General features: G+C 41.4%; 2 protein-coding genes and 2 pseudogenes across 2 annotated transcripts; 3 read left to right on the top strand and 1 right to left on the bottom strand.

Moving 5' to 3' along the window:
- The first annotated feature begins 22,398 nt into the window (after nucleotides 1–22,398).
- FZD8 (frizzled class receptor 8) lies at nucleotides 22,399–25,951 on the top strand. The gene has a single exon (XM_037165778.2). It carries the CDS (start codon nucleotides 23,186–23,188, stop codon nucleotides 25,244–25,246), a length of 2,061 nt encoding a protein of 686 aa, XP_037021673.2. The 5' UTR covers nucleotides 22,399–23,185; the 3' UTR covers nucleotides 25,247–25,951.
- Nucleotides 25,952–54,684: 28,733 nt separating this feature from the next.
- LOC128627120 (60S ribosomal protein L9-like) lies at nucleotides 54,685–55,184 on the top strand (annotated as a pseudogene).
- Nucleotides 55,185–55,392: 208 nt separating this feature from the next.
- On the top strand, nucleotides 55,393–58,775 carry LOC119064206 (importin subunit alpha-1-like; annotated as a pseudogene).
- A 1,810-nt stretch (nucleotides 58,776–60,585) lies between these two features.
- On the bottom strand, nucleotides 60,586–63,500 carry GJD4 (gap junction protein delta 4). The gene is made up of 2 exons (XM_037165774.2): nucleotides 63,245–63,500; nucleotides 60,586–61,586 (listed from the first exon to the last, which is right to left on the bottom strand). Exons 1-2 carry the CDS (start codon nucleotides 63,306–63,308, stop codon nucleotides 60,586–60,588), a joined length of 1,065 nt encoding a protein of 354 aa, XP_037021669.2. The 5' UTR covers nucleotides 63,309–63,500.
- Nucleotides 63,501–72,089: the final 8,589 nt, after the last annotated feature.

Below are 72,089 nucleotides of genomic sequence, written 5' to 3'. Positions count from 1 at the left end.
CTTCAATAAATGTCTCTCTTTTTCCTAAAAAAGAAAAAACAGAAAGAAAGAAAGGGAGAGAGAAAAAATATGAAATAAAATTTCTTACTCAACTGATCAGTGGCAGGGTGAAGGTGAAATGGAGTAAGACAGCAGGAGAGTATTCTACAAGATTTAAAGTACAAACAAGTAGTAAACAAATAGGAGATCCTTTGGAGAAGTACAGCAACAGCCATGATATTTCATTCAACTAGCCTCTCTGTTCATGAAAGGTGAAAAAGAAGTAAGACTCTTATTAGAGGTGAAAAAGGATGTGAACTGACTTATGAAAGCAGAGCCCTTGTGCAAAGTTAGATAGAGGAGAAATAGTACAAACTTGGTGTAGTGTGAAAGAAAATAAAGCTAGCCACAACAGTAATAGAGCTCAGGAAGATGGTGAGATGGATTAATAACAGGGAAGGGTGCTGTGTGGGATTTGGTATAATAATAGTGTGATAAGGAATATATAATCTGAATAATATGAATAAAAAGTAAAAGATCAAGAGTACTTTTTATTTGGAATGTGAGTAAAGGAGAAAAATTAAAAAGCAATATGAAAGGGATAATAAAAAACAAATCAAACAGAAAAAACATGCAAATTCTGAAAGATAGCAAAGTGAAATTTGTCTCAGCTGTTGGTGTTCACGAACTTCTTTCTGGATCCATCTTTGGTTTTCTCACACCCCCAGGTCTTATTGTATTACTCCTAGAAAGAAAAAAAAAAAAGGCTTCCTACTTATTTCAAACCTGCCAGTCTTGTTTTGCAGGTCTCCCTGGATCTTGCAGGCAGAGGAGTATTTTGTTGTTTTGTGGGAGGGCTCCACATGCAGAGCCCCACTATCTGCCATAGATGAGAATAAGTCTACCAAGACCTGATCTGCTTGGGGAGGAAAGGTGGCTGATCTCTCAAAGGAGAAGGGCCAGGAGCCTGTTCTTCAACGGGCTTTTATTGGGTTTAATTTGCATAGGAATACAGGGCACATATGTAAAGCTCAATCATTGCCAGTCAGTAAGGATCAAACAATAGATAACATTAAAAAATCTATGAGGGCTTATTCTGAATCAGGGGCAGTTAGCTAAAGGGTCATAAAATTTGGGGGAAACAAACTCTGCTTGGACCCTTATCATTTAAATTGAGGTTATTATCAAAGCAGGTTTCATGTGATTTTATGCATTTTTTTCTTAGGCCTAATCACCCTGGAGATCCCGCCCTTTCCAGCACAGGGCAGCAACCATTTCCAGCATTGTTTTGGGCTTAAGGCATTGTTTTAGGCTTAAGTCAGTTAGGGGAAGTAAGACAGCCAAGAGATTAAGAGACTTCTTGTAGACAGAATGAGGTCTCAGGCTATGTCAAAGCTGAGGGGTGAGGGTCCAGCACCCCCTTTTTCTATAGGCCCCTAAGTCCTTCCCTGAGGGCCCCTTCATGGCCGTGCCTGTCCTAGGTCATTCCTCCCCTGAGGAATCTTACCCATCATTAGCTAACTAGTCATCCACGTGGGGCCAAGGAAGGTGAAGTAAAAGGGAGCGTAGGTGGTGCCTCTGCCAGGGAAATAAGTCTTGTCTCCTTAGTGGCTTGTAGTCCCAATGTCTCTTTTTTTTTAATTTTTATTTTAATTGTTGTTCAATTACAGTTTTCTGTCTTTTACTCCCATCCCAGCCCATCCCCCCCAATCCTCCCAACCTCCCTTTCACCTCCACCCACCCTAGCTTTTGTCCATGTGTCCTTTATACTTATTCCTATAAACCCTTCTCCTTTTCCCCTGAAATCCCCTCCCCTCTCCCTTCTGGTCACTGTCAGCCTGTTCTCTAATTCAGTGTCTTTGGTTATATTTTGTTTGTTTGTTTGTTTTGTTGTTTAGGTTCCTGTTAAAGGTGAGATCATATGGTATTTGTCTTTCATCTCCTGGCTTATTTCATATAGCATAATGCTTTCCAGTTCTATCCATGTTATTGCAAAGGGTAGGAGCTCCTTCTCCAAGGTCTCTTTACTCAGCCTAAGCCATGGGGGGGTTACAGCTTCTGAAACTAGACAGGGCGGTTCCAAACATCGTTTTTTTAATTTTTTCTTTCCTGTGGTTCTGCAAGGATAGGGGCTCAATCTGGGCTACAATATTCACAGGTACCCAGTTTCCAGACCACACTCTGCGGTCTGAACAGTGGGTGGTTTACATTGTGCACTCTGCATATTTGCGCCAGGCCAGCCCCAATAATCCACCTCATTTTGCAAACCTTGGATCCATCCCTGAGGCACCCTGAGTGGAAGCACATAGTGCCCCACACCTCCCTCTTTGCTGGTCCAGCAGCTATGGGGCAGATCCCCACGCAGTGGCTGAGATTGTCTTTTGAGAAAAGTCCCCTTGGGTGCTGCCTGCCACTCCTAACAAGTGCCCAACTTTTCACACATTCCAACTCCCTGACCAGACCAGTGTCTATCTGGGTCACAGCCAGCTGCAGCCCCTCTCTTCTCCCAGCTGCAAGTGCCACCCAGCTCCCTAATTTAGGTGGTACTGTCCCAGCTGGGGACCACCTCTCCAACCAGGGTATTTTGCCAGGTTTGTGTAGCTTACTACCTTTTTATTCCCTGGTGACTTTAGCATCCAGATCTCTTTTGGCATGGGTCTGAGACTTCTCTGCTCTGAGAGGGGATGGAGCTAGTAGTTTGCTATCAGTGACCTGGCTCTCCTCCAGTGCTCCCACAGTAGCCATGATCTCCAGAGCAAGTCATTGGGTTTTTAAAAATTGATGTCTTTGTTAGTTTCATCATTAGAACTTATATCTTTTTATCTTTTTGTGTATTGTAGTTTGGTGCAAGATTTGCTTGGGAGAATGGATTCTACTGTTTAAAAACACTGTGATACAAAATGTGGTAGCAGAATGAGCCTCATCTGTAAAGCATAACTTTTAACATCTATCTTACAGATTTTACAAGAGGCTTAGACATTAAAGGTATAGAGAGATGGAGATAAAAGACAGAAATGGATACCGTTATGTAGCAGAATATTAGTTGCCCAGCTAACACCCATCTTTACTTTCCTTTTTTTCTTTCTTATAAACCCTAATTTTATTCAGATTTTCACCCTTCTCCACATGGTCAGGAACTTCAGAGAAAAAACTAATTCCCAGCTCCAAGACAGAAAGTGACCTGATTTGTTTAAGCCAATTATGGTAATCTCATTCCTTTTTCCCTTTAGGACCAGCATTCAGCCCAGTGCAGCCTATGAGGTCTTCCAGGAGGCTTCTAGGAAACAAAAAAGGAATGGGATGTTATCTCTGGATATGAATCCTAAAATTGCTGCAGCATCTTCAGACCCTGAGGTCACCATTTTTAAATGCCTTAAGTGAAGAAGGACAAAGAAATAGAAAGAATCTGAATCCTTAATGATATTTTTGAAAACCTTTATCAACCAGCCTGGGAATCTACACTACTTCTATACTTTTTGATATGTGAGATAATAAATTTCCATCTTGTATGAACCAGTTTGATAGGGTTAACTGTTCCTAGTTGCTAAAACATCTTAAATACTAACCAAAACAAAGTCAAGCCTATAACCTCCTATATCAAAGCATGCTATAAATGGTAGCTAACATTATTATTCTCTAACCTTGCCCATGCAGTCTCCTCTCGCTGCCCTCCAATACATTACCAATGTATTAATATGGATCAAATTATCTTCCACCCTTATTCTGGTCACTCTTATTCTTAAGTGATGTGACTATTTCCTGTAGTGATTATTTGCATGGAATCCAAACTTCATTTTCTAAATGAGTTTTTATTACTCACTTGGGGGATTTAGGAACAAAGCTGACACTCATCATTCTTCAATTATGAATTATAGATCAGGATTCATTCTATTTAGTTATACCTATATTTTTCTGTAATCAAAAAAAAATCAGGATGTATAATTTCTGTGGATGACCTCCCAGCAGACACCTTCATATTTTATTACCGCGAGGCAACCAACCTCCATTAGAACCCTAATAGAAAATTAATTCTTTCAGATTTTTGACAGGCAAAACATGTAGAGAGTCATGGAGGTGAATCTGGTTCATCTTGGATGGGTAGCAAATCTCCTGGTAGAAAATCCTGTTTCAGCAAGTCTAGCAATCATATCCTACTGAAAGGTTTGTAGGCAAGATTTAGTAAGCAAAGAGCCTCTTGACTAGCATCTGCAGAAGGCCATTACCAAGATCAGTACAGACGCAGTGCTCATTCATTATGCCACAAATATTTCCTGAGAGCTATGAACAATGTAAATAAGTGAATAATGTAGAGAAAGTGAAATTGGGGCCCTGCTGGGGTATCTCAGTTGGTTAGAGTGTCATCACAATATGCCGAGGTTGTAGGTTCAATTTCAGTCAAGAGCATATATAGGAATCAACCAATGCCTACATAAGTGGAACAATAAATTACTGTTTCTCTCTCTCCCTCTCCCCCACCCTCTCTTTCCAAATGATTAAATTTTTTAAAGTTTTAAGTGAAATTAAGTAAAGACCAAAATGCCAGACAAAAGATAAAGGACAGGGAAACATGACCACTTTCATGGGCAACACTAAATGCAGGGAGGTGGCCATATCAACAGAAAGAAATACCCAAACAACTCCCTGGATCCCATATTATCTGCAGGTTAGTAAAAGGTGTTCATTACTCAGCCCTCTGAGGCTCTAGAAACCACACAAGTGAAAAATAAATTTTCAGTGGATTAAGCACGGGCCTGCGAACCAAAAGATCACGGTTCCATTCCCCATCAGGGCACATGCCTGGGTTGCAAGCCAGTTCCCAGCAGGGACCAGTTCCCATCAAGGGATGCACCAGAAGCAACCATACATTGATATTTCTCTCCTTCTCTCCTCTCCTCCCCTTCCCTCCTAAAGATAGATAGATAGATAAATAAATAAATAAATAAATAAATAAATAAATAATTTTAATGGTGAAAAAAATTTTTATTACTGGAAGTTATTAATAGTCATGCTTCCCAGCCATTTAGTAAGGTATTCCTTCCACTAAGTACCCTGCAGCTGAGAGAGAATGGTAATAAAACACTACAAACCAGTCAGCTCATTTTTTCAGGTAGACAAACCTGGCTGCTCTCCAACCTGGCCAAGAAACCTGGCAAGCAACTGGATTTCTGAAAGCAGAAATATACTATGCCCTTAAGCAAATCCCATTGATCTGGTGAAATAAATAACTGGAGCCTTATTAAAAGATACAATTTGTATGTGGTTATTGAGAAAGAAGAAGGAAAAGGACTTGAACTTTGCTGAAAGTTCTGCAGTAAAGAGTAGATGCATAGAGAGTAGAAGAATCTTCATCAGAGACTGCTGGGCTATACAGCATCTCATCTTGGACAATAGGGCTTAGACTAAAACTGACGCTAGCCTCTGACTGTATGTTGTAACAGGCCCCAGTGTCTAAGCACACACCTTTGGTTACCTACCCAAGGCAAATGCCCCTACCCTTCTTTCTGGTGAGCAAAACCCCAATTTTATTCAGGTGATCTCTTCTCAGTCAGGCCAAGGCTTAGTGATATGGTCTATCCCCCAATATGATCCATGAGAGGTAGGAAGAAGTCAGGTCAGAAAATCATTCTGGGATCTTAGAAAGAGACCCAGGGAGAAGAATATCCCTCTTTCTGCCTCTGCTTCTCTTTCTGTGTATGAAGATGTGAACCTCGATCTGTAACAACTTTGGAACCATGAGTTGAAGTAACCAATACACCAAAACTGGTAGAGAAAGAAGATGAACACAATCTGAGCCTCGATAGAATCATGGAGTCACAGAACTCACAAACCTTGCAGCCATCCCACTTGCAGGTTCCAGGTAATGTAGCTAAAAACATAACAGACACTGAACTCTGTGATTCAAAATTCAACCTCATTAAAGGTGCAAATTACACCAAGTGATTGAATACGAATAAAAATGGTTCTATTCAAGGAAAGTTCTTGCTGTTCCATGAACAAATGTAACAAATGCAGAGGCAATTTCATTCTCATGATTTGAAATGCTTTGTCACATGCTTAGCACATTCTGTTTCTTCTTAAATTAGCAAATTTCTAATCATTCTTCAAAATCCCTGCAAAAGCCTTTCCCAGTCCTTCAGGCTGGTGGTTAATTTTATGTGTTAACTTAATTGGAACATGGAGTGCTCAGATTAAAATTATTTTGGGTGTGTCAGTGAAGGCATTTCTGGATGAGACTAACATTGGCAACAGTGGACTCAATAAAGCAGATTGCCCTTCCTAATGTGAATGGGCCTCATCCAAACTATTGAGGACATGAACTGAACAAATTCAGAGGAAGGGAGAATTCACCCCTTCTCTGCCTGTTTGAGCTGAGAAATCGGTCTTCTTCAGCCCTCAAACTGGGAATTACACCATCAGCTTCCATGGTTCTCAAGCTATCAGATGTGGACTCAACTACATCACTGGCCTTCCTGAGTCTCCAGCTTACAGATGACAGATCATGGGACTTCTTGGGCTCCACAGTTGTGTGAATCAATTCCTCATAATAAATCATATATAGCCCACTCGTTCTGTTTCTCTGAAGAACCATGACCAATATATTGTTTTATTCTTCTTTATAGCCCTAACACTTAACATAGGGCCTGGCACTCAGCAGGTATGGCAGTTTTTAAATATGGCCCCCAAAATATTTGACATTGCTGTGTGAATCTGTGGCTATGTCATTACAAAAGGTCACACAGCTTTCCCCTGGCCCTCATGAGATGCCTGCAGTGTAAGAAGCTCAAGTCCTCTGAAGCTGCTGTGCTGGAAAGGGCATGTGGAGGTGCTCTGGTGGACAGCCAGCATTAACTGGCAGCCACAGGAGTCAGCCAGCTTGGTTGTTGCTATTGCTGAGCTTTCAGATAACTATAGTCCTTCAGAAATCTGATTGCAACTATAGGAGAGATCCCAAGCAAGATCTTCCTGGATGAGCTCCTCCTAAATTCATGACCCTCAAATTTGTGAGGAAAATAAAATGATTGTTTTAAGCCATGAAGTTTTAGGCTCATTCTTGTGCATCAATAGCAGCCAGAATAATTGATAGCAAATAAATATTGAACTTATGAATAAGATGCCAGAGATTTTCCTACCATTAAAAAAATTTAAGTGAAAGATCAGGATACTGTTATTCTGTAGCACTTTTTGGTCATAGCTGCATTCTTATCACTCTATACAAAGTGAACTTGCATGAAACTCAATTCATGTATCAAAATCCAGACACTGCACGCAGTGCTTTTTAGCTTTTAGCTCATCTAACCCTCGCAGCCTATAAAGGACTATCATTTTGTCACTCAGTGCTTTAAGTGTGAAGAATTGAAGCTCAGAGAAATGTGGGTTAGCTGTCCACATAGGTAGCAAACAGCTGAGCTGTAATTTCTCTAGGACTGACTGATCTGAAGCTTGTCTTTTCTCAACCACTGCACGCAATCTTCTTCAGTAACTTTTACTTTACCTAAAACCAGTAAAAATAAATGCCCAAATAGTTTTGCATGTCACTCTATAATACTATAAGGATGGCCTAATGTCATGGACAACAGACTACATTAGCCTAGGACAGGGATTTTCAACCAGTGTAGCACAGCATACTGGTGTTTTGCAGGAGGCACACTGATGTGCCTCGAAAAATATTTAAAACATGCTACTTTTGACTCTATAGCCAGGGGCACTGACCTCTTTTCCTTTAGATAATCAAATTAAAAAAAAACTGATGACAGCCAACACAACAATAGCCATCTGGTGTGAGTGAATCAAAATTGTACCTACCTTTTTGTCAAATCAGCAAAAATTATACTTTTGGTGGCCACAAAATTTTAGTAATCAGTTTGTGTGTGTCATGAGATAAAAAAAGGTTGAAAATCACTGACCTACAGCAAAATTGGACATGGTGCCCGGGACAGACAAGATGCCATCTAGGGTTCTACTTCTAATACCAGTTCTCTGGCTCTCCAATAAAAACTTCCTTCCTCCTCTCCACTCTCTCATTCCATTCAAAACTACGAATTCTCAACCAGGACCACTCTGGAGCACTGGGAATATAGAATCCAAGCCAAGATAAGATGGACATGAAATCAACCTGTGAATCACCTACAATATATTTTGACAGCATATGGTCATATATGTTATAGAATCTGTGTAGGGAAAAAGAGATAACTTACACGCTTTTGGGTCATTTAGATCCATGTAAGAAGAAAAGACAAAATACATAAAATCGACTTCCACCAAGATGGAGGCATAGGTGGAGCCACCGTGCTTCCTCACACAACCAAGTTTAGAGATAATTAAATATTAGCAACAGAAAACACAGCCAGAACACAGAAAATTGAACTTTTCGGAAGTCTGATAACAACAAATTCTTCAGCCTGACCGGTAAGAGGGGGGAAACCAGCACCTGGAGGAGCAGGGTTGCACAGGAAAACTCCGTCAGATGGACTCAGGTGTGTGGAACCCAGGAGCAGGGTTGGACCTGGTGGGCAACTCAGTGAGCGACCGCAGGGAAACAGCAGGAAGCAGGGCTGCAGGTTGACTGTGGTCTCGCATCCGTGCATGAAAAGACAAGCGAGGGAGTGAGTGATTGGACGGGACCCAGCAGGCCCCAGTGGCCAGCGGTAGCAGAGGGCACCGCCATTTCCCCGCTCTGACCCTGCCTCCACATACAGTGTCATAACCCAGCGACCTAAGTGGCCCCACCCTCGTGAACCACCTGAGGCTCTGCTCCTCACCCAGTGGCAAGAAACAGCAGAGGGGGCCTCCGTTTCCCTGCTCTGACCACGCCCCCACATACGGCCTCACTACCCAGCGACCTGGGAGTCCAAGGCTCCCCTCCTCATACTTAACGGGCGTGAACAGAACAAAAAATGGCTCAAGAAGATCTCAAAGCCCCAGAGCATATAAATCTAAGTGCTGAAGAAATAGCAAAACTATCAGATGCACAGTTTAAAACACTGGTCATCAGGATCCTCACAGAACTGGTTGATTATAGCCACAAATTAGATATACATATGAAGGTGAAACTAACTGAAATGAATGGAATTACACAGGAAATCAATAGCGATGAAAAGGAAACTGGGTCTCAAATCAATGAAGTGGACCAGAAGAAAGCAAATAGTGGCCAAACAGAAAAGAGTGAAGAAGCAAGAATTCAAAAAAATGAGGAGAGGCTTAGGAACCTCCAGGACATCTTTAAACGTTCCAACATCCAAATTAGAGGGGTACCAGAAGGGGGAAAGGAACAGCCACCAGTGGAAAACTTATTTGAACATATAATTAAGGAGAATTTCCCCAATCTGGCAAAGGAAATAGACTTCCAGGAAATCCAGGAAGCTCAGAGAGTCCCAAAGAAGTTGGACCTAAGAAGAAACACACCAAGGCACATCGTAATTACATTAGCCAAGATTAAAATGAGAGAATCCTAGAAGCAGCAAGAGCTAAGGGGACAGTCACCTACAAAGGAGTCCCCATCAGACTGTCAGCAGATTTCTCAAAAGAGACCTTCCAGGCAAGAAGGGGCTGGAAAGAGGTATTCCAAGTCATGAAATCCAAAGACCTACAACCAAGATTGCTCTATCCAGCAAAACTGTCATTTAGAATGGAAGGACAGATAAAGTGCTTCTCAGATAAGATCAAATTCAAGGAGTTCATCATCACCAAGCCCTTATTATATGAAATGCTAAAGGGACTTATCTAAGAAAAAGAAGTTAAAAAAACGTGAACAGTGAAAGGACAGCAAACTCACAGTTATTAAGAACCACACCTAAAACAAAAGCAAACTAAAAGGACAGCTAGATCAGGAGTGGAAACATAGAAGTGAAATCTCAAGGAGGGTTAGCAACAGGGGAGTGGGAGGAGGAGAAGGGGGGAGAAGGTACAGAAAATAAGTAGCATAGACAGCAGATAGAAAATAGATGGGGGGCAAGAAAAGTATGGGAAATACAGAATCTAAAGAACTTGAGACACATGGTCATGAACTAAAGGGGGGTAATGGTGGGGATGGGGGGTAGGATGGACGAGAATGAAGGGGGGAATAGAACAGCTGTAATGGCATAATCAATAAAAATAAATAAATAATTTAAAAAAGAAAGAAAAGACAAAATACATAAAATCAAGATGAGCACAAAATAATACATAATAAATGCTAAAAGTTCTTTCAAAATAACTTTTTCTAAATATAAATTTAGATCATTATTTAAAAGAAAATAAAAATTACTCTTAACCCAATTTAAACACAACTACGGGTAGCATTTCCTTTTAGATTTTATTTATTTTTATATAAGAGGGAAGTGAACAAAGGGAGAAAGAGAGAGAAACATTAATGTGCCAGAGAAATATCAGTTGGCTGCCTCTCACACACCCCCAACTGGGGACCTGGCCCACACCCAGGCATGTGTCTGAACCAGGATGAGGGCAAGCCAGCAACCTTTTGGTTGTGAGACAACATCCATCCACTGAGCCACATCAGTCAGGGCACTACAGATGACATTTTGATGAGCTTCCTTTTAGTCAATTTTTAATGCATATATAATATAATTGGCCTCATACCATATAGTTCTATATCCTGCTTTATTTTACTTAGTAGTACATGTTGAACAAATTCTAAACTAAAATTTTCAAACTGAACCCTACTTCACTGTTTGAAAAAGGATAGCAGGACTTTCTTCATATTAATGTGATATTATTGCTATAAACTCAACATATTAATGCAATCAAAATTTTATTATTTTTCATTATTAATTATACTACAATTTATACTTATGAACTATAAGATTAATTTTACAGAAGTACATTTGCTTCTAAAAGCAAGCAAGATTCATACCAGAGAGAAAATCAAGTGTGGTCATCTCTTGAAAAAATAACATATGTTTATCTTAATCTGGTCAGAGAGAAACATAAAATAGAAACACTATTGTCAACTCTACCACCTCTATGCCCTTAGTACCCTAATAATTATTTGTAATACAAATAATGTGTTAGTAATACAAATAATGATCTGTTGTTTCAGATCACATTTTATTGCTATCACAGTAAATTCTTATCTATACCAAAAATTGTTGGGCATAAGGTTCTTTCACATCCATAAGCCCTTAGAGAACCTTATTCAATTCCTACATTATATTTAATGTCAATACTTTAAAAGTTACCTTAACAAAATATTGGCAAACCACATCCAGTAATACCATAAAAATATCATACACCATGACCAAGTGGGATTCATCCCAGGGATGCAAAGATGGTACAATATTTGCAAATCAATAAATGTAATACATCACATAAACAAAAGCAAAGACAAAAATCACATGATCATATCAAGAGATGCGGAAAAAGCATTTGATAAGGTACAGCACCCATTTATGATAAAAACACTCAGCAAAGTGGAAATAGAGGGAGCATTTCTCAACATAATAAAGGCTATATATGAGGGACTCACAGCCAACATCATACGTAATGGGAAAAAATTAAAATCTTTCCCACTAAGATCAGAAACAAGACAAGGTTATACACTTTCACCACCTTTATTCAACATAGCATTGGAAGTCCTAGCCACAGCAATCAGAGAAGAAAAGGAAATAAAAGGTATCCAAATTGGAAAACAGGAAGCAAAACTGTCACTGTTTGCAGATGACATGGAAAATCCTATACACTCCACCAAAAAACTGCTTGACCTAATAAATAAATTTGGCAAAACAGCAGGATACAAAATCAATATTCAGAAATCAAAGGCATTTTTGTATACCAATAATAAAATATCACAAATAGAAATCAGGAAAAAAATTCCGTTTGATATAGCAATAAGAAAAATAAAATACCTAGGAATAAACCTAACCAAGGAGGTAAAAGACCTATATGCAGAAAACTACACAACACCAAAGAAAGAAATTAAGGAAGACATAAACAAATGGAAACATATACCATGTTCATGGATCAGAAGAATTAACATCATCAAAATGTCCATATTACCCAAAGCAATTTATAGATTCAATGCAATACCTATCAAAGTACCAATGGCATATTTCACAGACATAGAACAAACACTTCAAAAATTTATATGGAACCATAAATGACCCTGAATAGCTGTAGCAATTTTGAGAAAGGAGAACAAAGTAGAAGGAATCACAATACCTGATATCAAACTGTATTACAAGGCCACTGTAATCAAAACAGCCTGGTACTGTCATAAAAATAGGCACATAGACCAGTGGAACAGAACACAGAGCCCAGAAACAAACCCAAGTCTCTATGGTCAATTAATATTTGACAAAGGGAGAGCAGCATAAAATGGAGCAAAGAGCCTCCTCAACAAATGGTGTTGAGAGATCTGAACAACTACATGCAAAAAAATGAGACTCAACCGCCAAATTACACCATACACAAAAATAAACTCAAGATCAGAAAATATTTAAATATAAGTCTTGACACAATTAAAGTCCTAAAAGAGAACACAGGTAGGAAAATCTCATATATTCCATGCAGCAATATTTTCACTGACATGTCCTCTTGAGTAAGAGAGGTAAAGGAAAGAATAAACAAATGGGATCTCATCAATACAAAAAACTTCTTCAAGGGTAAAGAAAACAGGATTAAAATAAAAAGAGAGCCAACCCTATGGGAAAACATATTTGCCAATGATACCTCAGACAAGGGTTTGATCTCCAAAATATATAAAGAACTCACACAACTTCACTCTAAGAAGACAAACAACCCAATTAAAAAATGGGCAAAGGCCTTAAACAGACAATTCTCCAAGGTGGACCTACAGAGGGTCCAGAGACATATGAAAGGATGCTCAGTATCACTAGCCATCAGAGAGATACATATTAAAACCATGATGAGACATCACTTCACAGTGGTCAGAATGGCCATCACAAACAAAACAACAAACAATAAATGTTAGAGAGGGTGTGGAGGTAAGAGAAGCCTAGTGCACTGTTGGGATTGCAGACTGGTACAACCACTGTGGAAAACAGTATGGAATTTCCTCAGAAAACTAAAAATGGAAATGTCATTTGACCTGGCAATTCTACTGCTAGGATTATATCCTAAGGACCCTGAAACACCAATTCAAAGAACTTATGCACCCCAATGTTCACAGCAGCGCAATTTACAATAGCCAAGTGCTGGAAGCAACCCAAGTGACCGTCAGTAAATTAATGGATCGAAAAACAATGGTTCATCTACACAGTGGAATTCTATGCAGCAGAGAGAAAGAAGGAGCTCCTACCCTTTTTGACAGCATGGATGAAAGTGTAGAGCATTATGTTATGTGAAATAAGCCAGGCGGTGAAGGACAAATGCCATATCTCACCTTTAACAGGAAACTAATCAACAAAATGAACAAGCAGCCAAAATATAACCAAAGACACTGAAATTGAAAGCAGGCTGACAGTGACCAGAGGGGAAAGGGGAGGGGATAAAATGAGAAAAGGGAGAAGGGTTTGCAGGAACAATTATAAAGGACACATGGACAATAACAAGGGGCTGGGGTGGAAACAGGGGAGAGAGGTGAAAAAGGGCTGAAGTAGTGGGGAGGGTTTTGGGGAAATTGCAGAAAACTGTACTTGAACAAGAATTTAAAAAATGTTTTAAAATATATTTTAAAAGTTACATGGTATAAGACTTAAAGGAAAAAACCTAAAGTTTCAAATATATGTTCATGTTTTTAATGAAGGCTCCAAAAAGGAAAGGAGAGGCTTAACAAAAAGGAACCAAAGAGTTACACTATGAAGCTTATACAAATTTAAATATAATAAGTAATAGGCTGTTTGACATTTATTTTATACCAACTATATAGACAACTGTATGATGAAAATTTTAAAAAGGAAAAAATTTAAATGCCAAGGTTTTTATGAATCTACATGATTCATACTCCTGAAGAAAATACTCTGGAAGACTGGACATGATGGCTAAATAATATTATTTTAAAGTTAATTCCAAATAGTAATGTGTGGGTGAGCGCTGTTTGCCTACTCAGTAGCCATTCTCCCCTCCTCAACTTTCTTGCTACAAAAGCACTAGCCACACAACGGATCCTAGTTTTTGCTACCTTCCTTGCAGAGAAGAGTGGTATGACAGGTTTAGACCAGTGAGACCTCAGATGAAGTTAGTCAAAGGCCTTCAGTGAAGGGTTATCTTTTCTAATAGGAGAGCTGCATAACAGGATATCTTGACCCTCTTACTGCTCAGTGACTACCCTGTGAAATGAAATAATTCAGCAGAGGAAGGCCCTGGGGAACTAGAGGTCAAGACAATAGACTGGAAGTCCACCATGCCTGAGATTGTTGAGTGACAGAATGAACCAGTGGTGAACCTACTTGCTTCTAGATTTATTGATAAAAGATTAATTAAGTGTCCTTGGCTAAGCCAGTTTTGCTTAGGTCTTTATTTCACCTGAAAGTTCCCATACTAAAACACAATGCATTCTATGTCATAAGAATCTCAACATCTGGCTAACGTGACAGTGTGAATGAGGAAAAAGAAATGATTTTTAGAACTTATATCAGAATAATTATAAAATTTAATAATGACAGTACAAGTTGCCAGTTTCCAAATGGCAGTTGCATGTAAAGTGCTAATCTGATTCCTGGCCAGTGGCACATATTTGCCTAATTTATCTCTGTGTATTTCCAGCTTGGCTTTGTTACAGCACACACAGCAATGAGTACTTCTGTTTGACAGAATCCTTTTCCTAGTGGGGGAGAAAGTAAGAGAAAGGTCTTTATTAGAGTTTGTTAATATAGAAGAATATAAAAATAATATCACCTACTGTAATTATAACAGACATTGAAGCAAGACCAGTTAATTACTACCTTCCCTTCCAGCTATGGAGTAGGTGACTCAGAGACATTATCCTTTGCCCTGACTGATGTAGCTCAGTTGGCAGGGCATCATCCCACAAAGTGAGTGGTCACTGGTTTGATCCCTGGTCAGGGTACATGCCTCAGTTGAGAGTTTGGTCCCCTGTCAGGGCTTGTGTGAGAGGCAACCCACTGATTAATGTTTTTCTCTCAGAAACATTGATATGAGATATTTCTCTCCCTTTCTCACTCCCTTCCCCTCTTTCTAAAAATAAATAAATAAAATATTTTTTAAAAAGAGAGACATTATTCTTTGAAAAATAGATTTTTAAAAGATTTTATTTACTTATTTTTAGAGAGAGAGTAAGGGAGGGAGAAAAAGAGGAAACATCAATGTGTGGTTGTCTCTCACGTGCTAGGTGTGGGCCAGGTGTCTTCCCTACCTGGGAATCCAACCAGTGACTCTATGGTTCACAAGCTGGGACTCAATCCACTAAGCCACACTGGCCAGGGAATGAGAGGCAGATTTTAAAACACCAAGAAACCCCAATGTTATCCAATAAAATTTTGTATTCTCTAATAATAGAGTATTTGATTGTTTCTCTGAAAAAAATAAGCTTTTAGGAAAAACAATTGTCATTTTTAAAACACCTGAGAAATTCTATTAGTTAATAAAGAGTTCTTTGATTACTCTCTGGAACATATTATTTTATTGTTATATGTTAGACCCACTCTTGCATCAAGAGCTTTATGTTGGATTTTTAAATTAAAATACATTGAAACATAATTTCCCCAAAGTTTCTTAAGTTCAAGACAGATAATATATTGATAGCTTCTTACCTAACTTGGTATTCAATGTTTTGTAAAAGAGCTCCTCCTCTGATTCAGATTCATGCCTTCAACACTTTATATTATTAAACTTGTGAGGCTATTCAGCAACAAGATGTCTATTCAGAAATCCCTCTAGAAAGTTTCTTAGACATTATTTATGTCACTACTAAAGCTATGTCCCTTCCCTTAAAAAAACATCTGCTGTAAATACAAAAGAAAAAGTCATTATTTAGCCAGCAATGTTGATAAATGACTCTGGTTTGCCTTTATCTGCGCCATCATTGCTTTTTATACACTAATTGGGTTCCTAAATCTCTAGTCTCAAAGATTGTCAAGTAGCCAGTTATTTTAATAGTAAATTTTAAATTCTATTTTCATATTTCCTTAATTAAAAATAAATTTAATGGTTTTCATGTAAATTATTTTAATCTTACAAACCAGTTAGATCCCCTAGTTTATACATGACTTTTTTACAATATATTTTTATTATGCCATTACAGTTGTCCCATTTTCCCCCTTCACTCCCCTCCACCCTGCACGCCCCCTCCCACCCACATTCCCCCTCTTTAGTTTATGTCCATGTGTCGTAAGTCCTTTAGCTTCTACATTCCCCACACTACTCTTGCCCTCCCCCTTTCTACTTTCTCCCCACCGTCTATGCTACTTATTCTCTGTACCTTCTCCCCCTCTCCTCCTCCCACTCCCCTGTTGCTAACCCTCCATGTGATCTCCATTTCTGTGGCTCTATTCCTGTTTTAGGTGTCTGCTTAGTTTGATTTTGTTTTAGGTGTGGTTCTTAATAACTGTGAGTTTGCTGTCCTTTCAGTGTTCATATTTTTTATCTTCTTTTTCTTAGGTAAGTCCCTTTAACATTGCATATAATAAGGGCTTGGTGATGATGAACTCCTTGAACTTGACCTTATCTGAGAAGTGCGTTGTCTGCCCTTTCATTCTAAATGAAAGCTTTGCTAGATAGAGCAATCTAGGATGTAGGTCCTTGCCTTTCATGACTCGGAATACTTCTTTACAGCCCCTTCTTGCCTGTAAGGTCTCTTTTGAGAAATCAGCTGACAGTCTGATGGGAACTCCTTTGTAGGTGACTGTCCCCTTATCTCTTGCTGCTTCTAGAATCCTCTCCTTCATTTTAATCTTGGCTAATATAATTATGATGTGCCTTGGTGTGTTCCTCCTTGGTCTACCTTCTTTGGGACTCTCTGAGCTTCCTGGACTTCCTGGAAGACTATCTCCTTTGCCAGATTGGGGAAGTTCTCCTTTATTATTAGTTCAAATAACTTTTCCACTTGTTGCTCTTTCTCTTCCCCATCTGGTACCCCTATAATTTGGATGTTGGAGCATTTAAAGATGTCCTGGAGGTTCCTAAGCCTCTCCTCCTTTTTTTGAATTCTTGTTTCTTCATTCTTTTCTGTTTGGCTGTTTTTTTCTTCCTTCTGGTCCACTCCATTGATTTGAGTCCCAGTTTTGTTTCCATCACTATTGGTTCCCTGTGCATTTTCTTTCATTTCACTTAGTGTAGCCTTCATTTTTTCATCTAATTTGTGACCAAAATCAACCAGTTCTGTGAGCATCCTAATCACCAGTGTTTTGAACTATGCATCTGATAGGTTGGCTATCCTTTGTTGCTTAAAAATATTGGCTTTTTTTTTTTGGACTTCCGCCAAGATGGAGACGTAGATGGAGGATCCACCTCGCCTCTGTGCACAACCAAATCTAAGAACAACTATTTTTAACAGCAGTCACAACCAAGCCACACGGAAAATCGACAATACGGAGTCCAAAGGACAACTAGATACTCAGCTGGACCGGTACGAGGAGCGAGGCCAGCAGCGGAGCAGGTTAGCAAGAAAAAATTCCCGGGGCGGTGCGCACAGGCAACCGAGGGCACTGATCGCCAGCGAGCTGGCTGCCGGAGCGCACAGGGAAGAGGCAGGGTGGGTCGGTCGGTCACGCGCATTTACGTGCGGAGAAACCAGTGAGAAGGGAAACCCGCGCGGTGCAGCAGGCTCGCACAATTAGGATCGGATAAACAAGCCCGAGGCGTGTGAGTGACTGGATGCGCTGGGCTAGCGGAGAGGAACGCCATTGCTCCCTCTCTGACCCCGCCCCCACACACAGCGTCACAAACCAGCGACCTGGGTCGCCCCGTCCTGGTAAACAACTAAGGCTTCGCTCCGCTCACTTAACAGCACGAATAGACCAAAAATGGCTCTAGGACAACTCAGAGCCCCAGAACCGATAGACCTAAGTGATGAAGAAATAGCCAGTCTTTCAGATGCACAGTTCAAAACACTGGTTATAAGGATCCTTACAGAACTGGTTGATTTTAGTCACAAATTAGAGAAACATATGGAAGCTAAATTAATTGAAATGAATTGTGATACAAAAGATACCAATAGTAATGGAAAGAAAATTGGGACTCAAATCAAGGGAGAGGACCAGAAGGAAGAAAAAACTGATCAAACAGAAAGGAATGAAGAAATAAGAATTCAGAAAAATGAGGAGAAGCTTAGGAACCTCCAGGACATCTTTAAACGTTCCAACATCCGAATTATAGGGGTACCAGAAGGGGGAAAGGCACAACCACCAGTTGAAAAATTATTTGAACAAATAATAAAGGAGAATTTCCCCAATCTGGCAAAGGAAATAGACTTCCGAGAAATCCAGGAAGCTCAGAGAGTCCCAAAGAAGTTGGACTCAAGAAGGAACACACCAAGGCACATCATAATTACATTAGCCAAGATTAAAATGAAGGAGAGAATCCTAGAAGCAGCAAGAGCTAAGGGGACAGTCACCTACAAAGGAGTTCCCATCAGACTGTCAGCTGATTTCTCAAAAGAGACCTTACAGGCAAGAAGGGGCTGTAAAGAAGTATTCCGAGTCATGAAAGGCAAGGACCTACATCCTAGATTGCTCTATCTAGCAAAGCTTTCATTTAGAATGAAAGGGCACACAAAGCACTTCTCAGATAAGGTCAAGTTCAAGGAGTTCATCATCACCAAGCCCTTATTATATGAAATGTTAAAGGGACTTATCTAAGAAAAAGAAGATAAAAAAGATGAACAGTGAAAGGACAGCAAACTCACAGTTATTAAGAACCACACCTAAAACAAAAGCAAACTAAGAGGATAGCTAGATCAGGAGCAGAACCATAGAAATGAAGATCTCATGGAGGGTTAGCAACAGGGGAGTGGGAGGAGGGGAAGAGGGGAGAAGGTACAGAAAATAAGTAGCATAGACAGTAGATAGAAAATACATAGGGGGGAGGGTAAGAATAGTAGGGGAAATACAGAATCTAAAGAATTTGAGACACATGTTCATGAACTAAAGGGGGAAATGGTGGGGGAGGGGTATGCAGGGTGGAGGGGAAGGGAGGGGGGGAATAGAGCAAATGTAATGGCATAATCAATAAAAAAAAATTTAAAAAATATTGGCTTTTGGGCTTTGAGCTGTTCTTCTGTTTGAGCTATAATTTTTTTGGTCAAGTCCTGCCTGTTACCTATGAGGGGCAGAGCCTTAGGTGTTCACTGGGGCAGGGCAACCCAGGTACTGGGTTGTAGTGCTGTGTGTGGGGGCAGGGTCTGAGAGGGAACAATGGTGTTTGCTCTGCTCTCTCTCAGATTTCAGTCTCTTCTGTCACTTCCCACAAGCAAATTGGGGCTTTCTGATGCTGGTTCCTGGGTGGGTGGGCTTGTGTACATTCTAGGACCCTGTGGATCTCTCCAGCAAATTCTCCTGTGAGGCTGGGAGTCTCTCCCTGCTCCTCAACCCCCACAAGTATTTTCAATCAGTGCTTTTAGGCTTTACTTCCCATCACTGGGGCCCTGAGTTGCACAGTCTATCTCAATGCTTGTTTTTGCCTGGTTTATCTGCACTCAAATGTGTGACTGCAGTCAGCCAACCACCTTGAGTGCCTCACTGGGTCTGCTCATTTTCTCTCCGTGCCTGGGGTCTGGTAGCTCCACTCCACCTGCGCACCTGGGTCTACCTACTGGCCACAGCCTTTTCCTGCCGAGATTCCTCTCCACCCGCCACTGACTCCTCCCCTCTCAGGGGTCTAGATGAATGGTTGTTGTACTTTCGTACAGTTCAATTTTCTGTCTGTTCTGGTTTTGTTTTTGTTTCTAATTTTTTGTTGTTTTTAATTTTGGTTGTGCAAGGAGGCTCCAGTATTTCCACCTATGCCTCCATCTTAGCGGGAAGTCTATTATACATGACTTTTAAAAGCTCTGAACTTTTGTCTGTTTATTTTCTCCTGCAAGCTTAATATACTCACCAAAAATTTCCACATTACACATCATCAAAGCTTTCATCTTGTCTCAAAAGAAAAAAGGAAAAATGTCAAATGCCAATTAAAAGCCCAAACCAACTATTTTCAGCCTCGATTTTTAAATGTCAGTTTATTTTTACCTAATTCTAATAAATTTATATAGTATAACTCTAAACTTTGTTATTTGATATTTCCCTGCTGAAGAAAAGCAGTAGAAACTTTTCACTATCTGTGCTGCTTTTGGAAACCAGCCCCTCCCATCTGTGGTTTCAGCCATGCACCCTGGGGCTGTGGGGGTGTGGAGGGCAGGTAGCCTTCACAACTGCACTCCAAACACTAAATCTAGGAATTGCCAGTCCTTACTCTGCAGTTGAATGTTCTGGAGAATGGCTCTCTATGAACAAGGTACCAACAGAAGTAAATAATTTTCTTTTAAAAAAAGTTTTTATTAAATTTATTGGGGTGACATTGGTAAAATGACTTTCTACATTCAATAAACCATAAAGAGAAATACTAATTAGGAGGAAAGAGGAAATGAATCAATAGACCAAGTAAATTAAAGTTCGAGTCTTTACATTTTTCAATAGACCATTTTCTCCTGAACTAGCTAATATTTCTGAAGTCTTTGAATTACAAATTCCTATGAAGTTCAGTTTTTCCAAAACAAAAGTGGGAAGGAAATGTTTTTCAGTATAAAAAGCTTCTAACTAGGCTTCAGTTTTAAAAAAGAGAGAGAAAGAGAAACAGCTGTGGTATAACTACAGGCTGGTGGGTATGCCTAGAATTCTTTGGGAAAATACACAGCTTGCCAAAAAACAAACAACAACAAAAAAACACGTGGCGGACAGGAGATCTGCCTGTTTAGAAAACGTGCATACTGAGATCGCCGAAATAGAGAAAACAGAGGGAGGAAGACATAGATTCCATTATGCCAAGCAGCACACAAATATACTAGTTATTTTTTGTTTCGTGAGTTGATTTGAAACAGAAACTACCAACTGCCATCTATCACCACTACCACCACGCAAAAAATGAACTGGCCTCAAATGTACATTTAATTCTTCTTCTGTTCCCACATGCTCAGCAATTTTGATTCCCAGGCCCTAACCATTCCTACTGTGAAAGCTGATAAATAGCAAAAATCTTGACAGAGAACGAAAGAGAAGAGAGGGAGAGGGAGGAGAGGAAAATGGAGAGGGATAAGGAGACAAGGGACGCTCTTAGCCACCCTCTTGACTAACTGAAATGCTTGTTTCCGAGATTACAGTAATTATAGCCCCAGCATGAATTCCATACAAGCGCTAAATGAAACAGCACATCAATTAAAAAAATAAATAAACACTCCATTCTAGGAGAAAGACAACCCCCTGGGATGTCCTAACAAGCGTAAATGAACTTGCCACACCGCCAACCCGTCGTCCTCCCCTCCCTCCAAATTAAGGCGGTCCCTGAGCTGGCGTGGGCAGAGCCAGTAGGCATCCCAAGCAGCCGCTACAGGAAGCCGTGGTCCTGCTCGTTCGTTGCAGATCACCGACACATCTCCGCTGGTCAGCGCTGGGGTGCAGCACCACCTCTCACGGAAGATGTGACACTTGCAAAAACACGTGAACTTTGGATACACGTATATATGTTACAAAAGTACGAGGTGGAGAGTGAATCCAGCCGCAGTTTCTAGTGTGTCCTATTTATAAGTTTTTCTTCCTTTCTTTCTTTAATGGAGAAAGGGAATTATTTTTCTTAAGGAAGCACTGGTTCCTGGATGCCTTATATATTTCATCTCATCTCCTTATCAGAACCCCCTTTGTGATGTGTACTATTACCCCGCTCTTCTGATCAGGACACTGAGGCTCTTCATTCGACACAGACGAGAACCCCGGGACGGCCTTGGTGCACCCCGCACCTCGCTTGCCCGCAGCTGGGCTCTGGGACACCTCCACCTGGGCTGTCTCCTGTCCTGCCCTACCGTCTAAAATAAACTGCCGTCGTTCCTGTTCCTCCCACATATTTCCACGTCTCAAAGACCACTATTTTGAGATCTCAAATAGGGCACATTTTCAGGGTCTCCCGCAGTGCCTGGTATGGGCACGGGCCTCCGTCGCTGGGAGGTCACCCATATTTGGGAAAAGTCATAAGCGGGGACTTAATTTGTTTTAAACGGGCCTAGGAGAGTGCGCGCTACATTAAAACCTCGTACTCAGTCCCCAAGAGAAGACTTGTAAACTGAGTCCTCAGAGTCACTAAGAGCCAAGAAGAGGGTGAGGCGGGGAGTTGGGGGAGAGGACTGTTGCCTTAAAACCCCAGTCTCTGAGGTCGGTACCAAGGTTACCAAAACTCTCCAGCCACAGACAGCTAGCCAGGCGGTGCAGACACTCCACCTTAAGCAAGACTAGTCCTTGGGATCCCTGAGTCTCCGCCCCGTCCCCTGTGATTGGCGTGAGAGCCTGTGGGCGGAGACTGAGTCCGCGCGGTATAAATATTCATAAGCTGGCCTGGAGGCCCGAGGGGTCGCAGCAGGGAAGTTGGGTTAAGGGTGCAGCTCTGGTGGAGTAGGTCGTAGCGCTGGGCGAGGGCCGAGCCTCTCAGGTGTCTGCTCCGCCTTCCCGTCCGGATTTGGTTCTGCGTGTCTAGCGAGGAGGGAGCAGCCTGCGCGTCGCCGATTGCTGACCGGAGCGCAAAGAGGACTTCTACCAGGCCAACGCCTGCAAGAAAGGGCGGCAGCCTAGGCGGAGGTGAGTCCCCAGCTCTGGAGGCAGCAGCGCGGCTTTGGAAATGAGCGTGAATCCCCGGGAGCCGAAAGGAGGCCGTAGGGGCTGACCCCGCGCAGGAGAGGCCTGGCCCAGCCATCTTGATTGCGCGCCGCGGCCCAAAAGGAAACTTGCTGCTCCGCCGCCCTCTGCTCCCAGCCAAGTCGCCGGCGCCGACGCGGCGCGGAGAAGTGGCCCAGCGCTGGAGAGAGAAGAGAACGCGAACAAGTGAGGGATGATGAGCTGGAGGTCAGCCACTGTGCTCCAAAAGGGCTGAACTCGACCAGGGCAGGCCCTTGGGCTGTACTTCACTCCTGCAGCCACCCTCATTTCTCCCGAGTGGCGGACCGCGCCCTGTGGATATGTCTTGAGAAGGGACTAGGACTAGGACATATAGGCAGATCCCCTCCCGAGAAAAGCAGGAGAAAGACCAGCAGGGCATCCGCTCTGCCCTTCTCCTGCTGTCTCCCTGGATCCTCCGGACCCCTCTGTACGCTGCCTGGAACGTGAGGGCACACAGCATGGAGTGGGGTTACCTGTTGGAAGTGACCTCCTTGCTGGCCGCCTTGGCGCTGCTGCAGCGTTCCAGCGGAGCTGCAGCCGCCTCAGCCAAGGAGCTGGCGTGTCAAGAGATCACAGTGCCACTATGCAAAGGCATCGGCTACAACTACACTTACATGCCTAACCAGTTCAACCATGACACTCAGGACGAGGCGGGCCTGGAGGTGCACCAGTTTTGGCCGCTGGTAGAGATCCAGTGCTCTCCCGACCTCAAGTTCTTCTTGTGCAGCATGTACACGCCCATCTGCCTGGAGGACTACAAGAAGCCCTTGCCTCCCTGCCGCTCCGTGTGCGAGCGAGCCAAGGCCGGATGCGCACCTCTCATGCGCCAGTACGGCTTCGCTTGGCCCGACCGAATGCGCTGCGACCGGCTGCCAGAACAGGGCAACCCGGACACGCTCTGCATGGACTACAACCGTACTGACCTCACCACGGCTGCGCCCAGTCCACCACGCCGCTTGCTGCCGCCGCCTCCAGGCCAACAGCCTCCTACAGGCAGTGGCCACGGCCGCCCGCCAGGGGCCAGGCCCCCATCGAGAGGCAGGGGCGGAGGCGGCGGGGACCCGGCCTCGCCCCCCACTCGCAGCGGAGACCTTGGGAAGGCGCGGCTCCCTGGCGGCGGCGGTGCGGCGCCCTGTGAGCCGGGCTGCCAGTGCCGCGCGCCAATGGTGAGCGTGGCCAGCGAGCGTCACCCTTTGTACAACCGGGTCAAGACCGGCCAGATGGCCAACTGCGCGCTGCCCTGTCACAACCCCTTCTTCAGCCAGGACGAGCGGGCCTTCACCGTCTTCTGGATTGGTCTATGGTCTGTACTGTGCTTTGTGTCCACCTTCGCTACCGTGTCCACCTTTCTCATCGACATGGAGCGCTTCAAATACCCTGAGCGGCCCATCATCTTTCTCTCGGCCTGCTACCTCTTCGTGTCTGTTGGCTACCTGGTACGCCTGGTGGCGGGGCATGAGAAGGTGGCATGCAGCGGTGGCGCGCCGGGTGCGGGTGGAGGAAGCGGCGCAGGCAGCGCAGCTGGGGCTGCGGCGGGAGCTGGCACTGCAGCGGCGGGCGCTGGTAGCCCGGGAGGGCGCAGCGAGTACGAGGAGCTGGGCGCTGTTGAGCAGCATGTGCGCTACGAGACCACTGGCCCGGCCCTGTGCACAGTAGTTTTTCTGCTCGTGTATTTCTTCGGCATGGCCAGCTCTATCTGGTGGGTGATCCTGTCGCTCACGTGGTTTCTGGCAGCTGGCATGAAATGGGGCAATGAGGCCATCGCCGGCTACTCGCAGTACTTCCATCTGGCTGCGTGGCTCGTGCCCAGCGTCAAGTCCATCGCTGTGCTGGCGCTGAGTTCCGTGGACGGCGATCCGGTAGCAGGCATCTGCTACGTTGGCAACCAGAGCCTCGACAACCTGCGCGGCTTCGTGCTGGCTCCGCTTGTCATCTACCTTTTCATAGGAACGATGTTCCTGCTGGCCGGTTTCGTGTCGCTCTTCCGCATCCGTTCGGTCATAAAACAGCAGGGCGGCCCCACCAAGACGCACAAGCTGGAAAAGCTTATGATTCGCCTGGGCCTCTTCACTGTGCTCTACACAGTGCCCGCTGCCATCGTGGTCGCCTGCCTCTTCTACGAGCAGCACAACCGCCCGCGCTGGGAGGCCACGCATAACTGTCCGTGCCTGCGGGACCTGCAGCCTGACCAGGCGCGCCGGCCAGACTACGCGGTCTTCATGCTCAAGTACTTCATGTGCCTGGTAGTAGGCATCACTTCAGGTGTGTGGATCTGGTCAGGCAAGACGCTCGAGTCATGGCGGGCCCTGTGCACCCGCTGCTGCTGGGCCAGCAAGGGCGCGGCAGTAGACAGGGTTGCTGGCCTGAGAGACGCTGATGGTCCCAGCGCGGGGACCCGAGGAGGGCCGGGGGGTGGAGCAGGCTCCCTCTTCAGTGACGTCAGCACAGGCCTGACGTGGCGATCTGGCACGGCCAGCTCCACGTCTTACCCAAAGCAGATGCCATTGTCCCAGGTTTGAGCTCGGGGTGGGGCTTCCCCTGCTCCGGACCGGAAGCTGGAGCTAGGAGGCCAAGTGCTGTGGGGGGACACTCCACTGGCTGGAGGTGAGGTTTCCAGCCCTTCACCGAGTTGACTGCTATTAGTATGATAATGAACTCTCAAAGGTAACCATTAGCTGGAACTTCAATGTCTTGCTTAGAACAAAGTTCCTGGCCTAGACCTCCCAGCCCCCTTTCCTCCTTTAGTAAGTGAGGAGCTCCTCCCTGGAGGCGTTAATTTTGGCAGAGGAGGATGGACTCTCCAGCTTTCCAAGAACCCAGGGCTTGGAGCCCTCATTGGTTGCCGTTTTTTGAGCTTGAAGCCAGATTTACAGATTTCACCTGAAAGACCTGTTTTTCTCCTACGTTAACCCTTATTCCTTAAGCATCCTAGAGAAGGGATGATTGCGACCTAATGGAATTGCATGGTTTGGGTATTCTTTATGACCAGGCAAACGCCTTAAGTAAATAAAAAAGAAATGTCTTAATTATACACCCCAAGTAAATACGGGTTTCATACATTAGAGGATGTATTTATATAATTATCTGTTGAATTGTAAAAGTTGTAAAATATGTATATATCCAGAGATATATAGTCTGTACATTTTTTGTAAAAAAGTACAGAGGCCACTCTTATACAAATATAAGTTTTCTATTTTGTCAATAAAATGACGTTTGATAAATGATTGAAACATTGCTCTTTCCCCTACCTCTTCTAAGCTGTTACCTGTAAAGTACATACTAAGGGCATGTTGAAAAAATTGACATTTTCTGGTTTTTCGGTACACTAACTTTAGGCATGGAGAAAATGACCTGTTGAACTCTAGTTCTTAAGTTGTTAGCAAAGTAAATATCACTGTTGAACTGAAACCAAAACTGAGTTTTTGCACCTTCCAAAAAGATGTGTATAATGATAGCTCTTTTTTTAATCCATGGATAACAGTGCTCACCTTAGTGTGTGTAAGTGGACTATTGCAAGGGAGTAATTTTGCACTCAGGCCTTGTTATTTATCTTCAATAGTATCACTAAAGGCTTCAAAATCTCACCTTTATTTCTTATGTCTGTGATTTTGAAAGCACCTGGAATGCAACATGCTGTTGAAGCGTAAAGGTGAGTGTTTTAAACTGTGAAACACATTACACAGTATAAGTCACTTGATATTCTGGTGGTGAAGCAAACATCCTTAATGGACTAAAGTAATGGGTTAACATCTTAATATCAAACGTGCTGTTTTTTCTAGAGAAAAAGCTATTGTTCCTCTGTCAAGACTGAGCTTATTTATTTGAGCAGAAGGCTGTTGAATTAGAAGAAGAATGCTTTGGCAATTGAACTTTTTACCTGTCTGCCCAGTGGCCCAGCACATCATTCCTTTAAGAGGAGCTAAATGAATAGGGTTAATCTGTAGGGAATTTGGTCTTTTGAGTTTGAAAAACTTTGATCTTTTCTCCTCTCCAAATGTGCTGTATAGTCTGAAGTTTCTTTCCCTGCTGGCTCCTCTTGGTGCAGACCAATTGGCCACCGTGGAGCCTTAAATTTCTTCCATTAAAGGGATGTGGGACTTTTATTTTAAAAAGGAGAGAGAGCTAGGGAGAAGAAGACTTGTAACAGTGAAGACCTGAGGCACAAGTGTGCTCAGCCTTTTAAACAGCTTTTCCAAGCATTGTTAGCCAGCCTGCAGGCAGCTAGGCATGGATTCAAGCATTATAGAAAAGGGATCTGAATGCCCTACAGGTGGTCTGTGCACATAATCCCCCAATTTAAAACGTTTTCCTTTGCTTGACAATTGTATTACACAACTCCCTTCTTTTTTGCTCCTAATTGAACCAATGTTAAGGAAAAAAAAAACCCTCAGAGCCTAAATTCTATTCACTAAGTTCTGACAAGTTCTCTGAACTGAACCTTTAAAAAGCACCGGAAGTAAAAGCTTCTTCAGCAAAGCTTTTCATATATTTTTATTTCTCATGCTTGTTATTTTCTGGCAGATTAGCAATAATTTAAAAGTAATTGGTAAGGTTGTATGCTCGTACTGAAAAGATAGCCCTAGGTCCCTTATTAAACTGTCAATCAAGATAAGAAATGGGCAGCTACCCTACTAATGATGGAGACATCAAACTGTGGGGTGGGGACTTGTTCTCTGCAGCCTGCTAAGATATTTGTTCTCTTTACTTTTCCTAATAGGAATATTTAGTGGTTAAAAAATATTTTTTTAATTAATAGGATGGAAACTACTTCCTTGGCTTATCTTCTGTTAGAGGCTTTTAAAAAGAATTTCATAGTAGAAACATTTTGCAAATCCTTTCCACAGTCATTCTTGGAGTTAATTGGATTGTTGAAATTAGATATGCTATAAGAACACCCACTTTAGCTGCCATGCCAATTTTATTTTTAAAGTCGAAGGCATTCTAAAATCCACTTCTCAACCATTTTATTCATTAAAGAATTGCGATTTTGTAATATAGGTCCCCATAAGTGGTCTGCATCTAACCCACAGGGTAATCAGTACTGTACTGTACATAAAACAACCATAAACTTTACATTTGCAATTATAAAGTAGGATTTCAGGGCATTCCCATAGACTACCACATATGTGGGATGGAGAGAGCTAAGAGTTAGCATGTTAGTTTTCTAATGTAGCAATATTCTCATTAGACACATTTTCAGCTATTTACATAGTGGAAAATGTTCAACTTTGGAGCTCTTTTTCTTTATTAATTTCTTCAATATATCCTTGTAAAATATCATATTTGATAATTGGCTATAAGCATGCATTTTAAGCAAGTTAATAAACAAGCAAAGTTCTTACTGACATTCTGGGGACAGCTTTCAGTAAAAAGACCTGTACTTAAAATCACTAGAGACTGATAATAAAACACAAGTGCAGGTTCTTTGCCTTTAAAGCTAAACTTGAGGTGCAAAATTACCAATACCCAAGTAGTGTCTATTAATGCAATTAAAAAAAAAAACAATTTGGGGTTGGGAAAAGGAAGGAAGAGTATTTGGCTATGATACAACTGAATGGGTTCCTTTCCAGAACACTCTGTGCTATACACGTGTGTTCTTACTATATAGAACAAGCGTTAGTTGTTGAAAATTTTGTCAAATATGTGGTTACTTTCTGGCTAGATCAATGTAAATAAAGTCTAATATGGTTAAAACCATTAGAGCCAAAGCTCTTCAAAATTACTTACGGAAGAAGTTATATGAAACACTTTCTTTTTGCTTTATAAAAAATGCAATTTAAAGTACCATAAAACAGAAGGGGGTGAGGAGGAGTGAAATTTTAGGAACAAATTGTCACCCTTAGTTTTTTAACCTGTGTTGATGGCGTAGCAGATTCCTGTAAATCCTTGAGTTTGAAGGCAGGAAAACAGATTGTCTGGCCTAGAGAAAAAAAGTTCCCACAAAGAGACAAAAGGAGTTGCAGAGAACAAGATGTTACTTTAAGTACAGGGGCAAACATTCAGTTGCAAGTCTCCAAACAAATCACAAGTGCGGTGGTATGCTTTCCACATTTGATACTATACTGCCACCTCATGGTATCACAAAGTTCCACCAGAACCAGGAGATGGACGGGTTCATTCAGAAATACAGTCACACAGTACAGGCCTGTCACTCACAAACTGCCCAGAAGGCCCACAAGTATTTTGTATGCATAATTTTGAATTTTTTTCTGTCAAGAAAAGGAACCCCAAACTTCATCAATTTACAGACCTCAATCAAGTCTTCACTTGAAGTAAATCCTCAATATTAATGATTATACTAAAAATATAATTTAAATGTGTTGAAATGCAAAGGGTTATCTTTTTAAAATTATCTTCTGAGTTACTTTTATTTAAAGAATGGGTGGCAACCTAAAGATCCACTATACCTTTTAATGGGAGAACGAATGAGTCTACATCATGAAGAATAGTCTGAGGTGGCATGTAGTTGATTTGTCTATATAACTGGGGGGTGTTTTGTTTTGTTTTGTTTTACTGTTTCCTGCATAGAAGTCAATCTGCTGGTCCAGTGAACATGCTTCAGTGTTGCACATGAATGCTGTTGGGATGGGTAGGATGCAGGCTATCCCTAGTATCTAGCCAGGTGTTTGTGGAAACACACCAAGCAATAGAAACTGCTACAGAACAAGGTCAGACAAAAGCAAGAGAGGGGAGTCTGGGCTGTGGAATGCTTGAGTTCTACGGGAGGAAGATTTGCACAGCATGGCCCTATGAGAAGGCCAGGCCTCTAACGTGTGTGTGTGTGTGTGTGTGTGTGTGTGTGTGTGTGTAGAAGAGGCAGTTTCACAGCCCCCAACTAAACACTTCCTCTTCCTGAGGGTCGGGTGGCTGGTGGAGACCAGAGGGAAGGAGAAAGCACTGGTCAAGAGGATGCAGACTAGATTCTTTAGGTCACCTATCGTGATCAAGGAATTTTAAAGACAGCAATCTCCATGGCCATTGAGAAGCTCACTACTCCATAAACAAGTAGGGGAGGCAAGACCTAGCAGCATAATGGAAATGTCAACTCTAGATTCTTGATCACTGAATTAGAAGCCGTATTTAACAAGACCCCCAAGTTCTTAGCATGCACAGGTTAGCTCTCCTCTGAAGCCCAAAGAGGAATGGACCTGCTGAATATCATACAGTCAGGAACAGTGCAGGACATAGAAGACATGGATTTTACTTGTTACTCCCTTTTCTGCCTTTCCCAGTTGCCCTACTGTCTCTGTAAATCTTTTCAGTCACCAATATGTGCATTTGTCCCTGAACATCCACTAACCAGGTCTGTGTCTACCTAGTCCCAGAATCACACCAGAGTACCACTTTCCCTGTGGCTGGTGCCAGCCTACCCAGGAACATCCAGCGTATGGCCTCAGAAGCCTCCAGCAAAGATCTGCCTCTCAGGCCCCTGGCTGACTTGGGCCAATTCACCAGCTCTCTACTGCCTATGTTCACAGTAATACAATCTTTGGCAGAATGACATTTTTCTAGTAGTGGAACACGGGGTCTGCAAGTTTAGTGAGGGGCTGAAGTGACTGAAATAATGAGAGGACTCTGTTGATAATGGCCAGAGTTCATGCTGGGGAAAGGGACCAGGAGCAGAATCATTTGCCCTGGTCAGTAGAGGCCTACGGGTTCTTGAGGGGGAGCCTCGCATGGCCAGGGCCAGGGAGGAAGGCAGGAGGCACTAGCCCCAGTCAGTGCAGCTAGGGTGGGGCAGAGAACAGGTGACAGCAGCTGGGAACTACAGAATCCAAGGGAGCTTTGCAGAAATCTCCAAAATGAGAAAACAGTCCCTGGGAGATAACCTAAGGAAATGGGTGGTACTTGGAAAGGGCAAAGAAGGATGGAAGTAAAGGAGAACTAACCAGAACAAGAACAAAATTGAGAAAAATTTAAACTGAACACCAAGTTTTAATCACTTTCCAATCCTTGGGGAGAACCATTATTGACACAAGACAAAGGTATCTATTTATATCACCTTAAACACTCAAGTGAACCCTACACTTAATTTAAATTAGAAAGATAATTTCTAGTGTTTATTCCCTGACAAATTCATTTCTAATTAACTAAAACCCTGTCAGCAGTTCTCACCCCTATCTACACATAACCTTCTGAAAAACATTGATGTCTTGTCAGCATCAGACCAATTGAATCAGAATGCCCGGGGATGGAATTCAGATGAAATGTTTAGGGTTCAACATTTTCTATAACTGGCCCAGATGAATCTCATATGTGACCAGAGTTGGAACCCAGTGCTTATCATTGAAGGTGGAGATATGACCTAAAATTAAGTAATGATTATGAATAGAAATTAATTAAGCAAAGTAGCTATTGTATCTAACTTGACTGATTTAAATGGAAGTGATTTTTTTTCTTTTTGTCACCTTCAGTAAGTAAATATTTGGAAGAAGACAGGATTGCCCTCACCTGGTCTAAACAGAGAAGTTCATGTCTTGTTGTTTGGAACAGAAAATCTCATTATACACAGAGAGAAATTTTGTATAACCCTGATTTTCCTTTCACTTCTAAAAAAACAACAAAAACTGGGTACAGTGGGTATGGTTCTATTAAGCTAGAATGTAAACCTAACCTAGGAATCTAGAAAAAATAGTAATGTTGATATATTAATTAGTAAAGATATTTAACATGTTATCTTTTTTGCTCAGTAAATGTTCATTTACTGAAACCAGGGTCCCGTTTTCTCCACAGCCTCCCTAGCACTTGTTTTTTTATTTGTTAATGATGGCCATTCTGACCTCTGTGAAGTGATATCTCATTGTGGTTTTAAATTGCATCTCTCTGATAGCTAGCATACTGAACACCTTTTCATATGTCTCTGGGCCTCTGTATTTCCTCCTTGGAGAAGTGTCTCTCCAGGTACTTGGCTCATTTTTTAATTGCATTGTTTGTCTTCCTGGTGTAGAGTTCTGTGAGTTCTTTATATATTTTGGACACCAAATCCTTGTCTGAGGTATCATTGGTAAATGTTTTCCTATGTGGTTGGTTCCTTTTTCATTTTGCTGATGCTTTTTTCTTTAGCTGTGCAGAAGCTTTTTAATTGGTTGTATTCCCATTTGCTTATGCCTTCCTTTATATTCCTTGCCCTAGGGAACATATCACTGAAAATATTGCTGTGTGGAATATCTGAAATTTTCCTGATTATGTTCTCCTCTACAACTTTAATGGTGTCACAATTTATATTTAAGTCTTTTATTAATCTTGAGTTTATTTTTGTGTATGATGTAAGTTAATGGTCACGTTACATTTTTTTGCTGCTAGCTGTCCAGATCTCCAAATGACATTTGTTGAAGGGGCTATTTTTTCTCCATTTTGTGTTTCTGTCCCCTCTGTTGAATATTAATTGACCACAGAAACATGGGGTTATTTCTGGGCTCTCTATTCTGTTCCATTGATCTATGTGTCTGTTTTTTTTAATGCTCTTATTTTTAATTATATTTTATTGATTATGTTATTACAGTTTTCCCATTTTTTCTCCCTTTATCCCCCTTCCACCCTGTACCCCCAACCCTACAGCATTCTCCCCTCCTTGGTCCATGGGGTATACATATAAGTTCTTTGAATTCTCTGTTTCCTATATCATTCTTAACCTCTCCCCATCTAGTTTATGCCTACCAATTACGCTTCTTATTCCCTGTATCTTCCCCCCATTCTTCCTTTCCCTTTCTTCCCTACTAAAAACCCTCCATGTGATGTCCATTTCTCTGATTCTGTTTCTGTTCTAGTTGTTTGCTTTTATTGTTTTTCTTTTCTTCTTTTTAGGTTCAGTTGTTGATAGTTGTGAGTCAGTTGTCATTTTACTGTTCAGTTTTTGATCTTCTTCAATTTCTTATATAAATCCCTTTAACATTTCATATAATAAGGGCTTGGTGATGATGAATTTCTTTAACTTTACCTTAACTGGGAAGCACTTCATCTGTTCATCCATTCTAAATGATAGCTTTGGTGCATAGAGTAATCTTGGATGTGGGTCCTTGCCTTTCATGACTTCAGATACTTACTTCTAGTACCTTGCCTGTAAGGATTTTTTGAGAAATCAGCTGATAGCCTTATGGGTAGTCCTTTGTAGGTAACTCTCTCCTTTCCTCTTGCTGCTTTTAAGATTCTGTCTTTATCTTTAATCTTGGGTAACTTAATGATGATGTACCTTGGTGTGTTCCTCTTTGAGTCCAATTTTTTTGGAACTCTCTGGGCTTCCTGGACTTATTGGAAGACTATTTCCTTCACCAGATTGGGGAAGTTTTCCTTCATTATTTGTTCAAATACATTTTTTACTTCTTTCTCTAGCTCTTCTCCTTCTGGCACCTCTATGATTCAGATATTAGAATGTTTAAAGTTGTCCCAGAGGTTCCTAAGCCTCTCCTCATTTTTTTCTGAATTCTTGTTTCTTCATTCTGTTCCAGTTGGATATTTATTTCTTCCATTTGTTCCAAATCATTGATTTGAGTCCCTGTTTCCTTCCAATCACTGTTGGTTCCCTGAATATTTTGCTTTATTTCCCTTTGTGTAGCCTTCATATGTTCCTTCATTTTGCAACCAAGCTCAATTACTTCTGTGAGCATCTTGATTACCAGTGTTTTGAACTTTGCATCAGATAAATTGGCTATCTCCTCGTCACTTAGCTCTTTTCCTGGAGTTTTGATCTGTTCTTTCATTTAGGCCATATTTCTTGTCTTGGCATAGCTGTTATGTTGTATAGGAGGCAGGGCATTAGGTATTCTCCAGGGCAGGGCAACCCTCTTTGCTTTATTGTGACGCTATCTTTGGGGAAGGGGTCAGAGAGGGAAAAATGGGGATGGCTTGCTTGGCTCTAGCCCCACTTTCCAACAAACTCTTGTGGGAGACTGGGAGTTTCTCTCACCATGGCAAACCCTGCCATAGTTTACAGCTAGCTTTGAGTCTTAGTTTCTCCTTTGGCCAGCTCTGTGTCCTCCACCTTGCTGTGGGACCTCTCAGCCAGCCCCACCCTCATAGTCCACTTCCTTGCTGTGTGTCTCCTCCACCTGCCCAGCTGCCCATCTCCTACCTGTCTGGTTGAATGTTTCGTTTCTTCCTTTATTGTCAGAGTTGTATGTGGTTTGATTTTCTGGCACTTCGGGTTGTTTATTGTATTTAGATTGGTGGTTACCCTCCTTTTGGTTGTGCAAGAAAGCGAAAGGTTTCTCCATCTTGGCTGGAACTCTGTGTGTCTGTTCTTATGTACACTGTTGGTGGGAATGAGGACTGGTATAGCCACTGTGGAAAACCATATGGAATTTCCTCAGATAACTAAAAATGGAACTGCCTTTTGACCTGGCAATTCCACTGCTGGGATTGTACCCTAAAAATCATGAAACACCAATTCAAAAGAACCTATGCACTCCAATGTTCATAGTAGTGCTATTTACAATAGCCAAGTGCTGGAAATGGCCTAATTGCCCATCAGAAAATGAGTGGATCAAAAAGCTGTGTTACATTTACACAGTGGAATAGTACACAGCAGAAAGAAAGAAGTAGCTCCTACCCTTCATAACAGCATGGATGGAACTGGAGAGTGTTATGCTAAGTGAAATAAGTCAAGCAGTAAAAGGCAAATACCATACGATCTCACCTATAAATGGAACCTAGTCAATAAAACAAACAACTGAGAAAAATAGAACCAGAGACATGGAAATAAAACAAATTGACAGTAATCCGAGGGGAGTGGGGAAGGCAATAATGGGAGAAAGAAGGGGAAGGGACAAGTCAAGGAATGTGTTATAAATGACCCATGAACAAAGACAATAGGTGGGGGATGGCAGGATTGAATGTGGGAGGTGGAGGGTGGGTAGGGCAGGGAAGAGTAATGGAGGGAAATGGAGACAATTATAATTGAAGAACAATAAATAGTAGTAATAATGTATTGAAACCAAATCAGCTTGAAATGAAAGTTATATTGACCTACTCTGCGGGTGGCTTTCTAAGACCATGTGGTGTATTGTATTGTCTAGGAAGCAGATTGGCTAGGATCCTGAATATATGTCAATATGTGTACCTGATACTATTTTACATAATGATAGAATTTTGCTCATGTTAGGATTTTAGGATAATATTTATACAGTAGAAAAATATATCCTTTCTCTGGGTACCCTGAAAGAAGACCCTAATACTGAGATGCACTTCCACAAAGTAGACCTTGAGGTATTCCTTACCTGACATAACAATGAGGATTTTATATCTTAACTACTATACCTTACCCAAATTCTGTAAGAAAAAATCTAAGCAGAGGGTCATAGGCCAAACCCATGAAAGAGATAAAATTTTGTGTATTACTTTCAAGAACTCCTCTTGGCTATACTTAATGGGAACCTAAAAGGAGCTAATAGCTCAATTTAATCATTCTGGAAAACATCTTTGAATGAACATTATTTTTACCTGATTAACTTAGAGAATCTCCAGTAAGCTGGAGAAAGCCATGAAAACAGATAGGTTAAGATCACAGACTCTGGACCCATGATGTTGCTCCGCTCATGTCTTATCTTTGGCAAGTAACTAAGCCTCTGTCTGCTTCAGTTTCCTCCTCCATAAAATGAGAGTAAGAATACTGCCTACTTTATAGGAGTTGTTGCAAAAATTATATTGTAATACAAATAAAATGCATTGAATGGCACCTTCCTGGAGCAGTAAAGAGCTTGTTTTATTATAGAGATGTTTTCTATGTGCATTTTTGGTTTTACTTATATTTTTGTTGTGTTAAACAATGTACAACAGCAGTTGGAAGGTGATGGTGAAGTAGATGGGAACTTCACACACTTGCTCCTGTACCCAACTGAAACACCTAGCCAATCTTCTGAGGAACAGACTGAACAGCAAACTGAATCCCAGCTTATATGAAGTTTATAAGTCAAAGATTGCAGAGGACATTAAAAAATGGACCATAAGGAAATTTTGTAGGCTGATGAGAAAGTCACTGGGTCCTGCACCTGGGAACACTGCGTGGCAGCTGTGGTCCCAGGCCCTGCTGCTGTAGGAGTTTTGGAGGAGAGCCGGGTCAGCAATCTAACTTTGTAGCTTCCTCCTCTTCGAGAGCAGGGAAACCAGTCCCACCTAGGTGAGACCTGGATGCTTGAAGTCGCTGGAGGAATAAGGATGCAGTAGGAGACACACAGCAGGGGGCATTCTCCAGCTTTGACTTTGGTCATTGGCTCAACAGTATCAGAGAAATCTGGGAGCAGGGAGACACCTGGAGATGGGAGAAGAGTTGGGCTGCGACTGACCATGACCCAGAGAGTCTCAGGACTAGTCAGAGAGTTGGACTGTCTGAAAATCTCTGCACTTTTAAAAAATGGCAGCCCAAAACCAAGGGAAACTCACTAAAAAAAATATATATATATGGTGTGCAACCGCTATGCAAGGACCTCTCCCTCGCTGTAGGGCAGCAGGGGCTCAGAAATTTAGCAGTCACCAGGGAAACTTAATTTAATAGGAGAACTAAACTGCCTGGAGGGAACTTTGAAAGTGTATGACACCCAGGCCAGCAAAGAGAAAGGAGAAGGTGTGCGGGCAGCTCCAAATCAGTGTACCTCACAGGTGACACAATGTGGTGGATTAAGGGCACCAGCCTGGTACAGATGGACAGTGGGAGCTGTCCAGCACTCAGAACACTTGGTCTGGAAGTTGGACAACTTTGAATACTGCAGCCTAGACCTAGCCCCCATCCTCACAAAACCATAGGAATGGAGAAAAGTGAAGCCCAGCCACCCTCCAGGGTGCAGCATCCAGGGTGCAGCCTGCAGCCTGCAGCCTGCAGCATCCAGGAAGATGCTCCTATGCCCATTCCAGCACAACTCGCCTGGCTGGCAGGTTTAATGTCAGCAGGAAGCTTTTTTTTTTTTTCCCATGTGAGATGATAGGATCTACAACTGTGAAAGGTCCAGAGACAGATCCAAAGAGGGAACACAAGGGTAACCCCCAAAACTTAGATACTCAGACAAATTTCACTTTGCTACCCTATAGAACTTACATGTTATTATTTGAACTATTATTATTATTTCATTATTTTTATTCCTTTTATTAGTATTTTTTATTTCTCTTCCTTCTGCTTAGTTTTCTTCATTTTATTTGTTTAATTGCATTGTTTGGTTTTCCTTGTTCTCTCATATTGTATTTTAATTTTCCTTCTTTCACTTCACTTATATTCCAATATCATACTACTTACTCTTGGTTGAATACTTTCTAATCTTATTATTTAGATGATATACTTGTCATATTATTGTTGTTCCAGTATTACTGTAAATAATTGTTGTTCCATATAATTGCAAATACTACACAGCACCCCTCCATGGTCTAAGCCCATGTCACTGTCTTCCAGATCTTTATTACTGTTGTGATTAACTTTATTCTCTTGCACACTATGCCTAGTTTCTATCCTTTACTCCCACTGTATCTCATCATCTAACCTTGCACAAGCACTCTGTTTTCTGAATTCATATCTGAACCATAAAATAGTACATCATTACTTAAACCAAGGAGGAAAACCTCACACAACTTTAAATACCTTATTTCACAAATTACAGCCAAAGGGAATTTTGGTAGCTGTTTAATATACAACTGAAAAGAATGAACCTTAAATTAAGAGATATTTGTGTTTGCTTGGCACCACTAGGTGGTTTCCTGAGCAGTCACACACTGTTTGCAACATCTATGGGGTTCCACCACAGTCTGTCTCAGGCAGGAGTCATCTTTCATTACAAATTCTTATCTCAAGCCAAATTTTTGCAGTTTGCAGTCTGATCATGCAAAAAGCCAGAGAATGGCTTGTGGGCAAAAATAAAAATAAGAAATAAAGGCTGGATGGTAGTAAAAGATAGAAAACTGTACTCGAACAACAATTAAAATATTTTTTTAAGAAAATAAATAAGGGGCTGCATCTCAACCCCAAGAGGAAGTTAAATTGTTTCTTTGCCATGAAGCCTAATTGCCCATTATTTCTCCACTATCCCTCATTTTTCACCCACTCTGTCATTCAAAGTAACCTAATAGAATTTTTAGATCTGCTGCTGAGACTTCTGAAATCTTGATTTTTCTGTGCAGGTATAAGGAAGAAAAGAGAAGAGTGGAAATGGTCAAGAAATATTACCAAAAATAAATTAACATTCAAGTGCTTATAAATATTGTATCCTAAAATATCTTCCAAGAGAAAGGATGGGGGAAGATAGTTTGGTGCATTTTTAAGTCTGTAGACATCTCCCTCCTCATGCAAATGTTCTATCTTCACAAATTACTGGAGAGGCCCATTTAGAGTGATCTGTCAAGCCTGGATGATCTCCTGGCCCAGGAAACAGAGTGTCTTCCATGTCCACTATTTCATCCAAACTTCCCAGGTAGCCCACCCAGTAAGGCAATCCTCCTATGCCCATTCCAACACTAAGAAAAAAATTCATAGGAATTAGAGTTGTTTGAACAGTAAAACTGGAACAATAATCTTGTGCTAGAATTCATCCCACTAGTTTGCTTCTCATGTGATAAGTTGATGATGATGATGATGATGATTAGCTTCATAGAAAGAAACAGAAGAGATAAAATGCTAGGTATAGAGCCAATGCTCAGTAATACTAGTTTACTAATGTAGCTCCACTGAATTGAGATACTATTTCTCAGGTACTGATTAAACACATATATGGGCTGTGTGAAGACCCAGAAGCACCACCAGAGGAGGGGCAAGTAGAGTTGGAGGGAGAGAGCTGCCAAGTGATAAACTGGAGAGTCTTTCAGCTTTAAGATGGCCAAGGAAGTGAATACCAATGTCATGGCCAGTTGCACATACTCTTTATAATCACTCACTATTTTATTTTATTTTTCAAATGTAAGAGAAAGTTTATTTAGAAAGTTACAGAGGGAGGGAAGATGGTGGCAAGGTAGGGGGGAGCAGATTCTACTTTGCCCTACACATGAGAGAAAAACCTAGCCAATCTACAGAGGAACAGAGCAAACAGACAACAGTACCACAGCATATATGAAAATAGATAAAAAATTGTAGTGGACATTAAAAAACCAGACAGTAAGGAGATTGCTTCAGGACAATAAGGGCCCAGGAATCAACTACAGGAACAGGGAGGCTTCACGCCATAAACCTAGGGAGCCAGAACAGATCAATTAAAAAACCTGAAGATAACAAGAAGAGTCTCACAAACAATGGGAAGACAAAGAACCAATCCCCAAATAAAGGGAAAGACAGAAGCCTCAGAAAGAATGCTAAATGAAATAGAGGTAACTAAACTATCAGATACTGGGTTCAAAGCAATGGTTATCAGAAAGCTCAGTGAGCTCACAGTGAAACTACAGGGAAACTGCAATGAACTCACTGCAAACTACATTAACATGAAAAAGGAAATAGAAACTATCAACAGGGGCCAAGAGGAAATGAAGAATACAATTTCTGAACTGAAGAACACAGTAGAAGGAATCAAAATCAGGATTGATGGAGCAGAAGATTATATCAGTGAGCTGGATGACAAACTAGAAAAAAACACCCAGAAAGAGCAAAAAAGGAAAAGAGGCTCAGAAAGAATGAAGAGAAATTAAGAGAAATGCAAGACAATATGAAATGTAATAGTATCCATATAATAGGGATACCAGATGGAGAAGAACAAGGAATAGAAAAACTATTTGAAAAAGTAATGATGGAAAACTTCCCTAATTTTTTAAATATATTTTATTGAATATGTTATTACAGTTGTCCCATTTCCCCCCTTAATTCCCCTTCTCCCTGCACCCCCCTCCCACCAACATTCCCCCCTTTACTTCGTGTCCTGTCATAAGTTCTTTAGCTTCTACATTTCCCATACTATTCTTGCCCTCCTCCTGTCTATTTTCTACCTACCATCTATGCTACTTATCCTCTGTACCTTCTCCCCCCTTCTCCTTCTCCCACTCCCCTGTTGCTAACCCTCCATGTGATCTCCATTTCTCTGGTTCTGTTCCTGTTCTAGTTGTTTGCTTAGTTTGCTTTTGTTTTAGGTGTGGTTCTTAATAACTGAGTTTGCTGCCTTTCACTGTTCACATTTTTTTAACTTCTTTTTTCTTAGATAAGTCCCTTTAGCATTTCATCTAATAAGGGCTTGGTGATGATTAACTCCTTGAATTTGATCTTATCTGAGAAGCACCTTATCTGTCCTTCCATTCTAAATTAAAGCTTTATTGGATAGATCAATCTTGGATGTAGGTCTTTGGATTTCATGATTTGGAATACCTCTTTCCAGCCCCTTCTTGCCTGTAAGGTCTCTTCTGAGAAATCCACTGACAGTCTGATGGGAACTCCTTTGTAGGTGACTGTCCCCTTAGCTCTTGCTGCTTCTAGGATTCTCTCCTTCATTTTAATCTTGGCTAATATAATTATGATGTGCTTTGGTGTGTTCCTTCTTGGGTCCAACTTCTTTGGGACTCTCTGAGCTTCCTGGATTTCCTGGAGGTCTATTTCCTTTGCCAGATTGGGGAAGTTCTCCTTTATTATTTGTTCAAATAAGTTTTCCACTTGTGGCTGTTCCTCTTCCCCTTCTGGTACCCCTATAATTCAGATATTGGAATTATAGTTTAAAGATATCCTGGAGGTTCCTAAGCCTCTCCTCATTTTTTTTTTGAATTCTTATTTCTTCATTCTTTTCTGTGTGGTTGTTTCTTTCTTCCTTCTGGTCCACTCCATTGATTTGAGACCCAGTTTTCCTTCTATCACTATTGGTTGCCTGTGCATTTCCCTTTATTTCACTTAGAGTAGCCTTCATTTTTTTTCATCTAATTTGCGACCAAAATCAACCAATTCTATGAGCATCCTGATCACCAGTGCTTTGAACTGTGCATTTGATTGGTTGGCTATCTGTTGTTTAAAAGTATCATCTCTGGGGCTTTGATTTGTTCTTCCATTTGAGCCACTTTGTTTGTTTGTTTGATCTAGTCACACCCGAGGAGCTGAGCCTTGGGTGTTCACCAGGGTGGAGCAACCCAGGTGCTGAGTTGTGAAGCTGTATGTGGGGGTGAGGTCAGAAAGAAAAGAATGGCCCTTGCTCCGCTCTCTCTCAGATTTTGATCCCTTCTGCCACTTCCCATAAGCAAATTGGGCCCTTCTCGTGTTGATTCCCAGATGGGTGGGCTTGTGTACATTCTAGGATTCTGTGGGTCTCTCCAGTGAACTCTCTTGTGAGGCTGGGAGTCTCTCCAGGCACCACAACCTGCACAAGTGTCTTCAATTCTTGCTTTTAGGCTTCATTTCCCAGCACTAGAGCCCTAGGTTGCACAGTCTGTCTTGTTCCACACTTTCACTTGGTTTATCTGTGTGCAACTGTGTGACCACAGTCAGCTAGCTGCCTTATGCACCTCACTGCATCTGCTTGTTGCCTCCCTGTGACCGGCATCTGCCAGCCACTGTTTTTTCTTGCCACAACCCCTCTCCACCAGCTGCCTACTCCACCCCCCTTACCAGTCTGGATGAATAGTTGTCTGACATCCATACAGTCTAATTTTCTGTCAGTTCTAGTTGTATTTTTGTTCCTCAAATTTTTTTTCCCTTAATTTTGGTTGTGTGAGGAGGCACAGTGTGTATACCTATACCTCCATCTTGGCGAAAAGTCATTCAAAAACTTCTCTAATTTGATGAGATAAAAACTCACTCAAACCCAGGAAACACAAACAGTCCCAATGAAGAGGAACCCAAAGACACCCACTTCAAGACACATCATAATTAAAATGGCAAAATTTCAAGACAAAGAGAGAATCTTAAAGGCACCAAGGGAGATAAAGAAAGTAAAATACAAGGGAGCCCCAATAAGGTTAGCAGCAGCCTTCTCAATGGAAACGCTCCAAGCCAGATGAGAATGGCAAGAAATATTCCAAGTAATGAGAATCAGAGGCCTGCAACCAAGGCTACTTTACTCCGCAAGTCTCTCAGTCAAGATAGAACGCCAAATAAGGAGCTTCTCAGACACGAGAAGTCTAAACAAATACACTTCCACCAAACCAGCTTTGTAAGACATGTGAAAGGGCCTGCTTTAAGGAAAGAAAGGGGAAAAAGAGAGAGAGAGAGGAACACAGGTACAGAAATGGCAATGAATAAGTACCTATCAATAATAACCTTTAGCGTAAATGGCTTAAATGTTCCAATCAAAAGACATAGTATGGCTTAATGGATAAAAAAGCATGACCTACACATATGCTGCCTACAAGAGACCAACCTCAGGACAAAAGACCTACACAGACTAAAAGTGAAAAGCTGGAAACAAATTTTCCAAGCAAACAGAGAGGGAAAAGAAGCCAAGATAGCAAAACTCATATCAGTCATAATACACTTCAAAACAAAAGGCCATAAATAAAGACCCAGAAGGTCACTTCATGATATTGAAGGGAAGAATCCACCAAGAAGACATAAACATTGTAAATATATATGCACCCAACATAGGATTACCAAAATATATAAAGAAAATCTTAGAGGACTTCAGGAAAGATACGACAGTAACACAATTATAGTAGGGGATTTTAACACCCCACTATCAAAAATGGACAGATCTTTCAAACAAAATATCAACAAAGATATTATGGCATTGAACACCCTAAAGGAAATGGACTTAACTGATTATATATATATATATATATATATATATATATATATATATATCCCTTCAGCCCAAAGAAGATAAATACACATTCTTTTCAAATGCACATGGAATATTTTCAAAAATAGAGCACATCACAGAACACAAAACAAGCCTCAACAAATTCGAGAAAATTGAAATTATACCAAGCATTTTCTCCAATGACAAGGGACTGAAACTAGAAAAACCCCAACCCCAAGGAAAAACACCTCAAAACACTCAAAATCATGGAGATTGAATAGTATGCTCTTAAACAATGAATGAGTGAAAAGTCAAATTAGAGAAGAAATCAAAAAGTTTCTGGAAACAAATGAAAATGAACTCACAACATCCCAAAACTAATGGGACACAGTGAAGGCACTCCTGATAGGGAAGTTCGTAGGGATACAGGCCTAATTAAATTAAATACAAACATTTCAAACAGACAACCTAACTCTACGCCTACAAGAACTTGAGGAACAACAACAAAGACAGCCCAGCAAGTAGAAGGAAAGATATAATCAAGATCAGAGCAGGACTTCCGCCAAGATGGAGGCATAGGTGGATGTGCCGTGCCTTCTCACACAACCAAGATTAGAGAAAACTAAATATTAGCAACAGAAAACACAGCCAGAACACGGAAAATTGAACTTTTCGGAAGTCCGTTAACAACAAATTCTTCAGCCTGACCGGTAAGGGGCGAAACCAGCGGCTGGCGGAGCGGGGTTGCACAGGAGGACTCGGCCAGACACACTCAGGCCGGTGGAATCCAGGCGCGGGGTCAGACCTAGTGAGCGACCCAGCGAGCAACCAGGCGAGCGACCGCGGGGGAGACAGCCGGGCCCGGGGCTGCGTGTTGACTGAGGTCGCGCATTTGTGCACGGGTGGACAGGCGAGGGAGTGGGCGGTTGGACCGGGCCGGCAGGTCCCACGGCAAGCGGCAGTGGAGGGCGCCGCCATTTCCCTGCTCTGACCCCACCTCCACATACAGCGTCATAACCCAGCGATTCTGAGTGGCCCAGCCCAGGTGAACCACCCAAGGCACTGCTCCTCCACACCCAGCTGTGAGAAGCGGCAGAGGGGGTCGCCAATTCCCCACTCTGGCCACGCCCCCACATACAGCGTCACAACCCAGCGACCTGGGAATCCAAGGCACTGGCTTCTCACACTTAAAGGGCCCGAACAGACCAAGAATGGCGCAGGAGGATCTCAGAGCCCCAGAGCCAATAAATCTAAGCGAAGAAGAAATAGCGAAACTTACAGACGCACAGTTTAAAACATTGGTGATCAGGATCCTCACAGAACTGGTTGATTATACCGACAAATTAGACAAATATATGAAGGCGAAACTAATTGAAATGAATGGAATTGCACAGGACACCAATAGCAATGAAAAGGAAACTGGGACTCAAATCAATGGAGTGGACCAGAAGAAAGCAAATAATGGCCAAACAGAAAAGAGTCAAGAACCAAGAATTCAAAGAAATGAGGAGAGTCTTAGGAACCTCCAGGACATCTTTAAACGCTCCAACATCCGAATTATAGGGGTACCAGAAGGGGGGAAAGGCACAGCCACCAGTGGAAAACTTATTTGAACAAATAATAAAGGAGAATTTCCCCAATCTGGCAAAGGAAATAGACTTCCAGGAATTCCAGGAAGCTCAGAGAGTCCCAAAGAAGTTGGACCCAAGAAGGAACACACCAAGGCACATCATAATTACATTAGCCAAGATTAAAATGAAGGAGAGAATCCTAGAAGCAGCAAGAGCTAAGGGGACAGTCACCTACAAAGGAGTCCCCATCAGACTGTCAGTGGATTTCTCAAAAGAGACCTTACAGGCAAGAAGGGGCTGGAAAGAGGTATTCCAAGTCATAAAATCTAAAGACCTACAACCAAGATTGCTCTATCCAGCAAAACTTTCATTTAAAATGGAAGGACAGATAAGGTGCTTCTCAGATAAGATCAAATTCAAGGAGTTCATCATCACCAAGCCCTTATTATATGAAATGTTAAAGGGACTTATCTAAGAAAAAGAAGTTAAAGAAACATGAACAGTGAAAGGACAACAAACTGACAGTTATTAACAACCACACCTAAAACAAAAGCAAACTAAAAGGACAGCTAGATCAGGAGTGGAAACATAGAAATGAAGATTTCAAGGAGGGTTAGCAACAGGGGAGTGGGAGGAGGAGAAGGGGGGAGAAGGTACAGAAAATAAGTAGCATAGACAGTAGATAGAAAATAGATGGGGGGGGCAAGAATAGCATGGGAAATATAGAATCTAAAGGACTTGAGACACATGTTCATAAACTAAAGGGGGGGTGATGGTGTGGATGGGGGGTAGGGTGGAGGGGAATAAAGGGGGAATAGAACAACTGTAACAGCATAATCAATTAAAAAAAAAGATCAGAGCAGAATTAAATGACATAGAGATTAAGAACACAATTCTAAGGATCAATGAGTCTAGGAACTGGTTCTCTGAAGATAAACGAAATCGACAAGCCTTTAAGCAGACACATCAAGAAAAAAGACAGAAGATGCAAATAAACATAATCAGAAATGAAAAAGGACAGATTACAACTGATACCACAGAAATAGAAGGGATTGTAAGAAATTACTATGAAGAACTGTATGCCAAGAAATTTGAAAACCTACAAAAAATGGACAAATTTCTAGAAAAATATAATCTTTCAAAACTCAATGAAGAAGAAGCAGAAAGCCTGAACAAGCCAATAACAGCAGATGAAATTGAAGCACTAATAAAAAAAAAAAAACTCCTGACACACAAAAACCCTGGACCAGATGGTCTCACAGGAGAATTCTATAAAGCCTTTAAGGAAGAGCTAACACCTGTCCTTCAAAGACTATTTGAAAAAATCCAAAGTCATAGAAGACTCCCAAACTCACTTTATGAAGCCAGCATCATCCTAATCTCAAAACCAGATAAAGGCACAACAAGGAAAGAAAACTTCAGGCCAATACCACTGATGAACATAGCCGCTAAAATCCTCAACAAAATATTGGCACACTGCACCCAACAATACATTAAAGAGATCATACGACATGACCAAGTGGGATTCATCCCAGGGATGCAAGGATGGTTCAATATTCGCAAATCAGTAAATGTAATACATCACATAAACAAAAGCAAAGACAAAAATCACATGATCATATCAATAGACATGGAAAAAGCTTTCGATAATGTACAGTATTCATTTATGATAAAACACTCAGCAAAGTGGGGATACAGGAAGCATTCCTCAACATAATAAAGGCCATATATGAGAGACCTACAGCCAACATCATACTCAACGGGAAAAAACTAAAAGCTTTTCCACTAAGATCAGGAACAATACAAGGTTGTCCACTTTCACCACTTCTATTCAATATAGCATTGGAAGTTTTAGACAGAGTGATCAGACAAGAAAAGGAAATAAAAGGCATCCAAATCAGAAAGGAGGAAACAAAACTGTCACTGCAGGTGACATGTAGTGTACATGGAAAATCCTATAGACTCTACCAAAAAACTGCTCAAACTAATGAATAAATATGGCAAAACAGCGGGTTACAAAGTCAATATCCAGAAATCAAAGGCATTTTTGTATACTAACAATGAATCAGCAGAAGCAGAAATCAAGATAAAAGTCCCATTTGATATAGCAAAAAGATAAAATACCTAAGAATAAACCTAACCAAAGAGGTAAAAGACCTGTATGCAGAAACTACACAGCCCTGAAGAAAGAAATCAAGAAAAACACAAACAAATGAAAACATATATCGTGTTCATGGATTGGAAGAACTAACATCATCAAAATGTCCATACTACCCAAAGCAATTTATAGATTCAACACAACCCCTTTAAAATACCCATGACATATTTCACAGACAGAGAACAAACACTTCAAAAATTTATATGGAACCATAAACGAGGCCGAATAGCTGCTGCAATTTTGAGAAAGAAGAACAAAGTAGGAGGGATCACAATACCTGATACCAAACTGCATTACAAGGCCACTGTAATCAAAACAGCCTGGTGCTGGCATAAAAATAGGCACATAGACCAATGGAACAGAACACAGAGCCCAGAAATAAACCCAACTATCTAAAGTCAAATAATATTTGACAAAGGGGACAGTAACATAAAATGGAGTAAAGATAGCCTCTTCAACAAATGGTGTTGGGAGAACTGGACAGCTATGTGCAAAAAAATGAAACTTGAGCACAAACTTACACCATACACCAAAATAAATTCAAGGTGGGTAAAAGACTTAAATATAAGCTGTGACACCATTAAAGTCCTAGAGGAGAACATTGGCAAGAAAATCTCAGATATTTCACGCAGCAACATTTTTACTGATATGTCCCCTGGAGCAAGGAAAATAAAGGAAAGAATAAACAAATGGGATCTCATCAAAATAGAAAGCTTCTGCGTGGCTAAAGAAAACAGTATTAAAATAAAAAGACAACCAACTGTATGGGAAAACATATTTGCCAATGATACCTCAGACAAGGGTTTAATCTCCAAAATATACAAAGAATTCACATGACTTCACTCTAAGAAGACAACTAACCCAATTAAAAAATGGGCAAAGGACTTGAACAGACACTTCTCTAAGGAGGACATACAGAGTATCCAGAGGCACATGAAAAGATCCTCTATATCTCTAGCTATCAGAGAGATGCAAATTAAATCCACAATGAGATACCACTTCACACTGGTCAGAATGGCCATCATAAACAAAACATGAACAACAAGTGTTTGAGAGCATGTGAAGAAAAGGGAATCCTAGTGTACTGTTGGTGGGATTGCAGACTGGTACAACCACTATAGAAAGCAGTATGGAGTTTTCTCAGGAAACTAAAAATGGATCTGCCTTTTGACCCTGCAATTCCACTGCTAGGATTGTATCCTAAGAACCCTGAAGCACCAAACCAAAAGAACCTATGCACTCCAATGTTCATAGCAGCACAATTTACAATAGCCAAGAAATGGAAGCAACCTAGGTGCCCATCAATAAATGAATAGATCAAAAAAACTATGGTACATTTAGTCAATGGAATTCTATGCATCAGAAAGAAAGAAGGAGCTCCTAGCCTTTGCAACAGCATGGATGGAACTGGAAAGCACTATGCTGAATAAAATAAGCCAAGTGGTGAAAGACAAATACCATATGATCTCACCTTTAACAGGAACCTAAGCAACAAAACAAACAAACAAGCAAAATATAGCCAAAGATACCAAAATAGAGAACAGGGTGACAGTGACCAGAGGGTAGAAGGGAGGGAATTTCAGGAGAATTTCAGGGGAAAGGGGGTAGAGTTTACAGGAACAATTATAGAGGACACATGGACAATACCTGGGGTGGTGGAAATGGGAGTGAATTGGGAAGTGATGGGTGGGTGGGCTGGAATGGGAGTAAATGACAGAAAACTGTAATTGAACAACAATTAAAATTAAATTAAAAAAACAAACAAAAGAAAAAAAGAAAGTTACAGAGATAGGAGGTAGCAGAAATAAGCCAGCTGGAATTCATGGACTCAGGGAACAGGTTACAGAGGCAATTTAGAGCTTAGGCAAGAGAAAAGTAAAATTAACTGCCTAGGGGATGAAGAGCAGGTTGGGAAACATAGGGACATGCTGGCAAGAGAGAGAGTGCCCAGCCCCTCACTGTTTTAAACATGCCATCTACTCATCTACTTCACCTGTCAAGGGAGGAAGGAAACTCTTCTTACTAACATTTAGATTTTGCATTTGACTTTTAATTTCCTGAATTCTCCATGAAACTCATTTCATCTGAATTCAGTGTATGAGAAAATTTAGTAACTTCTTTCAGCTTTATTTCCTGCCACTCACATATCTCTTTTGGTCACAGCACAGGAAGAAAGATTTGCTCTGTGATTGGCAGGAGGAAGGAAAAAGTACATATGTGTGTATATATATTCCAAACAGGGGGAGAGACGTCTGTTTCATTTCTAGGAAATATATGTCCCACAGCACAATGAAAATAGAGCCAGCAGGATTTACAGACTCTGCAGCTAAGCCAGCCCCTGGAGGGAGGATGCTGAAGTTATAGGTGGAAAGCATTTTCATTGCAGGAAATCCTCTGCAAGTCTGTGCTTGGGAAGCCCAGGGGTCCCCTCTCCTCATCTACAAAGCACCATCCTCCTCATAATTTCTTGCCGGAAACCAAATTTACACTCAGGAAATTAAAATAGCTTGTCACAGTAGATTGCAACATCCTACAAAAAAATCTGTAAATAACACTTTTCTTGGCAAAGTATGAGCATAATCTTATTGATCCTCATACTCTTTCTTTTATGTTTATCTCAGCAGGCAGCCAGCTGCAGTAGTGTTGGTTCAACATTTGGATTCCAACATTGGATTTCTGCAACTGCTGGATCACCTGAGGATCCACCTGGACCACAACCTGGGAAGATTTCTGAATTAAAGTTTCTGGAAAGCTAGACTTAGAGAATATCTAGTAAGTCTTTCATACTGTACAAAGACAAAAGTATAAAACTAAGACAGATGCCTGCACACACACTGAAACCAAGACCCTTTCTTATTTAAAACAATCATGTTTAAGAGGACAGTCTCTAAGTATAAGAGATGTGAACTCTAGGATAAGTTTAGTTAAATCAAATATTTTCAGGTTTGTCACCTCCTCTCTCTTCTCTCAGCATCCATAAACCAGAGCTAACATATTTGCTTTAGCTTCCCCTTCTCTGAGATCAATGTGTTGGTCATTAAGGGTTTACTAAATGCCTCCCTGGGACAAGTGCCCAGAAAATAGTTTGCTGCCTGAGGCAAACACTGGTTAGCTGTTGGCCCAACTTTTCCTCCTTCTTTTTGGGTACATCACAGCCTCCAGAACAGTCAGGACTGAGTTCCACTGGAGAGTGTGCCAGACAAGTTGGTGCCCTCTCCAGGCCTGACCAATGGCACTAGACTTGTTGACACAGCAATCTTGGCTTTTGTGGGTGGAAGATGATGGCGCCACAGGATAGAAGGACCCCTCAGTCACCACCCAGAGGAAAGCTGCCCACCAATTAGGAACACTCACTTTGTACTTTATGAATCTTCTACTGTATTAAGTGGCTAAGATTGGGGTTTATCTGTTACAGCAACTACAATTCCTTAAATTGCCCCTGCCTCTACCTTAGACAGTAGTGAGTCAGTAACTCTCTGGAGTAAGGATATAAACCCTTGAACCATCTTTTATTTATACAGTGTGCCAAAGATGCAAAGAAGCAGGTTAAAATCTTTAAAAGGAAGATTGATAGCCACAAGATTTTTCATTTTTTTATACATGTTAGGTACAGTCTAAAAATTTTTTCACTCTCCTTAAGTATCTGTGAAAGATCTTTAGGAGTTCCAGCCAAGATGAAAGTGTAGGTAGAAATGCTGCGCTTCCTCACACAACCAGAAGAAGGATAACAACCAATTTAAAAACAATAGCCGACAAGATGGAGGCATAGGTGGAGACGCTGTGCTTCCTCGCACAACCAAGTTTAGAGACAACTGAATAATAGCAACAGAAAACATAATCAGAACACAGAAAAATTGAACTTTTTGGAAGTCTGATAACAACAAATTCTTCAGCCTGACCAGTAAGAGGGGTGAAACCAGCAGCTGGCAGAGCGGGGTAGCACAAGAAAACTCAGTCAAATGGACTCAGGCACGCGGAATCCAGGAGCAGGGTTGGACCTGGTGGGCAACTCAGCAAGCAATCGCGGGGAAACAGTGAGAGAGCAGGGCTGCGGGTTGACTGTGGTCGCGCATTAGTGTGTGGATAGATAAGCGAGGGAGTGGGTGATTGGAGGAGAGCCAGCAGCCCCAGCAGCAAGCAGCAGTGGAGGGTGCCGCCATTTCCCGCTCTAACCCCGCCTCCACATACGGCATCATAATCCAGCGACCTAAGTGGCCCTGCCCCAGTGAACAACCCAAGGCTCCCCTCTTCACCCAGCTGAGAAACAGCAGAGGGGGCCGCCATTTCCCTGCTCTGACCCCGCCTCCACATAAAGAGTCACAACCCAGCGACCTGGGAGTCCAAGGCTCCACTCCTCAGACTTAACGGGCGCAAACAGACCAAAAATGGCTCAAGAAGATCTCAAAGCCCCAGAGCCTATAAATCTAAGCGATGAAGAAATAGCAAAACTCTCAGATGCACAGTTTAAAACACTGGTGATCAGGATTCTCACAGAACTGGTTGATTATAGCCACAAATTAGACAAACATATGAAGGCGAAACTAATTGAAATGAATGGAATTACACAGGAAACCAATAGCGATGAAAAGGAAACTGGGACTCAAATCAATGGAGTGGACCAGAAGAAAGCAAATAATGGCCAAACAGAAAAGAGTGAAGAAGCAAGAATTCAAAAAAATGAGGAGAGTCTTAGGAACCTCCAGGACATCTTTAAATGCGCCAACATCTGAATTATAGGGGTACCAGAAGGGGAAGAGGAACAGCCACCAGTGGAAAAATTATTTGAACAAATAATTAAGGAGAATTTCCCCAATCTGGCAAAGGAAATAGACTTCCAGGAAATCCAGGAAGCTCAGAGAGTCCCAAAGAAGTTGGACCCAAGAAGGAACACACCAAGGCACATCATAATTACATTAGCCAAGATTAAAATGAAGGAGAGAATCCTAGAAGCAGCAAGAGGTAAGGGGACAGTCACCTACAAAGGAGTTCCCAGCAGACTGTCAGCAGATTTCTCAAAAGAGACCTTACAGGCAAGAAGGGGCTGGAAAGAGGTATTCCAAGTCATGAAATCCAAAGACCTACAACCAAGATTGCTCTATCCAGCAAAACTTTCATTTAGAATGGAAGGACAGATAAGGTGCTTCTCAGATAAGATCAAATTCAAGGAGTTCATCATCACCAAGCCCTTATTATATGAAATGTTAAAGGGACTTATCGAAGAAAAAGAAGTTAAAGAAACATGAACAGTGAAAGGACAACAAACTCACAGTTATTAACAACCACACCTAAAACAAAAGCAAACTAAAAGGACAGCTAGATCAGGAGTGGAAACATAGAAATGAAGATCTCAAGGAGGGTTAGCAACAGGGGAGTGGGAGGATGAGAAGGGGGGAGAAGGTACAGAAAATAAGTAGCATAGACAGTAGATAGAAAATAGATGGGGGGCAAGAATAGCATGGGAAATATAGAATCTAAAGGACTTGACACACATGGTCATAAACTAAAGGGGTGGGTAATGGTGGGGATGGGGGGGTAGGGTGGAGGGGAATGAAAGGGGGAATACAACAACTGTAACAGCATAATCAATAAAAAAATTAAAAAAAAAAAAGAACTTGAGACACATGGTCATAAACTAAAGGGGGGGGGGTAATGGTGGGGGGTAGATCCTTGCCCCGGGGGGGTAGGGTGGAGGGGAATGAAGGAGGAGAATAGAACAACTGTAACGTCATAATCAATAAAAAATAAATTAAAAAATAAATAAAATAAAAATAAAAAAATAATAAAAACAATAAACAACCAGAAGTGCCAGAAGATCAAACTATGTGGAATTCTGACAACTAAGGAGTTGAAAAACCATTCATCCAGTTCAGTAAAAGGGGCAGAGACCGGCAGCCAAATGGAAAGAACACACGGACCATGCCAGCAAGGCAGGGCTGGCTGAACAGGAAACCAAAGACTCAAAACCTCCAGATATAAAATACAGTGGGGACTGTGATGCTGGTAGAGACTCCTAGCTTCACAAGAGAATTTATTGTAAAGTGGGGCTAGAAGAGAGTGAGCAGTGGCATTGTTCCCTCTCTAATCCCTCCCACACAGACAACACCACAACCCAGTGATGTGGGTTGCCTCACCCTGATGAATAACTAAGGATCTACCCCCTTACAATATAACAGGTACACCGAGAAAAAGAAATATAGCCCAAATGAAAGAACAGATCAAAACTCCAGAAAAAGAGCTAAGTGATGAGGAAATAGCCAATTTATCTGATGCAGAGTTCAACACTGGTAATCAAAATGCTCACAAAATTGATTGAGCTCAGTCTCAAATTGAAGGGACAAATGAAGCTATACAAAGGGCAATAAAGCAAAATACTCATGGAACCAACAGTAAAGAGAAGAAAACCAGGACTCAAATCAATAATTTGGAACAAATGGAAGAAATAAATATCCAATTGGAACAGAATGAAGAAACAAGAATTCAGAAAAAATGAGGAGAGGCTTAAGAACCTCTGGGACAGCTTTAAACATTCCAACATCTGAATCAAAGGGGTGCCAGAAGGAGAAGAACTACAGCAAGAACTTGAAAACTTATTTGAACAAATAATGAAGAATAACTTCCCCGATCTGGTGAAGGAAATAGACTTCCAATACGTACAGGAAGCCCAGAGAGTTCCAAAGAATTTAGATCCAAAGAGGAACACACCAAGGCACATCATCATTAAGTTACCCAAGATTAAAGATAAAGACAGAATCTTAAAAGCAGCAAGACGAAGGAGAGAATTACCTACAAAGGATTGCCCATAAGGCTATCAGCTGATTTCTCAAAAGAAACCTTACAGGCAAGAAGGGACTAGAAAGAAGTATTTGAAGTCATGAAAGGCAAGGACCCACATCCAAGACTACTCTGCAGCAAAGCTATCATTTAGAATGGATGGACAGATGAAGTGCTTCCCAGATAAGGTCAAGTTCAAGGAGTTCATCATTACCAAACCCTTATTATATGAAATGTTGAAGGGACTTAACCAAGAAATAGAAGATCATAAAAAACTATGACAGTAAAATGACAGCAAACTCATAACTATCAACAACTGAACCTAAAAAACATAAACAAAAATGAAGCAAACAGCTAGAACAGGAACAGAATCAGAGAAATGGAAATCACTGGAGGTGGTTATCAGTGTGGAGGGGAGGGGAAGAATGGGGGAAAAGGTACAGGGAATAAGAAGCATAATCAGTAGGCATAAAATAAACAGGGGGAGGTTAAGAATAGTATAGGAAACAGAATTCAAAGAACTTATATGTATGACCTATGTACATGAACTAAAGGTGGGGGGAATGCTGGAGGGTGATGGAATGCAGGATGGAGGGGTGATAAAGGGGAGAGAAAATTGGGATAACTAATAGCAAAATCAATAAAATATACTTGAAAAAATCTTTAAAGACTTCAAAATCTAAATTACAAAACTAGGTATCCTATGTTACAGCAAAGAGTAGACGAGGGTCTCCTTCATCTGCATGTTCCAACTATGCACTCCCATTCATACTGATATAGCCAGTCAGGTTCCAGGACAGTGCAAGCTTGCACTTCACAGGGTGGGGTCACATCAGGTCAGCCTAGTTTCTGTCCACTAAGCCCTCTGCCTTCACTCAATAGGGTATTGAAATCAATATATTGTCTTCAGTCCCTCCTGCTCTCCATGGGGTCCCTATCCCTCTTTCATGGCAGCCCTTCCCAGGACACACAGGCCTCTCTTGTTCTGCCCATCTTCGTTTCATCAAAACCTGTGCTGAGCACCGGCTGGGTGGCTCAGTTGGTTGCAGCATTGTCCTGTACCTCAAAAGATTACAGGCTCAGTCCCCAGTCAGGGTACATACCATATGCACATACCATATGGGAGGCAACCAACCAATGTTTCTCTCCCCTTCCCCTCTAGGAAAAACAACAATAACAACAACAGCAACAAAATCCTGTGGTGAGGTAGACAGTAGTATGGAAAGACCTAAAGAATTGACCCTATTAGGGTAAAGTGACTAATAGCTGTACATTTCATTGATGGATTCCTAAACTTGTAGAGTAATAAGGAATCATTCAGTCTGGGTCCCTTGTCACTCAGAGAAGGAAACAGGGGAATGAAGTGGCCTGTTAAATAATGGTTGACATAGGATAAGAAACCAGAGTCCTACCCTTGACTCTTTATCTCTCCTCTTCCCTCTTAGCACCCATTGCTCTGAATAGTATGTACATTTTTCCATGAATCAAACAAATTTCTGAGTCTCTGATGGTAGGATTGTGGACATCAGTAGAGAGGCCACAGCAGCCCTTTGCTGTGCCACCCAAATAAAGTCACACTTGTTTATAAACTCAAACCTCAGCATGGACTCCAGCAGGAGAAGGGCATAGACATGCTCTGCCCAGATCTCACTCAGGCCCTGGCTGAGAAAGAAGCCAAACTCAGCATTTTCCACCTTCTTCTCCCAGCTATTACTCAGTCACCCTGAGTGCACACCACCAATATTGAGCTGATTTCAGCACTCAACATTGTCAGTACTAGTACTGGAGTGTTTGAGGGGCCTGTGGATCTTACTTTTAAAATAACATTGAAGCTCTTTGCAGCATCTACTGCAAAGATGAAGACCATTCTCAGCAATTAGACTGTCGACATCCCTCTGAAGGGATGCAGTTGTGAAGGGCCCCAGAGGCACCCAACAGAGGGACTTTAATCACAACAATGTAGAACCCAGTCACCTTTGAAAGAAAAAGAAGAGGCTCTAGGTTGATAATTGGTGGGGAAATAGAAAGGAACTGGCCACTGTTCACATTATCTGCAGTCATGTACAGAATATGATCAAGGGTGTAACATTAAACTTCTATTATAAAAATGGCTGTCTTGAAATCAGAAATTTCGAGGGCAAAAAAAAAAAATCTGCAGTGTTCAGATGAGTTCAGGCATTGCTTATTCAGTATCTCAAGCCCAGAAAAATGAGTTCTTGAAGGAAACATTGAAAATGTATCAAAGTTAGCTGCTTTGATTCAGTAAGCCACAACAGCTAAAAACAAGAATATCAGAAACATTTTGAATAATATCTATGTTTCTGAAAAAGGAATAGTTGAGTAGGCTGATGAATAAGATCTAAGTTGTCTGGCCATAGAAATGGCAAGATGTCAGATGATTCCTCAGACTTATTTCTGATATTTTAAAAGAAGTGACACACGGTCTTTGTGCTGATCAGTGTTGGGTGTTTTCAGAGTAACCAAACCATAGCATGTCCACCTTGCATGGTCTCCTGTGAAAATACTAAGCTGGCTGTGCAGCTATCTCCCTTTGTCTCATAACCATGTCCACAAATGAGAATGTTAACTCACCATTTGCCTGCCTTAACAGATTTCAGAACAAGGGGAAAGACAGTACAGAAATGAGGCGTTACCAAATAAAAGTTAATGTAGAGCTGAGAAAAGCTAAGGAGGATGAGCAGATGCTGAAAAGGAGAAATGTAAGCTCCTTTCCTAATGATGCTACTTCTACACTGCAGGAAAACTGCAACAACCAGGGCACTATAAATTGGTCTGTTGAGGACATTATCAAAGGCATAACAGTAACAATTTGGAAAGCCAGCTCCAAGTTACTCGGTCTGCAAGAAAATGGCTTTCTAGGGAAAAACAGCCACCAATAGACAACATAATCTGGGCTGGTTTGATTCCAAAATTTGTGTCCTTCTTGGACAAAACTGATTGTCTTCTCATTTGGTTTGAATCTACCTGGGCCCTCACTAACATTTTTTTCTGGGACATCAGAACAGACCAAGGCTGTAGTAGATGGAGATGCTATCCCAGCATTCTTTTCTGTGTTGACATCTCCCCACCCTCACATCAATGAACAAGATGTATGGGCTCTGGGAAACATCACAGGTGATGGTTCAGCTTTCCGAGACTTGGTTATCAAGTACGGTGCAGTTGATCCACTGTTGGCTCTTCTTGCAGTTCCTGATATGTCATCTTTAGCATGTGGCTACTTACATAATCTTACCTGAACACTGTCAAACCTTTGTCACAACAAGAATCCTGCACCTCTATTAGATGCTGTTGAGCAGATTCTTCCTACTTTAGTTCATCTCCTACATCATGATGACCTAGAAGTATTAGCAAATATCTGCTGGGCCATCTCCTACTGTACTGATGGTCCAAATGAATGGGTTGAAATGGTTATAAAAACTGGAGTTGTACCCCAGTTTGTGAAGATCCTGGGAGCTACTGAATTGCCAATTGTAACTCCTGCACTAAGATCCATAGGAAATATTGTCATTGGAACAGATGAACAGACTCACGTTGTAGTAGATGTGGGAGCACTTGTCATGTTTCCCAGCCTATTAATGAACTCTAAGACTAATATTCAGAAGGAAGTTACATGGACAATGTCAAACACTACAGCTGGCTGCCAGAACCAGATACAGCAAGTTGTGAATCATGGATTAGTCCCATTCCTCATTGTTGTTCTCTTAAGGCAGACTTTAAGACACAAGAGGAAGCTGTATGGGCTGTAACCAACTATACAAGTGGTGAAACAGATGAACAGATTGTATACTTTGCTCACTGTGGTATAATAGAACCATTGGTGAACCTCTTAACTACAAAAGATACCAAAATTATTCTGGTTATTCTGGGTGCCATTTCTTTTTTTTTAACTTATTTTTATTGATTATGCCATTACATTTGTTCTATTTCCCCTCCTCTGTTCCCTCCACCATGCACACCCCTCCCCCACCATTCTCCCCCCTTTAGTTCATGAACACATGTCTCAAGTTCTTTAGATTCTATATTTCCCCTACTATTCTTACCCTCCCCCTATCTATTTTCTATCTACTGTCTATGCTACTTATTTTCTGTACCTTCTCCTTCTCCCACTCCCCTGTTGCTAACCCTCCATGTGGTCTTTATTTCTATGGTTCTGCTCCTGATCTAGCTGTCCTCTTAGTTTGGTTTAGTTTTAGGTGTGGTTGTTAATAACTGTGAGTTTGCTGTCCTTTCACTGTTCATCTTTTTTTATCTTCTTTTTCTTAGGTAAGTCTCTTTAACATTTCATACAGTAAGGGCTTGGTGATGATTAACTCCTTGAATTTGATCTTATCTGAGAAGCACTTTATCTGTCCTTCTATTCTAAATAAAAACTGCTGGATAGAGCAATCTTGGATGTAGGTCTTTGGATTTCATGACTTGGAATACTTCTTTCCAGCCCCTTCTTGCCTGTAAGGTCTCTTTTGAGAAATCTGCTGACAGTCTGATGGGAACTCCTTTGTAGGTGACTGTCCCCTTATCTCTTGCTGCTTCTAGAATTCTCTTTCATTTTAATCTTGGCTAATGTAATTATGATGTGCTTTGGTGTGTTTCTTCTTGGGTCCAACTTCTTTGGGACTCTCTGAGCTTCCTGGATTTCCTGGAAGTCTACTTCCTTTGCCAGATTGGGGAAGTTCTCCTTTATTATTTGTTCAAATAAGTGTTCCACTCGTGGGTGTTCCTCTTCCCCTTCTGGTACCCCTATAATTCAGATGTTGGAACATTTAAAGATGTCCTGGGAGTTCCTAAGCCTCTCCTCATTTTTTTGAATTCTTGTTTCTTCATCCTTTTCTGTTTGGTCATTTTTTTCCCTCTTTCTGGTCCACTCTTTTGATTTGAGTCCCAGTTTCCTTTCCATTACTATTGGTTTCCTGTGCATTTCCATTCATTTCTATTAGTTTAGCCTTCATATATTCCTGTAATTTGTGACTAAAATCAACCAGTTCTGTGAGCATCCTGATCACCAGTGTTTTGAACTCTGCATCTGAAAGTTTGGCTATTTCTTCATTGCTTAGATTCATCGGCTCTGGGGCTCTGAGTTGTTCTTGAGCCATGTTTTGATCTGTTTGTGCCTGTTACGTATGAGGAGAGGCACTTGGTGTTTACTGGGGTGGGGTCACCCAAGTCGCAGGTTTGTGACACTGTATGTGGGAGCGGGGTCAGAGAGGGAGCAATGGCGGTCCTCTCCGCTCACCCAGTCTGCCTCGCTGCTCATCCCCGCCTGCTTATCCGAGCACAAATGCCTCCCTGTGCCAGTCGCTGAGGCCTGCGAGATCTGTCTCAATGCTCGCCTCTTCACTGGTTTATCTGAGTGCAAATGCATGACCCACTGCAGACAGCCAGCAACGCCTCTTCCCTGGGTTCCACCCGTAGCTAGCCTGCACCTGGGATCCGCGCCCCGGGCTGCCTGTGCACCGCCCAGATCTTTTTTGCCTGACTGGTTCCGCTGCTGGTTTTGCCCCTCTCACCGGTTTAGCTGAGTGGTTCATTATTTCCGGACTCTGTATTCGATTTTCTGTGTGGTTTGATTATGTTTATTGTTGTTAAAACTTTTTTATTTTTAGATTTGGTTGTGCAAGGACAAAAAGTGTTCCCACCTACGCCTCCATCTTGGCGGAATTTTCCTCTGGGTGCCATTTCAAATATCTTCCAGGCTGCTGAGAAACCAGGTGAAACTGAGAAACTTAGTATAATGATTGAGGAATATGGAAGTTTAGACAAAACTGAAGCTCTGCAAAACTATGAAAATGAATCTGTATATAAAGTTTCATTAAACTTGATTAAGTATTTCTCTGTAGAGGAAGAGGAAGATCAAAATGTGCCAGAAAATACCTCTGACAGCAATATGTTCTAAGTTCAGGATGGTGCTTCTGGGACCTTTAACTTTTAGATTGTACAGCTGAGGCATAAAATGTTGTTTGTTTTGCATTATGTCTGATGTAAGTTTGTCTTACCACTTCTCTAGTTAGGACTCTTTTTAAATGTGGTTGTTATTGTAGCACGTTTTACAATGAAACTATACTTGAACATTTCCAAACTGTACATACTATATGAAACTTCTCCTTTCAATGAGTTTCTTATTTCTATGTAGAATTTGCTACCTTACAGTGTCTTGTAAGTAAAGATTAAGTTTCACACAAAAAAATATGCAATAAAGGCCATGAATTGATTTGGGAAAACAAATAGTAATGAAGCCCTAGAGAATTCTTATATTTTTCCAATCTTAGAATTGCATGTGGCAAGAGTCAAAAACCAGATTTGCGCCTGAATAGTTTAGGAATATTAGACTCAAAAATCACTTTTATTTGCTATGTGCAGACATTGACCTAAGTATTGAAGAAAGAAGTCTGAGTCATGGCTTACAGTTTTCAACTGAGGAGCAAGACAGAAAGAAATTGATTTCTTAAATATGCATGTTAAATATAAGCACATTCATTCAAATATCTCTATGCCAAACCAATTATGGATTTTTTAAAAGTTTTAACCCATTGCTTTGACATTCTGTAGATATATCAAGTAGCATGTTATTCTGCATTCTGGCAAATATTTCATTGTCAAAATCTTCTTTAGAACAGTTAAAAGTGTCCATTGATTTCATGAGTACATTTGTTCACCTTTTAAATTATTTGAATGGTTGAAGGAAGTTCTCTTTAACTTTTTGTGTTTGGAGAGCAGAGGATATTCATCAACTGCAGATGGCTCTTCTTCTCTTGCTGCAGGTGAGCAGGTGTGTCCTGATCCACAGTAGCTCTTCTTACTGCACTGTGCCCTCCCATCCAGCAATAAAAGGCAGCACTTAAGTTCCAGAGTCCTGCAAAGCAGGACAGTGCAGATAAGTGCAGCAAGTACCTGTGGAGGCCCATTTCCTGAAGAGTGGCAGCTCTTTCCATTGCACACACAGAAAGCAGGAGCTCGGACTGTGAAACCACAGAATTCCTGGAGTTTCTCCTCCTCTCCACTGGAGTGTGAGGTCTCTCAGGGCAACCTGAACTGCACAACTCTCTCAAGGACACAGGCAAAAAACAGATTGGAAAGCATTGGACACTTCTAGGGCCACTCGCCTCCCTTTCCTCAGTGAAGACAACTACTCAGACACACACTCAGAAACAACAAACAAGTCAGGGCCCACCCACAGCCTGTGTACCTTCCACCTGAATGCAATAACCATCAAAGATGCCCAGAAGACCCCAGTTGTTTACCAGTCCTATTTTCTGCATCTGTCATTTTTCCTATAAGACAATGAAGTATGAAGTGGGATATCACAATCAGCATTAATTTTATTAAAGGGGTTTGGAAAAGTTAAACTAATGTCTCTCTATGGACTCTATTGATTATATGCATAAGATAGCTGTTTTATCAAAGCAGAAAAAAACAAAAAGAACCCTCATAATAATTCACCAGAAAACATTAGAACAGTAATGAGCTCTACTATTGTAAGGTACATACTTTACATAAAGCACATACCATGGTAAAGAATAAGACAATAGACCAATCAAGAGTGTAAGGTGATCAGTAAGTAACCTGATCCTCTTCAATTAATCATTGTAGCTTTCAGTCTGAAGCCACTTGTGGCAGGCCAGATGGCCTTCTTGACTGTCGATATTCTCCAGGAACTTTGAAGATTCCCCTTTGTGCCAAAGTGATGCTGCACCTTCAGGTCCGTGTCTTCTCTCAGTCACTGCACTGCCCAGCTGCCCTCTTCACACCCACTCAGACCTTCCAGTCGCCGGGAGGGGGGTGCTACCAGCGCCAGCCCAGAGGGCAGAGGGGTGCTGCGGAAAGGGTGGCCGGGGCCGCGCCAGCAGACTGCGGGGCATTAAGGGATGCTCGCTTTGGGGCTTCTGAGGGGCCTCTGTGCAGGGTCTGCCCCCAGGCTCTATGCAAGCCCTGGGCAGCTTGTCGTTAGCTAAGAATAGCCCCTCAGTCTCATCTTCATCTGGAAGCTCCACCCGCCCTGACACAGCGGACTGACTACCAGGGCTGTGGGCACCGTGCCCTCCAGTCCCCTGGCCAGGGTGTTCGAGAGCTACAGTTTCTTCCCCAGATCTTCGGCGGCCCCTAGCTGGGCCCGGCCACCTGTGCCTGCGCAGACTGCAGAGCAGGTCGGTCACGCTGAGCAGCACTGAGAGAGCACTGAGTGCCCAGAGAAAGAGCATCAGGGTAGACTTCTCCGTGGGCCGAGAGACGTAGCAGTCCACCACTCCAGAGCAGGGAACGTGGGCGCAGGAGAACCTGCTGGGGACCGAGAATCCGAAGAGGAAGTAATGCAAGGCCCCAAAAGCTATTTCTGCCAGCGTCCGCAGACAGAGCTGCACAATATAGCCCAAGGAGAAATCTGGCACCACCAGGCTGCGCCCCTCCCTGCAGGGCGACGAGCAGTGGGGATCCTCAGGGCTCAGGTCAGTGGGATCCTGGTCCCCTGGACCACCGCCTGGCCTGCAGGAGCCCCAGACAATGAGTTCGGATACTTTGTGCAGGACATAAACACTGAAAACTGCGGAAGGGAGGAGGGCAGACACGCTTTGGACTAGCCAGAAACGCAGGTGGGACACTGGGGAGAAGATGTCATAACAGACATTGGCGCATCCTGGGTGCAGGGTGTTGCACACAAACCTCTCCTGCTCATCCTGGTAGACAGGGGACCCCGCCACAATGATAACCACCATCCTCAGCAGGATCATGAAGATAAGCCAGATCTTCCCTGAAAAAGAGGAGGTAGGGTGGGCACCACCATGCAAACACACTTCCTCCTAACAACAATGTTTAAGTGTGTACTGGGACTGAGAGTGAAATCTGAGATACACAAGCATGTATTTCAGTCACAGCAACAGTATCAGCGAGTTAGCACATGTGACAAATGTTTATCGAGCACTTACATGTCAGACACTGTTTGAACTACTTGTTTATAAAATGCTTTTGAGATTAATAGATTTTAAAGAAGCATAAATACTAAAAATGTTTGACTCTGCTAGTCCAGACTTTTGTTAATGTATCCTGGACTGGAAGATTTAGAATGAAAATTTAGGAGATTAAGCTTCTTAAAGAATGTTAATGCATTCTTGTTACTGTGTACAACAACTGTTATACAGTATAACAACTGTATAATACAACTGTTAATTTCAGTTAAGTCTTTATTTATGATAATGGTTCAAAAGAACATCATGTAATAGCAGAGCTTATATTTAATGTTGCTTAATGGCTTTTACAATCAAATTTCTTTAAGAACATTCAATTTTTCAGATTTTTCAGTAATTCAGAATTCCTTTTCCCTTATTTCAATTTTATGAATCAATGAACTTTGTCTTTTTTCAACTTATCATGAATACATTTGGCCAAGCTGGGGATTCAAAATAACTTCAAAAGTCTTCTTTTCATATCATGCATCAACTATTTTGGAACATGTTTAAGACTTGGACAAAACCATTTGTAAGTATTTTGTATTGTGATAAGATAGGGAAAACATCACCTGAGAGCAGAAAAACAAAACTCTATTATAAATAAAGGCAATTAAAAAAATATTATGTGATGAGATTATCGACTCAAACTTTTAAAGACCAAGTTGATTTTTAGTTCTACAAAATAATGAGTAAGAAAAATATCAATGACTAATTCTTATCTCAATTTCTTTTTCTAGGACACCCATACTTCTCTAAAAAATTGCCTTACCTGCACTAAACTCAGAAATCCTTATCACTTTCTTTGTTAAAAAAATAACTAAACTAAAATAGGATTTGGTTTAAAGCACAAGAGAAATTGCTAATCTTTACAAATTAAGCTTCAAGATTAAACTCTAAAAAGATGAACAAGAAGAAAGTATAACTGAGGCATTGATTTCTCTTTCACTTTTATTGTATTGTTTTTTTTTTATGGTAAGGCAACCAGAAAAGAATTACACAAAAACATTCCTTCCACCTGCTTCATTCTTCAGACTGAGCACCAGAATGTCAACAAGAAGAGGCCCAAGGAGAGAAATAACACCCACACCCAGACTTCCTTAAATGATTGTTGGAACTATGGCACAATCAAAAGCTTGAACCCATAGCCCTCTTTGCTCTAGTAGTTCATAGGTCTTTGTCTTGGGGGTAGACAAGGCAAACCAATTAAAAAAAAAACCAAAACAGCCCTCGCTGGTGTGGCCCAGTGGATTGAGTGCTGGCCTGTGAACCACAGGGTTTTTGGTTCAATTCCCAGTCTACAGCAGATGCCAGGGTTGTGGGCCAAGTCCCCAGTAGGGGGATAAGAGAGGCAACTACACGTTGATGTATTTATTTCTCCCTCTCTTTCTCCCATCCTTCCCCTCTCTATAAATAACTAAAATCTTTTTTAAAAAAGAGCTTTGGGGGTTTTTCTTGTACTCACCCACAATGGTCACATTGCAGTTTAACGTGATAATGAGGAACCCTAGCAAGTCCCAATGGTCCATGCTTCCAGAATGTCACAGGCTCAAGGCTGCTGTAGATAACAGAGCCTGTGATCTCCAAGGAGGTGGGAAATCTTTGCAGAAATAGATGTATGTTAGCTACAAGAGGCTTAAAAATGAGAGCTGGAAATATAAAAGGAGAGAATTGAGCCCAGGAACATAAGGTCAGTTTGTCTGTCTCCCAGTTGAGACGCCTCTGAGCTGTTCACTTCTAAAGCAGAGTTTCTGACAACTGCAGTGACCAGAAGACAGCATGAGTCATCTCTCATTGTGGGCTATTCTTACCCTCCTGGGACATTCCAGGGCCCTGGCAGTGCTCACATGTCTCAGCCAGGAGAGACAAAGGCTTCAGGATATATAATAGAAGTGATTACATTTAGCCCAAGAAAGGACAGTTTTATTAACTAGCCAAGTAAATTCTTTATGAAATAAAGGTGTTTTCTCCTTGAAAACAATTCCATACCACTTCACTTGTTAAAGAAATACTAAAATGTTCAAATTCTGTCTTTTCTATGAAGCATGACTCATTATAACCACAAAGGCTCTTGTCCTCATGATAGGGGACTCATGAGTTGGAAAATTTTAGTTTAAGGTAAATAGTTATAAGCCTAGTAGGTTATTCATATTTTAAAGCTATTGTTGCAGTAACTGCATATAAGGCTAACCACTCCCTGGAGAGACAGCCAGCCTCCTGGGACTGCTAAAGATTACTGCCTGGGGGACAAGTGGAGGCATCCAGGCCATGTGTTCCAGAGAGAGACAAACAAGGACCTGCTCCTGGGAACAGCTAACTGCCCAGGGAAAAAATACTGTAGTTTGGTTTTTTTTAAATCTAATTTTCCTTGAATTTCAAAACCATTCATTGCACTTTGTTCTCTGTTATAAAAAGGCTGCCTTGGAAAGAAAATGTAAGATGTTTTGTTAGGGTATGAACCCACCATCCTCTCAGATTGCTGACCAACTGAATACAGGGCTTATAAAGATTCAATCCCTTCTTTGCTTATTTGGTTCAGTATGTGACAGGCAGCACAAATGCCAGCGTATTTTCTTGAACATGGCATAAGGTGACTCAGCATTCAGTGTTCTGTGTATCCAACAATGACTGTGAGAACTCAGAATATTGCTTTGGAGGTTAAAAATAAATTTTAGCAAGTCAATGAATTTGTCAATACAGAATCCATGAATAATAAGGATTGACTTTTTAATAATGCTGATCTACTTGACCAGCAATTTTCAACATTTTGCATCACATAGCACACATAAACTAATTACTAAAATTCTGCAGCACAACAAAAATTGTATGTTTTACTGCCGCGGTCCAGCCGCAGCAGGGCCCAGGGATCCCGAAGGTGGGTAAGGTGTTGGCGATGGGTAACAGACGACATCATGCCTCAAAGGACAGTGAAGCTCTGTTCCGTTTATTGCAAGTACAAGCAGGTTTTTATATTTTCATTTTAGGTAGTGATTAACATTTGCAGGTGTATAGCATGATCAGTTAAGCAGAAAAAAATCAATACAAAGGTAACCAGGAGAAGTACAAGAATTTCCATAGTATCAGTTATATTAAACAAAAATTATTTTGAGCAGGAGAGCCATTAATCAGACAATTTGAAATAGCTCTATGTACAGAGATTGAATGTCTCATTGTTTATTAAAGGTCTTGGAATCTGGCATGGGGCAAAAGGTACGCTAGACCGAGCAGAGGTTAGGAAATTTATTATAAGGCCTTTGTGATGTCTAACTTAGCTATCTATCTTTCTGTCCAAAATGTTTCTCTATGTACTATGGACTCTAACTCCTTGGTAATTGTATCTACGTGCTTAGTTTATAGTATCTAACAAGCTTCTCCTGTTTCTTTGCCTACTAAATTCTAATTAATATATATTCCTGTTCAAGGTAAAGGAGGGGCTGTTACTCCAACAACTTTTAGATATTCAGGGGCTATTTCATTAGAGGGGATTAACTTGGGGGAGCACTCTGGGTAATTCTGGCTTCCTGCTACCTAATATTAACCTGTCCTGCATCTGCTTAACTGGGTCAGGGAAGGGAATATTCTTCCCCTTGGACTCACTGGACATTGTGGGCCTTTCCTCTTCTGGGCCCCCAGAGAGGGTATTATTTTGGGGAAAGGCCAAGGTGGCATAGTTCTTAGTCTGACCTAGTTGTTGATCATCTCTGAGAATGGCCATCATTTCTAGGAGATTCCAAATTATCAGAAAAGTAAATGTCAGAATACCAAGAGACAGCAAGAACAGAATCAACACCATATGCCATGTCCACCTGGCCAGAACACGCTTCTGTGAAGTTATAGTCCCCATGCCGTGGCTTTGTCAGATGACTTGGTTAGTGTTGGATGTGGCATTTTACCAATCTGACAAAAAATAAGTATGATTTTGATTGATTTATAAAAACAAATAATAGTAGTAATTACCTACCCTTTTTGCCCCAAAGTGACTTTTTAAAAAATTAGGTCCTATATCTGCATATAAGGATTTCTGGTAACAAGAATTATTTTGCAGCCCTGGCTGGTGTAGCTCAGTGGATTGAGCGTGGGTCTGAGAACCAAAGGATTGCAGTTTGATTCCCAGGCAGGGCACATGCCTGGGTTGCAGGCCAGTTCCCAGCAGAGACTTATGAGAGGCAACCATACATTGATGTTTCTCTCCTTCTCTCCTTCCCTTCCCCTCTAGAGATACTAGTAGGATGCAACTCTATTATATGACCTATATATTTATGGTTCTAAACAGGGTGTTCACACTGGATGATTATTGTTATGTTGGCTGTTGTCATTTTTTTGTTTGACAAGGAAAAGAGGTCAGTGCTCCTGACTAAATAGTCAGATATTACATGTTTTATAGAGAAGAAAAACTGAGGTTGATGAGGATCAAATCACAAGAGGACTGTGACCCTAGGAGTTCTAGGAACTAGAGAGTTATTTAAAGTGGAGGAAAGAATCAAGACTTTAGATCTGACCCACTCCCAGTCTACTTCAATCACACATCTCCATTTCTGTCTGGATTTTTTTTATGCTTTAGCCAAGACTCAATTTGAATAAAGGAGTCCGTATCCAAAGAAGGAATGTTAGAAATATCTGCATTTGTGAATATAATTATGGGAGGCAGCCTAGTATAAAAAGGTAAAGTAGCCAAGCTCTTGAATCTGAGATCCTGGATTAAAATTCCAGCTTCTTAATCTTGAGAGTTGTTTAATGTGTTTTTTTGTTGTTGTTGTAAAATCACAGTGTCCAATCCCTACCCTACAATAATTGTGAAGAACAAATGAGAGAATATGTAAAGCACATAAAACAGTGTCCAGTCCTCATTCTTATTACCTGTCAAGAATAAAGTAGCAGCGAAGGTGAAAAGCTTGGAGTGGCTTTTCCTCCAGAGTGCTCCTGGGCCCTCACTGTCTAGCCCAGAGACCTGGCTGGAGAAGACTCTGATTCATCCCAGGCTCAAAGTGACAGAGGCCTCACAGGGAAACAGCATTCAGCTTCTGGGGGCCGGGAAATGATGGTGTCTATTTTGTTCTGTTTTGTGTTTGTGGTTAATTACCTAATTTGATAAATGAGTGTTTTACTTGTTTTAGGATATAAGTGTCTGTTCAGGACTGTGGAGAGAAAGCAAGTTTCAACAGCTACACCAACAGACAAATCATGTCTAAAGTTGCATCTCATCTGCATCTACAAAATTTAGTAACAAAGGAAATTATAACCTATTCCTTTCTTAACAATATAGCTTACCACAGGTACAGGTACTCTTCAGTGAAACAGCTCTCTGCAGACCCTTTCCTGCCCACACCCATGTACTTCCCACATGACTTGTACAAGAAAATGAACACCCTGCTCAACAGGACACTTGGAGAACAGGCAAAAGGAGGCAATGTTGTTAGGCTGAACCACTTCCTGCTTTTAGGGTCCCAAAGGTGTCATTCTTGAATTATATATTTGAATTGCAGTTCAACTCAACTTCACAGCATCCAGGAACAAAGGCAAATGTCTTCTCCTTATCAAGATGGCACTGACAGCATCTCTTGGAATTTGTTTTTGAGCAACTGAGCTGATTCTAACAAGCAGAGAGGTGTGACTTCTATCTCAAAGGAGAAAAAAAACTTCCAGATACTGTTCTCACCTCAGATAAAAAGCTCAGCTGAGATCTTTTAAGAGACATTGCAACAACACAAATCTTTCTCCTCAACCATAACAAAATAGTGTATCTTCCCAGCTCACAGGAAGGCACACTTGCCAAAAATCTTGAAGTAATTACCTAAACTGTCTGTCAGAGGAAAGCATGTCAGATGAAAAATGTAAATCAAGAAACACTGCTTCTGAGGCTGGTCATCTATCCACTAAACCACACTACCCACAAGGCAGCATAGTTACCAAAAGGGAATACAAAAAAACCCCTAAAATCCATTTTGTAGAGACTTGCTGACTCATGCAAGTTTGGAAATCAAAGACTATTTTAAAATCTATCTAGTCCACCTTCCTAACCCTACAAGTAAAATTAAAAATGTAGTCAAGATTACCCAGCCTCAGTACAAATCTTAAATAATATTTGGTGTCCCTTCCCCGGCCAGGGAATTTTTGATCCACAACATACCAAAAGTACCAAAAATGTTTCAGCTGTTTAGAATATTAAATAATCCAATTATCTGCATAGCATAGTGTTAGTCTTTTAAGTATTTGAAATTGTATTATTTTAACTTTTTCAAGAAAATTTTCTATAGCACCCTTTAAAAATTAGGCAAATGGGCAGAACAGACTGTACAAACACTAGGTGCACACAGGTGCCCTACAGCCACTCTAATTGGGTTTTCTTTGTGAAGAAAGCAAAGATCTCCAACCATTATCTTGCCTTTTGTTCACAGGTCTTGGATAGTATGTCAGAACACTCTTTCTGGGTGCTATGATTTGAATATGTCTCCCCCAAAATTCCTGTCTTGAGATCCTAGGAGGCAGGACCTTTAGAGAGTGGTTAATGGAATTAGTGACCTTTTAAGAGAAGCCCAAGAAATACCTCTTGTGCCTTCTGCCATGGGAGGTTGTAGGAAAAAAATGGCCATCTATAAACCAGAAACTCTCCCTGGCCAGACACCAAACCTGGCAGTGCCTTGAGTTCAGACTTCTTGCCTCCAACTGTGAGAAACAAATTTCTGTTGTTTATAAGCCACCCAGCCTGTGGTATTTTGTTATAGCAGAGCAAATGGACTGAGACATTGTGATATCACTTGAAATCAAATCCAACAGATTTTCTCACCCTCCAGGCAGAAAGGAGTCTGCCTGGAGGGTGAGACTCCCCTCTTACTTGTTACTGTCAATGCCCTTTTACGTAAGGGTGACTCTCAAGGTATTACTGACAGTGTGATGACATGGCTCAGTTAGTAAATATTTACTGAGGGCCCACTACGTCTCAGGCACTGCTCCAGGCAGTGGAGGAATGGCAGAGAACAAAACAGATGCATGCCCTTACTCTAGTGAACTTACGCTTTAAGTGGGAAGAACTGAATAAACAAAACAAATATCTTCAGCAAAATGAATCAATTAGCTAGAGATAAGCATTGAGAAAAACAAAGCAGGCACAGGAACAGTGAATACTAAGGTGCAGTGGAATGATCAGGGACAGGTTCCTTAAGAGGGGCCTATTGGAACAAAGACTAAAGCAGATAAAGGTGTGAGCCACACGGAGAGGCTGAGCCACAGCCCTTCCTAGTTAACTCCTACTCTCTTTTCTAATTCCCCTGACTTGAGAGAATTACTAAACGCCTCCACATTCTTTATTGGGCCTGTACTGGGACCATGCTACCTGTTGTACCTTCTCAGTGCTGTCACTTAGCATCTGGGTCACGGGCTGAAGCAGTGAGCTCCAGTGCAGAGATTCAGTAGGACTGTTCCCAGGAATCATCAATATTGTCTCATGTAAACACCACAGGTGTCCAGCAGGGGATGCTGAACTTGCCACAAATACACCTTACACTGGTGAGATTGTTTTGTTTGTTTGTTTTAAAATAGAGTCAAATTAGTTAAAAATTACTCACCAGAGCAGTCACTGGTAGTCAAAGGTAATAAGGAGGGTTACAGTACTGACTCCTACGGTTAGAGCGGCTGGGTTCAGGCCTGATTCCAAACATTTACCAGTATTTGACCTTCAACAAATAACCTATCTGAATTTATCTTCTCATCTTAGAAATAGACATGATGATACGTACCTCAAGGAGTTGAGGATTTATTCATTTCAAACAGATTGAACTCTGCCAAGTCTTGCAATCATGGGTTCCTGCCTTTGACAGAAAGGTAATCTTTAATGCACTGAACGAGCAGTTGCAGTAAAGTGTGAGGGATTCAGCACAGGGGCAGGATGGGTGCTGCTATATGTGATCACATGAAAGAGCACTCAACTCATAGGTAACTTGGGATGAACTCCCCAGAAGTAGCCACTTACCTGGGAGCTGAAGGCAAGTTAAGAGGCAATCACAAAATTCCTCTCTATTTCATTATTTCCCTTTATTATTTTGGAAAAGTTAGTGGAAATTTGAAAATAAAAGTGAAACTCTTAGTGAGCAGAAGTGAAGATCTCATCAACTTCACAGAGTTGAGCCATAGATGTGGGAGTCATTGAGCAGGCTCAAGGGGGTAACTCACTGCTTTCAACAAAAAGTTCATTAGACTTCAGCTAGTTAACTCTGTATTCAGTCTAGAAAGGAAAGAATAAAATTTAAATTGCATCTTAAGCACAAAATATGATCATGGATTTTTTTAACTTTCCAGAAACAGATGATATTGGCCCCTCAAATATTTAATGTGATGAGAATTTTCAGTAAGGCACTATGTGAGAAAATAAGAGACTTCAAGTTCAGTGCCACTTGACATTACCAGGAGAGCTCACACGTCAAATAACAAACATACTACACCTGTGTTCTCTCTCTCTCTCTGAGAGAGTGACACCCATGTCCATCCTACCCAAGCCAAAATTTCAGCACTCATTTTGCTTGAAACACTTTTTAAAAAAGTTTCACTTCTTAACGCTCTTCACTTATTCTGCCTTGCCTCTGGAACAATGCGAAGCTGATGTCAACAAGCCCAGCAAGACCTGGGTGGGCTCCTCTCAACCTCACCCTGCATTCTGTCCTCCAGGAGAACTGAACTTCTTACAAAACCTGGAATCTGTTTTGCCTCTGAGACCTGCCATAACCATTTCTTTCACTTGGGGCACCTTAACTTCCCTCTGGCTGGCTTCCAGAGACATCTTTCTCCTTTACACAGATCAAGTTCTCTGGTCTCATTCTTGCCCATGTAGCAACCTGCTCATGCACATGACATGCAACACTGGGCACTATCAATTGTTCAGGATCTGACCCTGCCCAGCCTCTGCCCAGCCACCCCCTCCCCACAACATCACAGGCAGACATCTTCCTTTATACGCATTCCTTTTTAGCTGGGCATCAGTTCAACTTAACAATCAAAGGAGTAGAGAGAGAAGGCAATAGGAAGATGGATTTGTGTCTTAGTCCTATCATTTACTCTGCATATTATTTCCTCAGCTATAAAACAGGGGTAATAATAGCAACCTACCTCTGAGGTATTTAAGAGAATTAAGTGAGGTAAAATGTATAAACGGCCAGGTACAGTGGGAACAATGGAAATGACAGGTATAAGTAAGTTAACTTTTCCTTTTATTTCTGCATAGAGGCCTGGCCTTTTCAGCATGGCCAACCAGCTAAACTGGTTCTTTCTCTTTGCAGTCTTAGCACATCAGAAGCTGTTTCTTATATTTTGAGCCCTTTCTGAGTCAATTTTTTGGGGGACTGCATGTTTGATGTTATTTTGTCCCAATGTTTCTGTATTCTGCTCAGAAGCTTAGGGTACCTGAAGGCTAGCCATTTTGTCCAAATGTTAATTACCCAGAACCATAGGATATTGCATTGTTTCTCTAAGAAAACAAAAACCATGTGCCCCTGATGTTACAAAGATATCACTGGATGGCTCTCTGAATGGTGGTGACTGTCCCAGGAGGAACTCTGGCCCTCTATACAAGCAGCACATATACAATGCTTTGTTAGTAAGAGTCTTTACTATTGCACTGGCCAAAAAGTTCATTTGTTTTTTTTTCCTTAAGATGGCTGTAGTAGCACTTAGTTGTCTTTAATTCTTTCAAAAACAATTCTGTTAGATTTCATTTTGACAGCTGCTGTACCAGCATGCTTATAAAAAAACTTATAAAAATTGGTGACTTTTTGTGTAGCCATTTTAACTGTGAAGATAAAAGAAAATAGGCAACATTTTTGGCATATTGTGCTTTATTATTTCAAGAAAGATAAAAGTGCAACTGAAACAAAGAGAAAAGATTTGTGCAGTGTATGGAGAAGGTGCTATGAGTGATTGAACAGTCAGGTAGACTAGCTGAAGTTGATAGTGATCAAATCAAGACATTAATTGCAAACAATCATCATTCTACCACACAGGAGATAGCTGACACTCTCAGAATATCCAAATCAATAAAGTTATTGGTGAAAATAAATAATATGTCTTTTATTTGACAGGAAAAAACCACATGGACTTTTTGGCCAACCCAAAATATTTATTTCACAAATGACTATGTAGATTCTCTCTGTTTGTAACCAGTGTGTATGCTTTGTTTTTGAAAACATTTTACGTGACAATATTTTAATTAAGCTTTATTTTTACATTTGTTTTTTCCAATACAGGTAAATGGTGAAAAAAAGAATAATGATTGTTTTAATTATTCTCCTCTCTGGATAATTGAGAGGTAGTTTCAAGGGCCCCAG

The sequence above is a fragment of the Artibeus jamaicensis genome, unplaced genomic scaffold, assembly GCF_021234435.1.
Source record: "Artibeus jamaicensis isolate MK-2021 breed Jamaican fruit bat unplaced genomic scaffold, CSHL_Jam_final contig_3190, whole genome shotgun sequence".
Lineage (NCBI taxonomy): Eukaryota > Metazoa > Chordata > Mammalia > Chiroptera > Phyllostomidae > Artibeus > Artibeus jamaicensis.
Note: the sequence above shows the minus strand (reverse complement) of the source record. Positions and strands in the feature narration are given on the sequence as shown.

Bases quoted from the DNA above. Each gene is read 5' to 3' on its own strand.
- FZD8 (XM_037165778.2), top strand. From the start codon at position 23,186: ATGGAGTGGGGTTACCTGTTGGAAGTGACCTCCTTGCTGGCCGCCTTG.
- GJD4 (XM_037165774.2), bottom strand. From the start codon at position 63,308: ATGGACCATTGGGACTTGCTAGGGTTCCTCATTATCACGTTAAACTGC. The intron at 61,587-63,244 runs GTGAGTACAAGA...CCTCTTTTTCAG, and splicing joins CTGCAATGTGACCATTGTGG to GGAAGATCTGGCTTATCTTC.